Source organism: Hordeum vulgare, chromosome 3H, assembly GCF_904849725.1.
Source record: "Hordeum vulgare subsp. vulgare chromosome 3H, MorexV3_pseudomolecules_assembly, whole genome shotgun sequence".
NCBI classification, from domain to species: domain Eukaryota; kingdom Viridiplantae; phylum Streptophyta; class Magnoliopsida; order Poales; family Poaceae; genus Hordeum; species Hordeum vulgare.
The window spans coordinates 493,568,058-493,639,760 of NC_058520.1; the positions used below are offsets into that span (position 1 = coordinate 493,568,058).

The 71,703-nt window shown below is 44.4% G+C and overlaps 3 protein-coding genes across 5 annotated transcripts; 1 reads left to right on the forward strand and 2 right to left on the reverse strand.

Annotated features, from left to right (window-relative positions):
• Positions 1–4,411: 4,411 nt before the first annotated feature.
• Positions 4,412–5,427, reverse strand: LOC123444448. Its single transcript, XM_045121158.1, has 2 exons — positions 5,009–5,427; positions 4,412–4,902 (listed from the first exon to the last, which is right to left on the reverse strand). The coding sequence occupies exons 1-2, from the start codon at positions 5,276–5,278 to the stop codon at positions 4,540–4,542; spliced, it is 633 nt and encodes a 210-aa protein (XP_044977093.1). The 5' UTR covers positions 5,279–5,427; the 3' UTR covers positions 4,412–4,539.
• Positions 5,280–10,267, forward strand: LOC123444447 (DNA polymerase eta). Of its 3 annotated transcripts, none has more exons than XM_045121156.1 (14): positions 5,280–5,432; positions 5,529–5,649; positions 5,722–5,833; positions 5,931–6,098; positions 6,181–6,345; positions 6,571–6,674; positions 6,817–6,936; positions 7,142–7,265; positions 7,860–7,973; positions 8,034–8,225; positions 8,644–8,743; positions 8,828–8,970; positions 9,617–9,729; positions 9,832–9,924. In XM_045121156.1, the coding sequence occupies exons 1-13, from the start codon at positions 5,357–5,359 to the stop codon at positions 9,704–9,706; spliced, it is 1,629 nt and encodes a 542-aa protein (XP_044977091.1). In that variant the 5' UTR covers positions 5,280–5,356; the 3' UTR covers positions 9,707–9,729; positions 9,832–9,924. The 3 variants fall into 3 exon arrangements, with proteins under 3 accessions (XP_044977091.1, XP_044977090.1, XP_044977089.1); XM_045121155.1 differs by having other exon boundaries at positions 5,293–5,432; positions 7,145–7,265; positions 9,639–9,729; positions 9,832–10,267; XM_045121154.1 differs by having other exon boundaries at positions 5,294–5,432; positions 9,639–9,729; positions 9,832–10,267.
• A 96-nt stretch (positions 10,268–10,363) lies between these two features.
• Positions 10,364–37,000, reverse strand: LOC123441920 (bifunctional riboflavin kinase/FMN phosphatase-like). Its single transcript, XM_045118089.1, has 13 exons — positions 36,927–37,000; positions 36,746–36,839; positions 18,494–18,559; positions 18,082–18,202; positions 17,809–17,995; positions 17,538–17,668; positions 15,282–15,351; positions 14,442–14,507; positions 13,692–13,846; positions 13,516–13,605; positions 11,192–11,331; positions 10,900–10,992; positions 10,364–10,676 (listed from the first exon to the last, which is right to left on the reverse strand). Exons 1-13 carry the CDS (start codon positions 36,998–37,000, stop codon positions 10,536–10,538), a joined length of 1,428 nt encoding a protein of 475 aa, XP_044974024.1. The 3' UTR covers positions 10,364–10,535.
• Between the last annotated feature and the right edge of the window lie 34,703 nt (positions 37,001–71,703).

Genomic DNA, 71,703 nt, shown 5'->3' on the forward strand with positions numbered 1-71,703 from the left:
ACCTCACGCAGACACTACACATTAAATGAAGCTCGATATGCAACGGGTTGCATATCGACGAAACTCCACGTTAATTATTTAATTCACTCCCGACTATTTACTCGGCAATATTAAATTGTAGTTAACATGGCAAGGGTGTAGCGATGATCCTACATGTCCTAGTCGGTTAACACCCGGAGCATAGAACGATCTACGACACAAGAACACGCTACACAAGATGTATATGCCATGAATGTGTCATGCATGCGAGTTACAACATCATGGCAAGAAGAGAAGGAAACAGGTGTCGCCACGGCGAGCGAGAGGGAACCAAGGCGGCAAGACGGAAACGATGCCACGGCACCGTTCCTATCCCGATAACTCGTCAAGATATCGTGCCAACGTACTGGGAACGCGTGCGGGAACGGTAAATAAAGATGGGGTGATCCCGTATCTTGGGTTCCCATGTGTCGCGGCACGACGAAAGAAGGCAACGGGCAACATACGGTGCATACGTATATTCAACTCATACATCATATGAATACGGTTCTCGGCCACATCTCATCGGTATACCTTCGGAGCGTGCACATCGGAGCGGAACGGTTCGGTGAAGGGGAACAACGGTCGTCGTGGACGTCGTGGAAGTAGTTATACACGGTCTCGTCGACGGTAGTCGTTCTCTTGCGTCGGAAGACGATCTTCGGCGTCGGTAGTCGAACACGTTCCGAAGATGATCGGGGGTCGTCGAGGACGTCGTGGTACTCGCGGCGAACTTGTCGGTTCCATGAAGGAGGGGGTTTGGTGCACGCGGCGACGGCAAGCGGCAGCAACACGGCTAGCGAAAGCAGGCAAGCTGGCAGCAACAAATTACTAGCAACTAGCAAACAACACCTAATCAACTAACACTAGCTAAGCAGCTAGCAAGCAGCAAAGCAAGCAACTATCTAGCAGGAGCAACAGCCAAATGCAAGAGCAACCTGCACCTGCAAGCTGGGCTAGCTAGCTGGTAGCAAGGCACGGCGATAGCAGCACCTCAACAGCGGCAGCACCAGGCACGCTAGCAGCAACAATGCTTGGCAACAGCAGCACACGGGAGGACGAGGGGAAAACGACTGCGGGAGGAAGATGGGATCGGGGGATCCCTGGCTCGCTAGGGCAGGAGCCGGTCCAGCTGGGCCTGGCCGGTTGGCTCCCTTAGGCCTGGGAACTCCCTCTCTCTTTTTGCTGTTTTTTTATACTTAAAAAAAACAGAAAACTCAAGCAAAAGAAAAAAAAGGTTTTTAACAAAATAGAAAAAAATGCCTTTTGACTCCTTTGAAAAACACATTCCCAGCTATAATAAATAGTTGGCATTTTAAAAAGAAATAAAATAAAACCTTTGAAGGATTAAAATTAAAACCCGTTATAAAAGAATAAAAATCAAACCCCTTTGAAGAATTAAATAAAACCTCTTTATTTAAAGAATAAAACAAAAACCCTTTAAAAGAGAAAATAAAATGAGAGGGTTTTAAAATAACACACAAGGAGAAATAAAATAATAACCCAAGGGTTGCCCCCACATTTAATAAAATGATTTTCTTTAAAAGAAGACGAATCTTTATTTTAAAAATAGGGGTTAAAACGGAACTCTTTAGCAAAACCACAAAAATGAAATAAGAGGGGAGAGAAGGTTTTAGGTCTGCGGTGCAACAGGGTTTGAGGTGGCTCTCACGCACCCACTCTCATCACTCCAACAAGACAACGCCACTCACAAGGCACTGACAAGCAACAACACGGAGCAACAAGTAACACCGACAAAACACAGTCGACATGATGCCATGCATGACGCGATGATGCAAACTAAATGACGATGCAATCAATAAAAATAACACACGACGGAAACGGAATAGAAGGGGGAATCTTCTGGGCGTCGGCATCGGGCTGTCACAGGTACCGTCATTGACGAAGGAGGTTGAGCCCTTCCGTGTGCCGACGGTGCTGCTGCCTCTAGTTCTGGCTCCTATCTGTCGCTATGCAGTCCTCATTTCACGGTGCCATGGTGAGACAACGTGGGGGCTTCAAGACCATGTTGGCGCAGGGTGGCGGTTGGTTTGGTGGCAAACTCCGAAGCATCCAAGGTGCTGGTTGGGATCGAGGGAAACCCTTGTCGGCATGCCTGACACCGATGCAGTGGCGCTTGTGGGTGCCTCCGGACCTTCCTCGAGGGCATCGAGGGCTACCCTTTCTCTTACCTCGTCGCGTACAGGAGGAAACCCTTGGCAACAACGTCGTCATCGTCGTGGTCCTTCTTGAAAGTGTTGATTGGTACCGGTGCTTTGGAGTCTTGGAGCTTGGTGGGAGATCCCCGGTGGGCGCAGCGGTCGCGAGGCTTCTTCGTTTTTGTCAATGCACCATTGTCGGCATTTGTTTCTTTTGTACTTTCTCTTCCGTTTCTTTTGGGCGTGATTGTGTTGCTTCTGCCCCATAGGGATGGCACCCGCAGGGTATGGGTACGGGTGGAGCCTCCCCATACCCTTACCCGCCCCGTCTGATATTACCCATCACCCTTACCCATACCCGTCAACGGGTACAATTTTCCCCCATACCCGTTACCCGATAGGGTAGACGGGTACCCGCGGGTAAAATTACCCGTATTTGCAAAACATCAATTAAAAAAACTTATAGTTATAAACTGCATTGTATCATATAGTTTACAAAGATAGATTATAACTACAACACATACTTATAAAACAACATCATATAGTCATAAACAACAACACATAGGCATACACTTTCAATTCATAAATTACTGACATCGTGTAGATTGTAGAGATAATTTTGAGTTTACATAGATTTTATATGGGTACATGGGTATATGGGTATGGGTTATATGATCCCATACCCATACCCGCTCTACCCGATGGGTTTCAGCTTTTTCTATTTATATACCCATGGTTAAATTTATGTCCCATACCCTTACCCTATTAGGATTTTACCCACGGGGTACGTGGGTAATGGGTACCCATTGCCATCCCTACTGCCCCAGCACCTATCGTTGAATGTCTCGGTTGGTTGTTTTGTAATACAAAGCAGGGGAATCCTTTTTCGGCATCTATGATTTGAAACCCGTCAATGAAAGGCAATATGCAACTATAGGGATGTAAACTTCTGGTGCCTACACATAGCTTTATAGCTGAAATGGCTACAAGTGTTGATGGCTATAGAGTTCCATAACAAAGCTGAACTAGGGAACAATTGTTTACGTGTAGGTACACACTTACATGGTAACCTCGTCTTTGTTTGCCTACATAACACCCAGCCACGCCATGGGAATGCAATTTTGGATCGATTGGTTACCTCCACGTGCAGCTGGATCTGCATAGCACAATACTCAAAGCACCTAGAGACTAACTCAAGATGAACGATCGAATTGACTATTTCCAGCGAGCCAGGCCCGATTGAGTGCAAGGACGACACACAATTATACGCACGGGAGACACCGCGTTCTTTCCCAAAGCCACGCCATAAATCCCCTCACCCCTATCTCATCGCTCACCCTCTCTCACCGACGGGCCTCGACGAGTCAAAGATCTCAACGACGACCACCGATTTCATCACCCCTTCATCAATGGCGGTAAGCCCTTGCCTGTCCGATTTAGGGAATGTGGGCATCAATTTAGCCATCGATTTAGACTTGGAAGTTTCGATTTGGGTGTCGATTTGTATTTATGGTCAGATTTAGGGTTTCATATGGCTTGATTAGGTTGTCAATTAAGGTTTTCACTTTCACACTGCTCAATTAGGGCGTGGCTTGATTTGGGTGCCCAAGTACGTTAGATTTGAGTGTCTATACAGGGTGTTGATATGGGGTTAGATTTGGGTGTCGTAATAGGGCTTGATTAAGGTTTTTCTAGGGCTCAAGTTTGCCTTGTCAGCATGAAAACTCTTGATCTTGCTGTAGGGGCTTGTTGACACTGATGATGTTCTTGTTGTTGTGGTAGATGCACATGTTTTCCATGTCGGTTTCAATGCTACTATGTTCAACTTCATGATCACTTCATGCTAGTTTGTTACATGTGCTTGTGTGTTGATTTTCATGATTAGTCCATGGTGGTTCGTTACATCCATTGATCTCATTCAGTTTAATTAGCATGGGAATAGCTCCAAAGGCAAGGAGGTTGCTGAGGGCAACACCTTGGAGATGCCTCGGGGGAGGCCAATGAATGTCGGCCATTGATCTGTCAGTCTGTGTGGATATTCTGGGTCGTTATTGTGAGTCTATGACTATGCTAATGTAATGCCTATAATGTAATGCGAATGCTTGTTCAAATTGCTAAGCTCTGCCTATGAGTATGTGTGTTGATAACCTCACCACTCGAACAAGAGGTTACCACACCGCATGCCTTAAACGTGACCAACAAACATCACGTGCATATGGGTACCACATGCTTGCAATCAAACGGTATTCTTGTTGCAGGTTGGAGTTTTGTGAGCAACCAAAATAAATGCAGAATATACTCCCTTCGTCTTAAAATAAATGACTCAAAAGTGATTCAACTTCGTACTAACTTTAGTATAAAATTAGATCTTTTTTAAATCACTTATTTTAAAACGGAGGGAGTAGTTTTGAGCCTGCATTAGCTCGTAGGCTGAAACGGACCACGGATACAAGGAGCCCAAAAATGATGCATGTGAAATGTAGGAGAACCTCCCATATTTGACAAGCTTTTCTGACTTGGAAATGGTGCCAATTCTCTTATCAGTCTTCCACACACGAGGATACGTTGATCTTGGACCCCGAGCTGCATGCCACAAATTCGCAATCACAAGTATGAGGTCAGGAGAGAGTTGAACTTCTGAGGATGTCGAACGACAGTTCGCTCCAGCGTCAAGCCAAATGTCGGTTCCCCATATCTCGTACGTCAAGGAAAACACACTGTTAATCTGCAAGGGGAAACAGTTTGGAAGATACATTTCAGTAAACAAACAGTGTTGATCGACTCGCGGAGTATCCTACCAAAATACAAGAGGCACTGAGCAGCGCCCTTACCTGGTGCGACGGGGCAGGAGATCGCTGGTCGCTCCCGGCCTCGGCGGCAAAGTCCGGCCGCTTCCGCGGCTCCTTCACGCGGCAGCGGCACGGAGGGGAAGAGAAGAGGAGTAGAGTGGACAAGGGGAATGGGACGAGGGAAGGGGAGATGCGTGGAGATGGGGTTGCCAACGGGACGGGCTCGCTTAGAAGTCGCGGGATGCCCGCCACGTGGTCTCTCCAACTGGCGAGACGGACGGCCATGATCGCGCCCGGCCGAAACCGAAACATAAACAAAGAAGCAATAGAGAAAGGGAAGCGAAAGCGAGGGCAGAGTCGGCGGGAGGCGGCGGCGGGGAAAGGGAAGCGATGCCGGTGGCGAGGCCCGAGCCGCAGGAGCCGCGGGTGATCGCCCACCTCGACCTCGATTGCTTCTACGTGCAAGGTCACCACCCTCTTCGTCCTCTACCCCCTCTACCCTGCCCCCTCTCTCGCAGCGTCTCTGAACTGAGAGGGTAACAGTGCATTCGCTCACCTGCAGTCGAGCAGCGGAGGAACCCGGCGCTCAGGGGGCAGCCGACGGCCGTGGTGCAGTACAACGACTGGAAAGGCGGCGGCCTGATTGCGGTGAGCTACGAGGCCCGCAAGTTCGGCGTCAAGAGGTGAGGGCCGATTCACCTGCTCCGTTCGGGGGTTCCTGTCAGATATCTGTCATGCTTTATTGGTTGATTCAGGTCCATGCGTGGGGATGAGGCCAAGAATGTCTGTCCAGGCATAAACCTCGTCCAGGTTCCCGTGTCCCGTGACAAGGCCGATCTCAATGTGTACCGAAATGCCGGCTCCGAGGTAGCATGCCACTGCAACAACACCGATAATTTACCCCATTGTTAAACAACCAGGACTGTTCCATGGCATTTGACGGTTTTGCGTCCAATCCTTTCAGGTCGTAGCGATCCTTTCGACTAAGGGGAAGTGTGAGCGAGCATCCATCGACGAAGTCTATCTCGACCTTACTGATGCAGCCAAGGAAATGCTCTTGGAATCTCCCCCGGAGTCGTCAGAGTCTATCTTTGAGGAGGCCACAAAGTCAAATATCCTGGACCTTCCTTCTGTAAGAAATTCTCCGTAAATTGGTTGGGGCTGCTCTTACATTTGGTGTGAGTGTGACCGTAGACCTTGATATGTATGTTCAGGATGCCGGTGACAGGGAAGAGAATGTGAAGGCATGGCTTTGTCGAGCAGATGCCGACTACCAGGATAAGTTGCTGGCGTGCGGAACTATACTTGTTGCACAGTTACGAGTAAAAGTTCTGGAGGAAACCCAATTCACGTGTTCTGCTGGCATTGCTCACAATAAGGTTTATAACCAGTCATAATAGTGAGTAGATGAAGTATGCTTTTTTGCATGATTCGTTTCTTCTCATTCTGCACATTTAAGAATAATTAGTCCAATTATTTGTACTGTTCTCTGAACTTAGGAACTCAATTCAGCTTCCCCATAGTGCTTCTCTTGTTCCATTACCCTTTTGATACTTTCCTTTTCCTGCTGCAGTGTTCCACTCAAATGTTGTTATATTCTGCAGATGTTAGCTAAACTTGTCAGCGGGATGCACAAACCTGCTCAACAAACAGTTGTTCCATCTTCTTCGGTTCAAGACTTTCTAGCATCACTGCCTGTGAAGAAGATGTAACGAGCCACATGACAACTCCACATTTATTGGTTTCTTTTTTTCTGTTGGACAAAGTTTTTAAAACCTTGTATTACTCTCTAGTCCTTGCATTCTAGAAATGTCTGATACTGAATTACGAAAAGCGTCCATGTTATGCAGGAAACAACTTGGGGGTAAGCTTGGGAGTTCCTTGCAGGACGATCTGGGGGTTGAGACAGTTGGGGATCTTCTAGGTTTTACAGAAGAGAAATTACAAGAGTACTATGGTGTAAATACAGGGTAAAGTTTTGCATATTGCTTGATTTTATTTCAGGTGCCTGTTGTTTAGGATACCACGTAAAAGATTTGGACTTGCTAATTTTTTTTTTTTTACTTTTAGTGTGCAACTTAAATTTCCATGCTAATATGCTTCAAATTATAAGTATAGAAATCATGTATAGTACTTGGTTAAATATCATCTTATAAGCATCTGATTTTTGCACAGAACGTGGTTATGGAAGACTGCAAGAGGTATTAGTGGAGAAGAAGTTGAGGACCGTCTTCTACCAAAGAGTCATGGTTGTGGAAAAACATTTCCTGGCCCAAAAGCATTAAAGAACAATTCTTCTGTAAGCATGCTTTCTTTTGTTCTCTAACAGCCTTTTCTACTTTAGAGCTGCTTATATAAACTAAGAAATATTATCCAACAACTCTCCTGACAACTATATGGACGTGCACAGCTGATAAAAACCTAAAACATTAGTTGCTAATGATACACATCTCATAACTCGAACGATCACCTGATGCTAGGAGAGTGTCTTTTCATTTAGTGACACAGCTTACTAATATTGTGCAGAGGTTGCACACCCCTTGGTTGATGCTAAATATTTTATTAATGGCCTTTGGACCTTTTTTCACACATCAAGAGCTTAGGCAGATTGGTATCAACATGCCTTGTGCCGGTTTGATTAGGGGCATGTTGTACATTTTGAACTATGTTGGGAGTTTCATGATGCTGTACAATACAAATTGGTTTTGTATGATACTTGTATCCCACCAAACTTAAAATAGGTTACTGGATTATTGCATTGTCAACGAGTCAAATCCCACACAAGGATGGCTCAAAATATGTTATTTCTGATTCTGTGTATGAATGTAGGATGTTTTGTTTTAGCTACGTTGAATCTGGCGTATTAATTCACAATCGATTTTATACATTTTAGGTTAAGAGCTGGCTGGATAAACTTTGTGAAGAATTGAGCGAGCGGATTCAGTCTGACTTGAGCTGCAACAAGAGAGTCGCTCAAACATTAACTCTCCAAGCTAGGGCATCTAAGGTACTTCATGTAATTTACTCATTGCCTTTTAGTTTCAGCTTACTAATGGTGAATATGTAGGAAAACGAGGGTAATTCAATGAAGAAATTCCCTTCCAAATCTTGTCCATTACGCTATGGGACTGGCAAAATTCAAGAAGATGCAATGAAGCTATTTGAATCTGGGCTTCATGATTTTTGGGGTTCTCGGAATGCTGGATGGAGTATAACATCTCTTTCTGTTACAGCAAGCAAAATATTTGATATACCAAGTGTATGTTTATGATAACTTTCTCAGTATTCAATAGTTTCGTGTGTTTGAATTTGAAAACAATCCCCTCTAGATTAACTAGGATGACAATATGATCATGTTGTTTCCTTAATAAGATGTACTCCATATTAGGTATTTCATAATATTTGCTCAAACCAAATACGTTCTGACATCACATTAGTTGCTGCCTGCTTCTGGCAACAGCTTTGACAAGATTTTCTGATGTAAAGCTCTGTTATTTGAAAGAAGTTTATCTATATTTTGACATCTAGTGTGGACCCGTTTCGAAAAACATCTAGTGTGGAACACTTTTACCAGTTTATGTAATTTGTAACTATATATGTAGTGTGCAGGCTTGAGTGAATAAGATTATACATCATTTTTTATATTATTTATACCTTCTTATTTATTTTTACTTCAGGGAACAAACTCAATCTTGAAATATATCAAAGGCCGAAGTTCCAATGCATCTTCAGCTATCACTGATTCGTCCTCTACACCTGAGTTAACACCATTTGTTGGTAATGTTACTCAGTTCAATATTGCAGACCGTATGTAATTTCCGTTTGCCCTTACTATACTGAACTGTGAACATGCTTTTCTAGATAACAAGTTATATATGACTCCAGTTTATGAGGAACGGTGTGAACCATCATCTATAAAGGAAGACTGTGACGATAGTAATTCAGCCAAACAATGTAGCTCAATTGAACGAAAAGATGTGCCGAAGAAATTATCGAAAATTCAGGTAAGTTGTTCCTTTCGTCTTCAGGGATCACCAAACTGACTTCTCATTGGTTAATTTGTGTTCTGTTTTCAGGTAATGCGATTACGATTTACCATTGTTTTTCTTTTGAAAGAAAAGTAGAGCATGTAATGCTTTGTATGGTTGCTGGAAAATTGAGCAAACTGAACTCAGTAGTCAGTAAAATATATGATGTTCTGTCCAAATACCAGAAATGGATCTCAGGTTTTTGAGTTTGTTATTCTTCCCGTTTGATTTCAGATCCTCATCTCATTCACCTTTCTTACTAGCAGTATTAGAAGTTTAGAACTTCAAGTGAATTCTTACATCTTATCTTTTCTTTGGCATCTTGCTAGTTAGTCTGGGACCTTCGGCATCTTGCTAGTTACTCCATCTCCACTAGAAGCACAGTAGAGTATCACCCACTTCTCCGTTCCACCATAATTCTTAACCAACCATCACCCTAACGCAGTAATACTCACCTACAACCCTAAGGGGTGATTGGCATGCTGAACTAATTCTCAAGTCGGGTGAGAAACTCATTTTTATAGGGTGCAGGAGGTTTACTTTCAGTGTCCATGTCTGGTTCTGTAATTTATTGTAGTTCAGTGACATACTTACATGTTATCTAATCTGAGTACTCATCCAGATGTTTCATAACAATCATTCAGGGAACTGGCTCTATTTTGAAATTTCTTTCACAAAGTCAACCTGCCCAGCACGAGAAAAGAAACTTTGACGGCTTAATTTGCAGCCATCAAGGTTCGTTAGGCTGTTTTCTATGCCTGCAGACATATCTATATTGCATATTGTAACCAATGTGAAAAAAATGTTATTTTGCTTGCCAAATGTTCATCATTGTAGGCCCCGAGAGTTCTTCAGGAGCAAGCGAGGCTGAACAATATGGTAGGGACAATACTAACACCACCATCGACCAGTCTTCCGGTAACACGTGGATGCTCAATGTTGAAGACATCGATCTGGCCGTAGTAGGGGAGCTGCCGCTGGAGATTCAGAGAGAAATACAGGGTTGGATCCGTCCTCCGAAACAGGCAACCCCAAAGAAGCGGGGTTCCACCATTTCTTCTTACTTTTCACCAGCAGGAAGGTGATCACTCCGAATAGCTGGATCACACCATGCTAGTTCTAACATGATGCCGACTCTTCTCATGCTTGTCCGCATGTAAACTGTAGGAAACTCATCTTCTAACAAACCCTAGCCGATGTATTGATGGTTGTGAAAAGTACTTTTATTCTTGGAGCACCCTGAGGGTCACAAATTTGCGACCCTATGCAATCACACATTTGCGTCTCCAGCACAAACCTCAAGCACAAATGCAAAACTAATGCCTTCCACGTTTTGTTGCATCTTTTACACCTTTTTAACACATTTTACAAACAAACTTATCTTACATCTTTTTATTGCATCAGCTATAGCAACTCCGTGTTTTTAGAAGGCTTGGAGATGTGGCTTCTAACTCGCAGCTGATCGTGTGCATTCTAGATTTATGCAATCACATCCAGTAAACACACTACACCGCCCACTGCGTAAGAAGGAATGGGGCAAATCATTCAGAAGATTCCTTCCCAGTCGCACTGAAGAGCGTTAGCTCCTCTAGTCCGGAGAAAGCTGGGAGGTCCAGTGCATCCCTCGCGATGCTCTGGTCTTCCTCAGTACTGCTCAATGCTTGAGATGCAGTAGTACTTCCCTGCAACAAATGTTTAAGTTAGCGGCTACCATGTGTTGACTTCTGTACAAAATATTATCCCGTGGTGAGCTGTAACTTATGATGCTCTGCATTGCATTTGCATGCCATGTAGGCTCCATATAGACCTTTATACTAGCTCTAGTATAAAATTATACTAAGATTGAGACACTTATTTTGAAACGGAGGGAGTAGTAAATAGACAAATTGTAAATGGCTAAATTACAGTGCTTTGGAGCTCCCGGATGTAACCAACTAACAGTAGCTCAAGTGGCTCTCCCGCTTTGGCATTGCAGCAGGGATCAAGGAAACACATGTGCTGAAAAATAAAAGAACACAATTTTTGTAAGAACAGACAAGAAAGGACACAATTCCAAAGCAGGAAAGCAAAACACGCAGCGAAATATCATGCTAACTTACACACAACTGACCTCCCATACAAAAATAGCCCTTTAAATTTATAGCTTAACAATGCGCATATGTATAAAGGTAATCGAAAATTAAATGAAAATACAAACCATCACTCTTCCAACAGCCGACGGAGAAAGGTCCCACCCAATGCTGACCACCACCTTAGATACTCCATGTTGTTCTAACTTGGCCCAACCAAAAACAATTCCTGATAATTGGCCAGGAACAGAATCATAGGTATGTTCACCTGTTTGCAAGGATCGGCAAGTAACAACAACGAGCACTTGTCAGCATTTCAGAAAGAAGACGACTAATTCGCGACATCTTACACAGGTTAACATGATGGAGAATATTAGCTACCGTGCTTATGATGGTGATATTCTTAATAGATTGTCTAGTAATAGTTACCTTTACGAGACAACATGGGAACACATTATGTACAAGATGGTAACTAGTGTATTATCATGTGGTAACAAAATAATCTGGAATTTTTATGGAGATGTATTAAAGTGAGATAAGCTAGGGGAAAATGGATTGTGAATGGAGATGCGATTTAAGCTACACTTTTTTATTCTCAAAATTAGCTTTAATGCGCTGGTGCCATCATTTACTTGTTTTTTTAAGAGTGAATTCCGTTCTTTACCCCTAAGTTTGACAGTTTTGACACTAATTACCCCATTTAAGAGAATTTCATCCATTATACCCCATTTAAAAAAAGTGTTGCCACATTTTACCCTTTTCTATTATTTGTGAGCATTCTGATCTATGGGTCCGATTGCCAAGTCCACGTATGATGATGTCACGTGGTCGGTTTTTTCTTTTCTTTTGTGAATTAATCTTTGGTTTTTTCCTGGTATGATTTCCTCATGTAAAACCAGTCCGCGCCGCTGCGCTCGACCGGACGTCCGGTCCTGGCGATCTACGCTCGACCTGAGCCGCGTCATGTTCGCCTCCAGCGCACACACAGGTTGCCCAACTTCTAACCGCATGCACCGCTCTCGCTCGTGTTACAGGTCGAATCTGGTGGACCACGATCATCCAATCTCGCCACATATGCTTCAGGATTATACAAGGAACAGAAACAGCTTCAGGATTTAAGCAATTGTAAGAGAGAAAGAGCTTCAAGATTCAAGCTGATAAAAACAATATGCTTCAGGCTTGTACGGATAACAGATAAAAGCAATATGCTTCAGGCTTGTACACAAACAGCTTCAGGATTCAAGCGGATAAAAACAATATGCTTCAGCCTTGTACACAAACAGCTTCAGGATTCAAACGGATAAAAACTGAAAGCCTAACCACCGAAGTGAAAAATAGAGATTTCAAGCAAGTGTAAGAGAGAAGGAGATTGCCATACCAATTCCTCCTTCCGGCTCCGACGATCCCAATGAAAACTTGACCCGTCGCTTGCCGCTCGTCGCCTACGTTCGTCCTCCCCTCTGCGAAGGAAGGAGCGGAGTGGACTCGGCCAGACTTGGGCACGATCCTGCATGCGACTCGAGGCGAGCGATGTATACCGTGATTGGAGGCGACTATGGTGCAACAGACTCAACGAGATATGTGGCGAGATTGGATGATCGTGGTGCAACAGATTCGACCTGTAACACGAGCGAGAGCGGTGCATGCGGTTAGAAGTTGGGTGACCTGTGTGCGAACATGACGCGGCTCAGGTCGAGCGTAGATCGTCAGGACCGGACGTCCGGTCGGGCGCAGCGGCGCCGACTGGTTTTACATGAGGAAATCATACCAGGAAAAAACCAAGACGAATTCACAAATGAAAAGAAAAAACCGACGACGTGGCATCACACGTGGACTTGGCAATCGGGACCCATAGATCAGAATGCTCACAAATAATAAAAAAAGGTAAAATGTGGCAACACTTTTTTTAAATGGGGTATAATGGATGAAATTTTCTTAAATGGGGTAATTAGTGTCAAAACTGTCAAATTTAGGGGTAAAAAACGGAATTCACTCTTTTTTTAATTACTTTTTCTCTGCATGATCTTAGCAATTCCATATTTCACCATGTATACACATAGCTATTCTTACTTATTGCATGCTATAGATTGATTTGAAATATAACCTTTACATGCATCATGATGCATGTACTTTGCTTGCATGTGATCTTGAGAGATTGGAGGGGCAGAGCCCGCAAGAGCAATATTTGTAGTTTGATGATTATCTTATTTTCTTTTAGAAATCACCATCTTTGATAAGATCTACTCCCTTCATTTCTAAATAAAAGTCTTTTTAGAGATTCCACTACGGACTACATTTGAAGCAAAATGAATGAATCTACACTTTAAAGTATGTCTATATACATTTATATATAGTTTCTATTGAAATCTCTAAAAATACTTATATTTAGGAACAGAGGAAGTATAATCTTGGCTGTCATTGTGGTATTAGAAGTGGGAGGAAGGTCCGAGACCTGCTACTATCATATGAATATTGTTTGAGATCACATTTCCTATGTGAGCATTTGAGTACAATGGTTCCATGGGCAATGCACCTTGAATGCCTGCAACATAAGTGCCATCTATCAGACTTAAATTAAAAAAAAGTACGAAATGGAATAATTGTTAATGGAGAAATCGAGAAAATCACGGTCGTCAAATGGAGGAAGACCCCATAGTTCGGGATGGAAGTCCAGCAGTGAACAGAGGACAAGATCGGCAATTGAGTAACGTTGCCTTTCAGTTTGGAGTGATGGAACAGCGACTACCATTGCCCCAGAAGCCTTGGCACCTCGGATTCCAACACTAGTAAAGTTTTGCCAACAAGTAGAAAGTAAACATTTTTTGGAAGCAGAAATTAAACTGAATGTCGAAGATGTCCTTTGTAATGCATGAATGCTTGCCATTCTATTTCTGAATTTGAGAACATTTATTCGAATTTAGCCCCCATTTTCTGCATATGCCGTAGAAGATAGCAAGTACAATGTGTTCCATTCAAATGAAAGCAACTTGAAATTTTGTATGTTTACATCATCACGTCATGTACAATAACAAAATTTTGGTGGAATATTTGGGAAACTGTTTGTTGTCGTGTATGCTAAACTCTGTTCTGTTCCTTAGTGAAGGAACACATGTACCCACAGGGGCTTATAGTTACAGAAATGTCTCTCAGTAATATCTAATACTTCCTCCGTCTTAAAATTATTGTCTTAGGTTTGTTTAGAAATGGATGTATATAAATACTAAAATATGACTAGATACATTCATATCTAGACAAACTTATGACAAATTTTTTGGGACGGAGGGAGTATTTATGTTCTATTCTGTTTTATTATTATTCATTCATTCTATATTTTATTTTGCCTTCTCTTTTCGCGTGTGTACGGAACAACAAACTTACAGAGAATCTTCTATGACCAAACATGATGATGGACTTACACCGAGTCTCTTGGCAGCTTCCAGATATCTAGAAAACAAAGAGATATAAAATATTACATGATCAATAATATTGAATGTGTTTGTACTGTGTTTTTTTAAAGAAAAACAATACTGAGTTGATCACCAGGTTGTCGGCCAAATTGATCCCAAATAAAAATAGCAATAATGTGAAGTATATACATAAAGCAATACTACAAGTCAACTGTTGATGTTAACCTGGAACACAGAAGGTGGAATTTGGCTCTATATATGTCAACCGTGCAATCTTCAGTACTTGTGTATGGTTTCGGTTGTTAATTTAGTGGAAGCTTCAATGCGCTCCTCCAAAATAATGGTGGAATAGAAATATAGAATGAACAAACAAAGGATTACGATGTCATGTCTATTCTAATCTCACACAATTCCATTTACACCAAAAACTGTTTGATTGCACCACAAGAAAACTTCGTCAATCTCAAGATGATGTGCCGGCTTAGTCTCTCGAAGGTGCTAATAGGCCTGCGTACGTGCGTTTATAGGGACAAGTGTACACTCGTGTATGTGAGCGACTTCGATTGTACTCTGTTAAAAAAATGATTCTTTTTAAGTGAATGAAATCTTTTGAGAGACTTAGTGCACATAAATATTTGGAAAATGATTCTATAACATTGAATCGTACTAATAATACATACAAAATGTATCTGAGAGCTTTAATCCTGCAGATATCTATCGAACCAAATAGGGCCTTAGGGTCATAAAGTCCTGTGAGAAAATGATACTCCCACAGTCTTTCTATTGTAAGCTTTGAAAAATCATTTCGTACATGTCAGGGCAAGGTTTTCCACGAGAAACCTGATCAACACCAAGAACCTCGGAAAAACAGTCTTTAAGTTCTGCAAAATAAGGGATTTTTATTAGATGATCATCACATACAAAAACTTAGCACTAAATTATTTCTTGAATATTCTTTTATGTATCCATGAACTATGTCATTCCGGACTACCACTGGTTACTTGAGTCGCAATAGATTCCCATTTGAAGACAATTTATTCTGGAAAAAAAATCATCATCTACAAAAAGCAACGAACAAACTCCATGCGCCTCATGGTTTTTGACAACCGCAAGCAAAGCGTCTCACCCCCTACGGATTAATTGCCCCTACGGACAGAATAAAGCCACTATAGATTGAATATTTGTTGGGATCATACCCCAACCTTGTCGGTGCTTAGGCTTGGGGCCACCACTCTTGAATAGAATGACGATTGTGTTAGACCAACCACCTTGCACGCCAAGTGAAACAAAAGTCCATCGACATCCCCAACCAGATCCGCCAACCCTCCCAGTACACCTCCGCAAACCAACAGAACATCGATGCCAAGAGAAAGTCACTAGAATAATCAATTCAAATTTTCGCCACCATCTCGAGGCGAAGCACCGGACGAAATCGAACTCCTAATAGGCTGCCCAATAGATCCGGTTGCTCAAATCAATGTGACCGGGCCCTCATAGGCCCACCACCAGTCGGGGCGTGGAGGAGGATGCATGGATGGACTTAGACTTATTCCATTTACATAATGTCGCCACCACTGTCGCTAGGACATGAGAACCAAGACAAACACGGAATGAGACTACACATTCAATGAAGAGCCAAAAGTTCCCCTCCACATCCCCACTCCCAGATGGTGATCGGAGGCAAATGAGAACGACGACCTTGTCAGACGAGAGGAGGAAAGCTTCACAAGTATATTTTTTCGAACGAGCGGTTGTTTTGTAGAACTGATGTTTTCAGAATCCATTTTAGCTCTAGAGAGCACATGCTCCTCCATGCCAAAACTGGACATCCAATTTTTTTTTTTGAAAAAATAGATGTGTTCATTGCCACACCTAAATGGTACATAAAAATTTCTAAGGGAAAAACTTATTTTTTTTTCACTGACTAAGCATCGATATCCCATATGACATGAAATTGTCAAGCACACTTGATACACTACTATGAACATCTACAAAAAAAGTTTGAATTTTTAAAATTCATTTTGATTTTACTGTTCATTAGGGAGCATATGCTTCACAGAGCCAAAAATCCGACATTTTTTTTCTTTCTTAGTCCATCATCCAACTATATCCCTCCATATGTGAACATCTGCATATGTACTCTGCTTCCCCTATCACTTTCTCCCTCGTGATATCACACCTCCGAGTTTGCAACAAAGAAAGAGATCAGGTCCCAGCTCTAGCTCCCTAAGGGGTGCAGGAAGTCTAGAGAAGTATGAATAAACATGCTAAATGCAAGATAAAACATTTAATTGGAAATGGAAGGACTTTACAGCTTGGTAATCACCAACACGAACATCTTACGAGAAAAAAAAAAGGATTTTATCTCTTGTTTTGTAAAAGTATATTCTCTCCGTTCCTAAATATAAGTAATTTTAGAGATTTCAATATATACTACATACAAAACAGAATGGATGAATCTATACTATAAAATATATCTATATACATCCTTCTGTAGCCCGTATTAAAACTTTTAAAAATAATTATATTTAGAGATGGATAGAATACACAATAAAATATATATAACATGACTCCCCAAAAGGAAACTCACAGCTACTTCCAAAAAAACTATATTTAATATATATTGAAGATTTTAATTTTCTATTGGTCATGTCAACTTATCTAATGCACGTGGTACTCCATATTGCTATTATCCAAAAGCTCCGGTTGAGATGAGGGTTTTTGTAACATTTTGATTTTATTTTACTTCAATACGGAGTTTGATGTTTTGCCTCGTTGCATGTGCCTTGTGCTTCAACTTTGTAGACCATTCGAACATTTGTAAGATAAATGAGAGCTTTATTGATCTCTAGTCTTTGTGTCAGATCGATGCAAGCTTTCACACCAATCAGGACATTTGGCTTACTTTTGAATTTTCAGGATTGACCATTGGCAGGTAAAACGTACAATGCCGAACCCCCTAATTTTGGGGTGTGCGTGCCACACAATGGTTACACACGATGTATAGGCCGGGAGTCATCATCCTTTTAATTTTTTTAAAAAGAGTATCTACTCCTACATCACAAACCTTCTAGTTTCATAATTTTTTGACCGATGGTTCTCATCTTGGAGTTGGAAGCAAGTGCCAGTGGTATTCCATTCTTGTGAAGATGCTTGAGAAGTCTTCTAACCCCGGGAAGTGGTTTTGCCTTCTGCCAGCTGGACAACAGTAGAATCAAGCCAGGTGGTTTAAAGCCCTGGGTTACTTGTGATGAACATACAAGCAACCCCCCCAAAAAAAACGAGTTGAGGTGAACATGACATTACAGATTTGATCAGTGCGCCAAAACGAAACGAACCTTTTGAGATACAAGGGGAATATGGCCTGAGAGTATTCCTCGAGAGTCAGCGGCAGCCCGTAATCTGTGATGATCCCAGCCGCGTACTCCACGTATCTCTGCCCCAGCCTCCCCTCTTCCTTCTCCGCATCTACTGACTTCCCATATGTCGCCAGGAAATCGTTCAAGACGCCCCTCGTTACACTGTCTGCACCAACACACACATCATCGTTTACAAACTCCATTCTGGAAATTATTGTAGTGGCGCTTTCTTCCAGAAGGAGATGTGTGTACCAGTGTCCAGGAGGGTGTCGTCCAGATCAAAGATCACGGCCGATACGTGATGCTTTATTGCCGTGGACGAAGTACCGGAGAGACGACAAGGCGAGGCACTACTACGGTGACGACGGGCCGGCTGGGGTTTAAAGATGGGAGGAGAAAGCAGAAGAGGGGTTTGGGAGCATACTAGTGATGGCAATCGAGGGTGATGGGGCGGGGTAACGGTTCTCTGCCAGTTTTTTTCAGGTCGAAGGGCTCTCCGGCCATGCCCGTCGCCGGAGGGCAGCCGCTGCCTGTGGCCTTGCCCACAAAGCAGCAGGCGACACTCCATGAAACACGGGGGTATATCAAGAAGCAACAAGTGCAGCAAAACGAAGATCTGAGAGAGATGTAAATGGTGCAGTGGGATCAACTAGTCGCCACTGACCACCGGCGGCGAGAGTTGGATGGCGTACTCGGGTGGCAGTGGTGGTAGTAAGACGGGCTGTGGTTTCTGTACGGAGAGAACGAGCTTGACATTTATAGCGGCTGATACCGGGACGCGGTGTTTCCAAGCCTGAGATCAAATGAGCTTGGATGAGCAGTACCTTTGAAAAAAATTCAATTTTTTTGTGTGCAAACATTGACAAAAGTTTTAGTGCTCACAAAATTTCATAACAAAATAACATTTGTGGAAGTCGTAGCGAAAAAACAAAATTAATGCTTCAAATGTGTTATTTTCAAAACATTTTGGAGCACTCATTTTCTTTTCATGTTTTGATGAAATTTTGAAAGCACTAAGAACTTTTGTCAATGTTTGCATAAAAAAAAATCAGATTTTTTAAATACGTTTTCCATTTATTTTGAATTTTACTGTTCATCCCAAGCTCAAATGAGCTCGGGAGCAGAAGATGACTTTTGCTGATACTGCCACTCTAACACTAATGATAGTTCATGCTACTCCCTCGGTTCTAAATATATGACGTTTTGGCAGTCTTTATGATACTCCATCCGTTCCTAAATATATGACGTTTTGGCAATTCAACATAGGGAGTATTTAAGCGGAAATTGCTTTTGGAGGCCGAGCTCCATGAAGGTCTTCAAATGTAAGCTTTAAATTTTGTTAAAATTCGTATTTCAACATTTTAAAAATTCTGAAAAAAATACATATATAGATGAAGGTATAATACATAAATGTGTAAATTTTCAGAACTAAATAAGTCGAAATGAGGGCTATGCAAAAAAGACAAATATTAGCCTTTTTAGTACATGATACTATTCATGCTTTCAGACCATGAATTTATTTATTTTGTACAGGTCGAGTTTTAAAGTATTTCGGCCTGCAATTTTACAAACACATGGATTACACCGTTGTTTAGTTGTACAATTTTTTTGAGATTTCTTGAAACCAATTTTTTTTCTTCGAAAATTCCGTCTTTCATGGAGGCTGAGTGCCAAAATGCCATTCTTGTATTTAAGTACCTTATCATTCTTGTTTTTTTTTTGCATGGAGCAACCAACTACTACCTTGTATCGAAATAGGTATAGGTAAAGTAACGATCCATACAACCAACATCCAAAATCCGAATCACATCGACGGCTGGGACAACAACACAATCATGTCCAATAAACAGAAGAGAAACAAGAAAAAAGCACCTAGTGGTTGCTGACAAGCGGCCCTACGTAGACGATAATCGACGCGTTGTAGCCAGAAGCACATCCAACATGAGCCCAAGACGATCACAGTCGCACTATGTGGCGAGCGGGTGCTAGTGCTGCAGAAAAGCTAAGAATTTGAAGGAGTCAATGCGTGTCTTGAAAAGACCCGCTAAATAACCATTTTATTATGTCTCGTTCATAGGGTCCATGACATCGCTACAAAGATAAGCTAGCATAGGCGGCGATGTCGCCTAAGACCGGTAGTCCTGGTCTGGAGGAACTCCGCGAGGTCCAGGTCCTCCCACTCGGCCCCCAGTGCATCGCGGACGAACATCCATAGGACCCGAGCAACCGTATATGAGAATAAGATGTGAGTCTGAGTCTCCAGTATCGCGCATAAGGGGCACTACCCGTCGCCTAGGCCTTGTCGCTTACGCACCTCTGTCTCCGAAGGGATGCGACCTTGTAGTAGTTGCCACGCAAAAATCTTAATCTTCAGGGGCAAAGGTGCCTTCCATAGCGGGAGAAGCCAAGGGGTGAAGGGTGCCTAGCAAAGTGCATGGTATGCCATGCTCAACGAGAACTCACCCGACGGTGAGAGCCGCCAGGACACGGTGTATGGATAATCCGACAAAACCGATGGTAGGGCGGCCCACAGTCTAGACGAGTCGTTACTCTCCGCTTGTCCAAATGCATGACGGAACCGGATATTCCACTGCCCAGATCGAGAAGACGCAAAGATAATTAGCAACGGGTTAGCGCATATGGAGAAAAACCCAGGGAAGTCCACGCTAAGTGGCACGGTACCTACCCAGGGTCCAGTCAGAATTGGGTCCCATCCCCATTTCCTATGGAGAAGGATATTCCTAGGAGAATGTCCTCCTTGATCTTTTGAATAGATCACCAAAATCGAGACTCTCACAAGCGAGAGCATGCCAGGAGAGGACCGCCCCTAAGGTATTTTTCTTGCAAGAGCTGCACCCACAAGCCGCCCTCACTTCGTAGGATCTGCCATACCCATCATAGCATGAGTGCAACATTTATCCGGCGGGAGGCCATAACGCCCAGGACTCCTCGGTCCTTAGGCAAGCATATGTCCATCCACTTGACCATGTGATACTTTTGGCGGCCATTGGCATCCTGTTAGAAGAACCTAGCGAGCTCCTTATCGAAAGCACTATGAACACCTTTCAATAGGATATACAACCCCATCATATACATGGATATGCTCACATGGTTAGAACTAATAAGGAGCAATTTTCTTCCTCGGAAGTAAACTGCACAGACAACTCTAGTATAACTTTTCCATGTGTATGTAAGTTGGGTCCTTTTGGTCTACGCTTCTCTTCATCAGCGGTGGTTGTTGTTCTAGTGTGTTGGTACTCTGAGGCCTTAGCACAACGACTTTTCGACTATTTACTACAACAAGATTTGCCCGGCTCCGGTGATTGAGGGGCAATCACGGCGGCACGTCTTCAACTCATTGTAGTGTTTGTAGTCCTTGCTAGATGGTCTACAGATCCAATTGTAATTTTCAAATTCTTTTGTTCTTTGCACTACCTTGATAGTCGATTAATAGATCAAAAGTTTTTCTCATAATAAAATAATTGATATTTTTGCATAATCTTATACATCTATAAATAGTTCGGGCAAAGTTAGCACAAAGTTTCATCTCCTTGTTCACTCTAGGTTTTGTGAAGAAAGGTTTTTGCTACCCAACAATTATTAGGTCAAACTAACATTCAGTCAATCAAAGTTGGAGTTAACATTAATCAACTCTAGCCAACAATAAAATCAAAAAAACTATTACAATATATAACCAAATTCATCGGTTAATAAAAAAACGATCGAAAGCTGGTACATTCTCGATGCATGCGCCAATCCCAAATTGCACACTAGATGAACCGCTCTTCGTCCATAACTACTAAAGTTGACACTTCAACAAGACAACATTTTGCAGAGTGGCCCCTCATGCTTCTGAACCTCTGCAAATCACATGCGTCGGCCTTGGACCATGCATTACCCAAACTATTTGCTCTGCCACTCATGAGTGTATTTTATATCGATTTTTCCATCGAATTCAATCATGAAATTCTTGAGATTTATTTTGGATCATCCTTTTTTTGCGAAAAGGACTCATAGCTGTTACAGAGGTTCACCATCATTACAAAGCACATCAAACATAAAAAAATAACACGAGCTCCTTGGAGAACCAAACAACCACAACCGCCGCCAAAACGAGTTGTCGCACCATTGTCGCAGCTTCCTTACCGGGGCAGACCTGACCTTGTCAAGAATCCAAGGTAAGTCTTCATGTGCATGGCTCTAAAGACTAGCACCCCATAGCTACAACCATCATTGTTGAACCCTTGAATTGATCTTAAGTGTCTAACATCAAAAAAATTCATACACAACAAGAAACTGTTACCTCGCCATCCCAAGGAGATGCTAGTAATCTACAATAGAGCACCTTTGATTCTGTTACTACAGACGAAGCCGAGGAGGATTGGAGCCCGGAAGACCAACTTGAAGATAAGTGCAGTCATTTTTCACAATGCCGCTCCCATGATAGAAAAAAGGGGAGGCACGACCGCGATCTCGTTGGTGAAGCCTAGGGGGGGGACAAAACTTCACCCTAGATGCCACCATGGGAGGGAGAGGAATAGAGTGGTTTATGAGTCACTTTTTTAGAATACCTCATTAACACTTTTGAATTATCCCATTAACAATTATTTTTAGTTTGTTTTATCAGTTTTTTTCAGGTTTTGTAGGATATTTAGATGAATTACATCCCCTAAGAACTCGTCACGATGAACATATCCAATTTATTTTATAGAAATTACAAGCATTAGATGCAAGGTCATTGGAGTATTCTACAAATGAAGGTCCCACCACTTTTGCCAAATAAATATCTAACACTTGGATATTTTTGAGCTCATCGACATTAATCCAACGAGTCCAAGATCACCTCAATCAAATCTGTATGAAGATTTGGTGGAAAAAATACTAAATAGTCTTAGAGTTTGGGAACAAATGACCACTAAGACGATTATTGACCATGGTTCGACGCCCATAACATAGATGGGAGAGGGTTACCTAAATCATCATTAATTTCCCATTTCAACTACAGACTAAGAGTTATTTGTTTCCTTGGTTTCATGGGTAAAAGCAAATGATCTTCACACTAACAAACTCCCTTCTCATTTAGGGGATGGTCACTTGATGAGTTATATTTTTGCACTCATTTAAGCCATGTTTAAACCAAGATATTTCATTAAATGAGACATATTCACTCTGATATTGCTACTAATGACTAATAAATGCAAAGGATTCCACAAATCCTCTCTTTGATATTTTTCCACAGGAAATGGGTTAAAAAGGGAAGAAATCATGTGGGAAAAAGGAAAGGAAGGAGATTGGAGAAGAAACAAGTCACCAGGAGGTGCCAGGAAGCAACCAAAGCCAATGATGGTGTTCCATGCGAGCGCACGAGCGGTCGTTTGTCATGTAAATCGAGGTAGGTCATCCACGTGAACATCATTGATAAAGGGGACCCTCCCAAAATGTTAACAAAAGAGCGTCGAGCATAGCGGGAACCTCATCATCTCCTAGACATCGCCATCTTCATCTCCATAGCTATCTCCACCATCATAGTGCTCTCTCATCTAGTTCATACTTGTAATCATGCATCACACAAGACATCTATTGTAAGACATTTTGCAATCAATCAATCTCAAGATGTGTTCTTTAATGATTTCTTCTAGCGATGTGATATCCATGTGTGAGTAGCCCGATAAGGTATGGGGTGCGGCATGACCGTGCAACCCTAGGTATTTGGTGAATGGATCAATGGGAGTCTTTGACATTTCATCTCGTATGTGTAAAATAAAAGTGTTTCATGAAGTGTCTCTTGTCTTATCCGCGATCTTCATCCTTGCAGGTACCCAGGATCATGGAGGTTGAGCACTGGTGATGCTAGGAGCAAGGGGACCGTGAATTGTTACACTGAATACCGGTGACAGTAAGGTTTGGTAGGGTAACATGGATCATAACCTTGGGGATTCATGAGGTGTAGTTATTCAATACCAGTGCTTTTATCTGATATTATTATCTTAATTATCGGGGCAACCCTGTGAGACAGATAGGGCATTCGGTAGGGCAACTTATTCTTGATGTAGGACTCGAACCGGTCAAGATGTAATTTGGACACATCCCTCATGCCCATACAAAGCAAGCACATCTTGATGGCTGACTTCCCGAGCACAAAATAATATCAGTTTTTATCCCAAGACAAATACATGGTTGTAAGCATTAATACCTCATCCCCGTACCTTCTTTTTATTCATAAACGTTGAATCACGATTTGCTTCCAAAGTTGAATTGAGACTTTGGCAAAAAAAGCTTGATAGAGACCATTGCTTCAAGGAAGTCTTTCTCTCATGGGTTCGATACCCAGGGTCCCCTTTGGGGAAATAGGTGCTGGATACCATTTATTGTTCCAATATCAGATCAATAAAAAGGAGATATCAGTCCCTTTTTCTGGCGTCGTTGTCGGGGAGGAGTTTAGTATTCCTAGTCTTTGTGCTTAGAGTTTTTTGTTCAAGTTAATTTTCAGTTTTTAGTTTTTAGTTTTTAGTTTAAGTATTATTTTGTTGCAAATATTTTCATTTGAAGAACCAAAAAGTTACTATGGCTCGTAATCTTGGGAGTTTTGATACTCCTAGCAACAATTTAATGGGTGAACCAATAACATAACCGGATGTTGCAGCTGCAGAATATAAGATCAAACCGAACTTAGTGTCCATGGTTCAACACGACCAATTTGGAGGCTCTGTTTCAGAAGATGCGGGTATGCATTTACATAATTTTTCTGAATTGTGCAACATGACACACATAAAGGTTTATGACCCATATGCTTTTAAACTTCACTTATTTCCTTTCTACTAAATTGTTGGCTTTTAGCTTTGCCTAAAGGCAATATTACTTCTTGGGTAGCTTGTTGCAGTAATTGTTTATCTAAGTTTTGTCCACCTGCAATGATTTTGCAATTACGTTCTCAGATTACAGGTTTCCAGCAAGAGGAACATGAGCCACTAGTACTTGTGTGGGAAAGAATGGAAGAGGCTATAAGAAACTGCCCCAATTATGGAATGGAGGAGTGGACAATCCTTCATATGTTCTATAATGGCTTGAATGGCATGGCAAAAACTATGCTTGGTACATCTGTAGGAGGAACAATCATGGGAAAGCCCCTAGAAGATGTCAATAAGATATTAGATGATATGCAAGAAAACCATGCCCAATGGCATGTTAAGAGCACCACCACCAAGAAGGTGAATGTAAAGAAGAAAATAGCTCAGGGTTGAAAACCGAGCTAGAAGAATTTCTCTTTGATGAAAGGTAAAGAAGACGTAAATTTGAACGCCATCACTAATGAATATATTAGTGATGTGAATTTTATTGATCGTAATAGCTATAATCCCAATTAGAAAATTAATGGCTATGCTCCTAAACTCCCTTATCCAAATAATGGAGGAGCATCCAATAATTTTAATGGAGCTAATGTTAGCAATAGAAATACCATTGAAGAAATTCTTATAAGTTTTATTGTTAGCCAGACTGAGTAAAGTGAAAACTTCAAGAATATCTTGGAGAATCATGATAACTTACTTGGTCAATTGACCAATAAGGTTGTTGGACTAACAAATGATGTGCAAATACTTAAAGTGAGGTCCAAGAATATGGAGGCACAAGTAGCAAAGATAGAAGAGAGCCAAATCTTGATTTTGGCCAAGTTTGTAGGTAAACTAGAGCCTAACCCGGTTGGAGAAGTTAAAATGGTAAGAAGTAATGAAGAGAAAGGTGAAGTACTTGACATAAGCCATGTGCCGGATTTCAATTATACCATTGCAGATTTTGTCAAGACGATATCCATGAAGTATCCACTACCAGACGTAACTAATGATGAGGCATACAATGTCTTTGTTGAACAAGTCGCAACCAATGTATGTGAACTTGATGATGAAAGAAAGAAGTTGTTTAGTAAGTTAGGAGCTAAGCAAGATGATGCTTTTGAACCAACTACAGAGTTTAGTGCTTTATGTAATCTTGGGGCAAGTGTTTCCACTATTCCCAATTTTTTTATGATAATCTCAATCTTGGTCCATATGCTAGTACGAAGATTATATTAAATATGGCAAACTCTACTGTTACTCAGGAAGTAGGCCTTAAGCATGGAGTTATAGTTCAAATTAATGATTGCCCTGCCATGATTGATCTTGTCATAGTAGATATGTCTGAAGATCCAATTGCTCCTATAATACTTGTAGACCTTTTCTAAGGACTATAAAAGTTGTAATAACTGTGTTTGAGGGGAATGTTCGTTATGATTTACCAGCTAAAGATTCTTTCATAAGACATTTCCTTAGGAAAAAGAAATTGAAAGCCTACATAGGAGGTGGCATCATTTTGAATGCCAGAAGCTATGGTCTGGGTGTTCTAGCACCACCTTGATGACCACCATGGTCAAGCTATCCTACCGAAAACAAGCACTTCATGGGAGGCAACCCAGACGAATAAATAGAGAAGTAGTTTTTATTTTTGTTGTTAATAGAAGAGTGATTGAAGTTTTGTATGAGGAAGTGAGTTTGGAAGAGTCATTCTAATGAAGGCCTATCCTTGTGCAATATAATATATTGATGTTTGAATGCCTCAAATTATGTCTATGTATTTCTATGGAACTAACACTGCAGGAAAACAAAGAAAAATGTAAGTTTCGGAAGAAATAATCCACAATATGGCCATTCCTACGACCACAATGGTCGCACATGCGGTTGTTTGATGTGAGGAGGTTCCATCGCAAAACAACCAGAGAGAACAGAGAGAAAGACGATGTTTCAAACAGGCACACATGCCCGATCAAGCAGTCGTTTTGATTCATAAGACCGCAGAAGGAGGTATTTCACTCCCATATCTATCTTTTCTTCTTATTATTCCTCCAAACCTCTCCAAACTCTAGCAAAGCTTCACACGATCTCTCTACTCATTCGTTTTCAGTTTGAATCCTTCCATGTGAATCGATATATGACATGTTTCTCCTCCGATTGTTGGGGAACGTCACATGGGAAATAAATTTTTTCCTACACTCACCAAGATAAACCTACGGAGATCAACATTTACGAGAGGGGGAGTGCATCTAAATATCCTTGTAGATCGCTAAGGAGAAGAGTTAAGAAATGCAGTTGATGTAGTCGAATATCTTTGCGATCCAATCACGATCTGTCCCGCGATCCAATCACGAACGTCCATATCAAGTGCCAAATGGACGACACCTGCGCGTTCAACACACGCACAGTTCGATGATGATGTCACCACCTGGATCCAGCGAGCAGTAGTGGAGTTGAGGCTGAGTTCTCCGGCAACACGATAGCGTGGCGACAACGGTGGTGGAGCAATCTCGGCAAGGCTTCGCCAAGCACTGCTCCGATCGTGACGGTAGAGAAATTATACTAGGGAGAGAGGAGGGTAGTGTCGCGGTTGTTTCTCGTGCGGATGCCCTCCCTCTCCTCTAGTACAGGAGGGAGGGATGAGGGGCCAGCGCCCTAGGGTTTCCCTTAAGGGTGGGGCGGCGGCCAAGGGTGCCTTGGCCCCCAAGGAGAGTGGGGCGGCGACCACCCGTGGGCTAACTCAGCCCCTTGGTCGCATGGGCCTCAGGTGGGAGGGGTGGCCAGCACACGAGGGGCTGGTGCGCCACCTCTCACCATGAAAGAACTAATTAGGGAAGAGAATAATTACATGCAAATACACTATCCTTGACATCTTTTATGATTGTGAGCCCCCATAAATTATACTATGCCAAAAATGTTGACATTGGACAAGGAAGACAACATAATAATTTATGTTTGTTCACATTCACATAGAAGTTATATTGTTATAGATCCTCTAACATGTGGTGCTTGCCCAATATCTTTGCTAGCCAAAACTCTGGACTAAGTAGAGATACTACTTGTGCATACAAAACCTTAAACCCAAATCCATGTTTTAAGAGTCCACCATACCTACCTATGGAATATGTAAGATCCTTAAAGTAAGTTGTCATCGGTGCACAAAGCAATAAAAATTGCTTCTAAACATGTTTGATCATTTAGTGTAAGGGAAATTAAGCGTTGTACAAAACTTGTGGTGGCGATAATAAAAGCGACGAACCACATAATAAAGGTTTCCATCACAAGGGGCAATATAACGTGACGTTCCTTTGCACTAATAGATTTGGCATACAACTAAAAAGCAAAGGAAAACCTCTACTTCCCTTCGCGAAGGGCATATCTTTTACTTTTATGCAAGATTCAAAGTATTCTTCTCTACTCCTTTTTATTTTTTCCTTTACTAGAATCATGTGGTGGGCAAAAATCTAAGCATTTATATCTAGTTGAATGTGGATGGTCATGAGTTACTATTGTTGACATCACCCTTGAGGTGAATACGTTGGGAGGTGACATTTTAAGCCCCTATCTTTCTATGTGTCCGGTTGAAACCTTTTGTTCATATGTATGCGATGAGTGTTGGCAATCATAGAATACTAAATGATGGTTGAGTATGTAGACTTGCTTAAAATCTCTGATATGTGACCCTTCCTAAAAATATGAGAAATTATATTGCAAAGTCGATTGAAAACATAGTTTGTTAGTTTTCAACAGAGTTTATGCTTCATACTTCGACGATGTGATGAATCGTTACTTGTTTATGAGAAGTTCTTATGATGAAAATTATATGATGAGAATACTGTGATGAAGTATTTTATAATTTTTATTTTCTATTATAATAATGAGCATGATGCTACTATGTCCATATTTTGTTTTTAACGACACCTCTCTCTCAAAGCATGTGGTCATGATTTTCGTTATCTCCTTTCGCTTGAGGACACGCGAGGTCTAAGCTTGGGGGAGTTGGTACGTCCATTTTGCATCATGTTTTGTTACTATTATTTTTAGTGTTTTTTTGGCATTATACCACTTCGTGGAGTAATTCTAATGCCTTTTCTCTCATAACATGCAAGGTTTATATCAAGTGGGAGAATGCCGGTAGATGGAATTCTGGACCTGAAAAAGCTACATCAGAGATACCTATTCTGCACATCTCCAAATGGGCTGAAACTTCATGGATATTTATTTTCGAATAAATAAAAAATACTGGAGGAAAGAAGTACCAGAGGGGTGCTACCAGGTGCCCACTAGGCACCAGGGTGCGCCAGCCCCCTAACACGACCTGGTGGGTAGTGGGCTCCCTGGCCCACCTCTGGCGACCATCTTCTAGTATAAATTCTCTTCTGACTTGAAAAATAAATAAAGATAGGACTTTTGGGATGAAGCACCGCTGTCTGGCGGAACCTGGGTAGGAGCACTTTTTCCCTCCGGCAGAGCGTTTCCGCTGGAGGAACTTCTCTCCCGGAGAGAGAAATCGAAGCCATCGTCATCACCAACAACACTCTCATCTTTGGGAGGCCAATCTTCATCAACATCTTCGACAACACAATTTCATCTCAAAACCCTAGTTCATCTCTTGTGCTCAATCTTATACCGGAACCTCAGATTCGTACCTGGGGTGTGACTAGTAGTGTTGATTACATCTTGTAGTTGATGCTTTATGATTTATTTGGTGGTAGATCATATGTTCAAATCCAATATTCTACTCCCCCCGTTCCTAAATATAAGACCTTTTAGAGATTACACTATGAACTACATACGGATGTACATAGACATATTTTAGAGTATAAATTCACTCATTTTGCTCCGTATGTAGTCTCCTAGTAAAATCTCTAAAAGGTCTTATATTTTGGAACGGAGGGAGTATTTAATACCTCTCTGATCATGAGCATGTTTATTAATTTTGAGTAGTTACTTTTGTTCTTGAGGCCACGAGAGAAATCATGTTGGAAGTATTCATGTGAAGTTGATATTCATTCGATATTTTGATGATGTAAATGTTGTGATTCCCTTAGTGGTGTTATGTGAACGTCGACTACATAACACTTCACCATCTTTGGGCCTAAGGGTATGCATTGTGGAGTAATAATTAGATGGTGGGTTGCTATAGTACAAAAACTTAAACCCCAGTTTATGCGTTATTCCGTAAGGGGCTGATTTGGATCCCTATGGTTAATGCTATGGTTAGAATTTATTCTTAATACTTTTATTGTTGTTACAGATGCTTGTGGGAGGGTTAATCATAAGTGTGACGCTTGTTCAAGTGAGAACAACACCCAAGCAACAATCCGCCCACATATCAAATTATCAAAGTATCGAACGAAAATTAACCTGACATGACAAAAGTGACTAGATGAAATTCCAGTGTGCCCTCAAGAACGCTTTACCTATTATAAGAAACCGTTAAGGCCTGCCCTTTGCCACAAAAGGATTGGGCTACCTTGCTGCACCTATTATTACTATTGCTACTTGTCACTTGTTACAATTATCTTGCTATCAAACAACTTGTTACCGCTATTCTATTGCTTGTAGAAATTACCTTGCTGAAAATAGCTTGTCATTTCCTTCCGCTCCTCGTTGGGTTCGACACTCTTACTTGTCGAAAGGACTACGATTGATCCCCTATACTTGTGGGTCATCAACTATTAAGAGTAGTTAGGAGGCTCCCAGGGAGGGGGCCTTGCCTTTTCAATCTATGTTTATGTTTGTGTTGGCCTTCTTAAGGGAGACTTGTTTGTTTATGTCTGTACTCAGATATTGTTGCTTCCACTAGCTCATATATACTTGAGCCTTTGCATTCGAGCCCTCGAGGCCCCTAGCTTCTAATATAGGGATATTTAATTTAGTGCCCATGGTTCCTTAGTTGTGCTCAGTTTTCCCCATGCTCCAAACTTGTGCTTGATACGTCTCAAACGTATCTATAGTTTTTGATGGTTTCATGGTGTTATCTTGTCATCTTTGGATGTTTTATGTACATTTTATATCTTTTTCGGGACTAACTTATTAATTTAGTGCCAAGTGCCAGTTCCAGTTTTTTCTGTGTTTTTGGTTCTTTTCAGATCTGATTTTGGAACGGAGTCCAAACGGAATAAAATCCCTGAAATAAATTTTTCCCGAATGGAAGAAGATCAGGGGGCTTGAGGGCCAAGCCAGGAGGGCTACAGGGGGCCCACAAGCCCCCTATCCGCCACCAGGGGGGCGCCGGTGGGCAGGCTTGTGGCCTCCCTGGCGCCCCCCGACCTAGATCCTTCGCCTATATATTCCCTAAAATACAGAAAAAATCAACGGATCCACGAAAATACTTTTCCGTCGCCGCAAGCTTCCGTTTCCACGAGATCTCATCTGGAGACCCTTCCCGGTGCCCTGCCGGAGGGGACTTTGGAGTTGGAGGGCTTCTACATCAACATCATCGCCCCTCCAATGACTCGTGAGTAGTTCACTTCAGACCTACGGGTTCGTAGTTAGTAGCTAGATGGCTTCTTCTCTCTCTTGGATCTTCAATACAAAGTTATCCATGATCTTCATGGAGATCTATCCAATGTAATCCCCTTTGGCGGTGTGTTTGTCGAGATCCGATGAATTGTGGATTTGTGATCAGATTATCTATGATATATATTTGAGTCTTTGCTGATTTCTTATATGCATGATTTGATATCCTTGTAAGTCTCTCCGAGTCTTGGGTTTTGTTTGGCCAACTAGATCTATGATTCTTGCAATGGGAGAAGTGCTTGGTTTTGGGTTTTTACCGTGTGGTGACCTTTCCCAGTGACAGTAGGGGCAGCAAGGCACACATCATGTAGTTGCCATCAAGGGTAACAAGGTGGGCTTTGTCGTAGATATGAGATTGTCCATCTACATCATGTCATCTTGGTTAAGCCGTTACTCTGTTCTTTTGGACTTCATACACTAGATGCATGCTGGATAGCGGTCGACGGGTGGAGTAATAGTAGTAGATGCAGAAAGTATCGGTCTACTTGTTTTGGATGTGATGCCTATAGATATAATCATTGCCATAGATGACGTCACGACTTTGCGCGGTTATATCAATTTCTCGACAGTAATTTGTTCACCCACCGTCTACTTGCTTTCATGAGAGAAGCCACTAGTAAACACTACGACCCCCGGGTCTATTCACACCTATCGTTTCCTTTACTTTGCTTTGTTACTTTGTTGCTTTCAGTTCTCACTTGGCAAACAATCTATAAGGGATTGACAACCCCTTCATAGCGTTGGGAGCAAGCTTTTTGTGTTTGTGCAGGCACTTGAGATACGCCTTCACTGGATCGATACCTTGGTTCTCAAACTAAGGGAAATACTTACCACCGCTGCGCTACATCACCCTTTCCGCTTCGAGGGAACACCAACGCAAGGCTCCAAGGCCACGGGGGAAATCCTTTGCATATTTTCCTAGGAAGTCCCTTAAGGCGTAGCCGTAGCAGAAGGATTCCTGGTGCCGTTGCTGAGGAGTATCAAGACAAGATCTCCCGTCAACACTCCTATTTCTGGCGCCATTGGAAGGTCTTTTGTTGCAGTAGCAGTGCTCACTTTTCCCCACTTCCTTAGTTGAAACTCTCACAGATGATCATAGGAGACTTTTGTCGTCTTGACCGTTAACTCTGACGAGTGGGGCCACGTTAGTCTCTGGAGAAGGACGTTGGACTCTGTTGGCCGTCCCTATGTGGCTTTGCTGGTTGGGCCGTGTTTGTGTTTGTAGGACTAGCCCGATAATAAATAAAACAGGCCTGCTATGGAGGACGTTGCGCCGGACAACCTTTTATGCATGCCCGGCTTTGGCATTGATGCAGCCTGCTATGCATGCATCGACCTTATCGCATGCGTGCACGCCATCACGCACACATCGCTTCACACACGGTATGCACACATCCCTGGATCCCTGCCGCACGGTTGCCGCTCGATCCAGTCGCTCCACAGGCGTCGATTCAGTTGCTCCATCGATGGATCCTGTCGTTTCACGCGTCATAGGCAGACGTGCACGCTCAATTCAGTTGCACGCAGAGCACACACGCAGTCGTTTGACGCGTCGAGTCATGCACGCTCACAGAGGCGCACCCTCGATTCAGTTTCTGCGTCGTTTCCCACGGTGGCATCGATTTACGGTCGCATTGATTCACGCATGCATTCGAGTCACGACGCCGTTTCATTGAACCTCTCCTCTTCCCCCCCCGACTATTTAAACTGCCCTAGGTTGCCTCTTCCTTCTACACATCCATCTGCGCCTCCCCCTTCTCTTCTTCCCCAAAAGACAAAGCAAATACGCAGCGACGTGAAGACGATGCAGTTCAACGGGCCGACGTTCGTCCTGCCCGCCCACCGTGCCGGAGATGCGGTACCCCGCCTTCGTCGTCGTCGAGCGCTCGCTCCATGTGTGGTCGTTCTCACGCTAGAGGGGTGCTCGTGAGCTTGTCGGGTCGTTCCTTCGTGCGGGATTTAGCCACCTCCCGGAGGGCTCGCCGCGCATGTCCCGCCTCGAGGAACATCGTCCCAACAGCCAATCTCCAGCGATAGGGCTCGTCGCCCACTTCACCAACAATTTTGATGCCTACTACCTACTCGTCAAGGTGTTTTGGTGTGGGTGCGAGTTCATCGCATTCACCACCTACAACATCTTCACCGACTTTGAGAGCATCTTCCCCTCTCCCAACCGCATGCACAGCCTCCCATACTAGCTCGGCGAGAACGGCCGGGAGGAGGAGGAGTGAAGACGACAGCAAAGACGATGGTGAAGCCAGCAGTGAAGACGACGGTGAAGACATGGCGGTGTTGCCCTACCCTATCTATGTTTAGTGTGAGTTTGGTGTGAGTGTTGCACATGAGGCGAGTTCTATCTAGGTTTACGATTATCTATCTGTGTCGTGTTATTATATGTAAGAACTTGTATCCCTTCACCTTTATTTATCTAAGTTATGTGTGTTATTTGTTGGAAACAGCAGCCTGACTTTTCTTCCTCTTATATCTCGTTATTCACTGTTATATGCATGCTAATCTAAAGGAACCAGCCCGATGCAAACGGGTGCATCTCAGGCCCATGCAAATTCATGCACGACTCGTACAAGTCACGACTCGTGCTTATCTAATGAATAAATCAAACTAACATGACATGACGATGCAAACGGGTGCATCTCACGCCCATGCAAATGCATGCATGGCTCGTACAAGTCAGGCTCGTGCTTATCTAATGAATAAAGCAAACTACCAAAAAAACTAATGTGACATGAAAACTAGATTAGACTTGTAACATTATATTAATGCATTGTTATAATTGTACTTTGTTTGTCCAGTTTAGACACAGCTAATTGATGTGGGGGAAGACTAACCAAACTAACTAAAAATGATGTGTTTCGGGATGCCTTCTAAAAACAAGAACATATTGTACACGACTTATACTAGCTTGTGAACTTGGGCAATCAAATTGCTGAAAAAATCAATCAGAAACAAAAAAGAACAAAGCAATCATTCAAAAACAAAAACAGAGCCATCACTTGTTTCCGGGCCTCATTCCTTTATCCTATGTGGGCCAATTGCAGTTTGATTCTCTTTGGGCCCGCAAACTAGTTTTTTTCTAGCTGTCAGTGTAACTGACGAACTCGAGGAGAAAATTTGGCAAGTGCGAGAGAGAAGAGATGAACTTGATGTATTTGTGGTGCACAAGTACTGCTTAGTATCATCTGACAAGGTAGGGTATGATCCAACAGTGTAGGTTAGCTAACAAAATAACTGAAAAAATGATAACACTAAACTGGTAGTTGTCTTCTGGCAAAACTGAAAGTGTTGAAAGCTAACAGTAAACTACATACATTCAGAGATCAAGAGTTGTAGGGTTTGCACTCGCATTTGAGATACACACAGTCAAATCCATCACATTATGGTTCAGTGACATGGATGAAGCTAAACAGTAGCAACAACACAGTACAAACATCTCTAATGAGAGATGACCATCAAGTAAAAAAATCCTAGAGCAAGTATTCCTAAAGCTATTAGATTAGATTGCTTCTTCAAATCAATCAGCTGCATCAAGTTCTTGTTCGTCTTCTTCAATTCCCCCTTCAGTTCTGCATCCCCCGTCGTCGGAGGAGCACTGTCATGGGGCAAATTCTCCACAACCGACGGTTGATTGAGCTCGTGGGTTGCATCCCCCCTCGAATCCAGCAAGCCCAACCCTTGAAGCCTATGGATGTATGCATCCATCCACTCAAAATAGTTGCATTTATTCAAGATCTGAAAACGAAATCATGAACACTAAATCCCAAATCTGACAGAAATAAAATTAAAGATAAAGGATGCGAGAAGAACTCAGGTCTAACCTGCCCCTCTGGCCTGCTCTCGCATTTGATGAACTCGCGCCCATAGTTCCCATTCTTGTGCTCCTTCGAAGTCAACCACTTGAGTGGCGTAGTGCATGGGCAGTCAGGGCATCAAGTCATCGGCACTAGACCATACACTGGCCACATGGGATTGGAGGCTGACGAGAAGCTTGACATATCACCGAAGAGAAGACACAAAGGAAGGGAGGTTGCTCTGTCGAGGAAGAAGCAGAGGAAGGGAGGTTTCTTTGTCAAAGAAGAACCAGATGGGGAAAGCAATTGGGCGAGCACGGGGCTGCTCTGTAGCCAATCAGGATGCAGAACCATCGTCATGCGGATCGCCCGTGGAATTCCATCTAGAAGGCCATATCGGACGGGTGGAGTTTGGCGCTAGGGTTATCCAACGGTTGGGACCAGTGAACGGGGTTTTGAGGGTTTGACCAGATCGAACGGGTGGAGTTTGGCGCTAGGGTTATCCAACGGTTGGGAACATTCTGCGGGGTTATGAGCCAATCAATGGGGTTATTAGGGGTTTGACCAGATTTCAAATGACTATAACTAAATAAAAAAATCGCAAAAATAAAATTCGAGCGTAGTTCGTCCGTTTATGTGACAAAGTTATAAAAAATATATAAACTTGGTATGGGGACATTTTTTTGAAAAAACATTTTTTGAAGTGAGTCGTTAAAATCAAGTTCAAATGAGTATAAGTAATTAAAAAAAAAATCAAAATATTACAATTCTTGCGCACATTGTCGTCATATGTGACATGGTTGTGAGAACAAAAATATAAACTTGGTGTAGGTCATTTTTCATGAAAAAAAGCTTCACACAAATGAGCTATCACGTATGAAGTTGTTCAGAGTTCATAGGAGAGTGAGAGAGGGTTTAGGTTTCGATAAAATTCGAAAAAATCACCAAATCTTCATTTTGGAGTGAATAAGAAGAATCTGAACTTACTTTTTCATTTTCATATCTAAAACGTGTTATTTGACGGTTTTGAATTAAAAGCATATTTTTTCAAAAAAAAATGTAGTAGTATGAATATTAATTCAATAAATAGTGAGACTTTGTTTTTACCCTATATATACGAAACAAGTGTTAATAAAAAATATGCATCATTTAGAGAAGGTAAAAAAACTTGATTACAAATAGGCCTATTTACCCTAGGTTTCGAGCTCGTTTCTAGCACATTTCTCGATTTCTCATTCGGATTGATCTCCTACAAATATTGGATTTCAAATGTTCGACCAAATACATAACACAGAGCAATGGACCTCATATGTTTGTTCAACTTCAACTTTGGCTCAAATTAATTTTTTTGGCTCAAATTAAAATATTGATTGAAATTCAAATTTTGAAGAAAATTTTAATTTTGACTCAAATAAGAACCAAAGTACAAGCAACATTATTACAATCAATCCCTTATTACAACAGATAAGTTTTCACAGTAGCTCAAATTGACAACACAAACATCTTAATACAAATCTACCAAGTTTTAAGCGATTGACTCGCCCTCAAAGTTCAAATTCAAATCTTCGACTTGCTCCTTGTGTTCGTAGTTGGCTTTACAGCCTTGCTCCTGGTTTCCCTAGTTGAGATGCTCTTTTCATTCAGACACTTGATTCTTTTGATCTTTACTTGGGGTTTTGGCTTCACCACCTTGCTACTGGTTTCCTTTTGATCCTTTTTATTTGTGGGTTCAATAATCTTTAAAGGATCAACTAGAACAATTACCCCCTCCTCTTCGTATCTTATAGCTTCAAAACCATCAAAGGCCATGGCTTCAAATTCTTCGGTTTCTTCATCTCTAGGCCTTTTCTCCCTAGAGCTGGTAAATAAAATTATAAGCCATAGATAAAAAAGAGAACAAATGCAAACAAAAGGGTAGCTACATTCTACAAATGCAAACACATACCAAGGTGCTAGTACTTCTTCATTTGCTTTAATCTCCAGTGTAGCTGCATTATCCTCTGCATCTTCAATCTCCATTGCTGCTGCATTCTCCTCTGCATCTTCAATCTCCATTACTACTGCATTCTCCTCTTCATTGGCTGGTGTACATCTTTCCTCCTCTCCAAATGATGCCTCCACTGGATTGGAACAAAGCCTAGCAATATGCCCCAGAACTCCACATTTTTTGCAAGCACGCCTTTTTGGTAGACGACCCTCCTCACCTGTTCTGAACCTGTTTTTCTTTGGTCTTCCTGGTGGTCTAGTCATTACGGGAGAGTGGAGTTTAAACCCTGGAGTTTGGTCTACTATGTTCCATTGATCTTTTCCCAAGAGTGCACGCACATTGTCAACATAAGCAGCCATAAATTTGGCAACACAGAAATACTCACAGAAATATTGATGAACTTCACCATCTGCACCCCTGATAACAGTCATCAGATGTAGGGCATGCATGGCTTCCGAGGGATCTACCATTGCCTACAACTACATTCTCTAGCAGTTAGGTTCACAAGATACCTCCATACCCTATTTTTACTATCAATATAGGTTACCTCACCCTCATATGTACTAGATCGAATGCATTTCATCTTCTGTCCACTTTCCTTCAAATGCATTGCCTTAATCAGTGATGGGAGCATTTGATGACCAACATATTGTGTTTCTGCAATTCTTTTGCGAAGAGCCATCTTTATCATGATCATCTGCCTCATCTTGTCAAATGCTTGCCACAACAAAAGCCCTTCCACTGACCTGAACTTTGAATTGAAGCATTCTGCAAGGTTATTGCTCACATAATCTACTTTGCAGATTTCGTTGAATTTGCTTCTTGACCACACCTTGCCATGATGTGCATCCATGTACTGCTTCACAAGAGGATTTTCAGCATACAACACTCTCAAATGGTGTTCATGCTTCCTTTTGCTGCATGTGTATGATGCTGGCCATGAGTTCTCATCATAAACTATACCTTTGAACTTCTTTTTGAAATACTACGCTAGGTGTCACATACATTCCCTATGCTCCACTCCAGGGAATACAATTTCTACTGCACTCTCTAAACCCTTGCAAGCATCTGTGTGTATAGCTAAACCTGGGTGTGTGCCTATAATGTTGCGCAACTGTTGCAGAAACCAGACCCAACTTTCCTCGGACTCCGCCTCGACCACACCAAATGCAACCGGGAATAGCCAGTTGTGTCCATCAACTGTAGAAGCTGCTACTAGCTGTCCTCTCCATCTTTCAGTCAAATGTGTAGCATCTACGGCCAAATAGGGTCTGCAACCATCTAGAAACCCGTGCCAACAAGCCTTGAAACAAACAAAAGCCCTTCTGAAGCACTCCTTCTCAAATGACTCCCCTTTTATTTTGAATGGAACTGTATGCTTGTTAATCTCTACAACACTCCCTAGACTAGCCATATCCACTTCAGCTTTGAAAGTGTAAAGCAGCTGAAAACTGTCATTCCATTGACCATTAGTTTTGTCAAGAGCCCTTTCCCTAGCATTGAAAATTCTCATGTAAGGAACTTCTATCTTGTACTTTTGAAAAAGCTTCCCATGGAGTGCTGTTGGACCAAGTCCAGGTTCTTCCATCAGCCAATCCAATATCGCGTCCTCCACCCACCTAGTTTTTGCTAGCTTGGTTTTGGCCTTCCCCCGTTGTCGTGGTTTTGTCACGGCAGATGTCCTAGTGAAAGGACTTAGTGAAGGAGCCATCACACCTTGGTGGCGACTCAAAGGGGGTGAGCGGAAGCGAGACTCAGATTTACCCAGGTTTGGCCCCTCCCGTGGAGGTAAAAGCCTGCGTCCTACTTTGTGTATATTGATGGTGGATACGATCACAAGGAGGGCGTAACTCGCCTGACCTAGCTCTTGATGATTTCTAACTTGATCTATCTACCCTAGAGGCTTGCCTTTATATACAGGTCGAGCTCTAGGGATTACAAAGTCCTGGCCACATTACAAATCATGGCCTTCCATATCTCTAAGTCGCCGTGTTTACCAAGCCAGGAAACCTTCTTGGCGACTTATCTTCTTCATCAATTACGAACCGCCATCTGGCTCATGGGCCCTGGCGGCTTTCTGACGACAATCTCTCTACACGCCTCAAGCCTGCGCCAGGGCTTGCACCGACCATATATGTATGAGTCGCCGAATTCCCGACCCGGCCCAATAGGGCGAGTCATACCGCAGGTAATATACCCAACATTAGGCCCCAGTTTGACTTGAATTTATTCACGCCAACAAACCTTTATGCTTATCCTTGGTGACTCGTATTACCTCCGTCTCTCCTTTTTTTTAAATGAGGGACAAGCCGCTAGCTTTCTCAATTTGCTTGAGTCGCCAAGTCATTTGTTGGTGACATCATCTTCTCCACTATTCCCGGGATTCTGGTGACGTCACTTTCCAACGGATCTTTTTCGTCTTTATCCTGTCATCCTGAAAATCTAGGCATCATCATTTTCGGTTTTCAATTTGTCGCCTCGATTCCCACGCCTGCCGTTTCGTTCTCGCCCTAGGCCTTTAAATATCCACGGGGAAAATGGGAAGGCATCGCCACCTACCCCCATTCTATCTTTTCGGCTGCATCGTCTTCCTTAGGCTCGCGTCTCGACCACCTCGCCATCACCGAAGCTCCGTCGCAGGTCACCGTGGTCCAGCCGTTTCCCAGGCCAATAAGGGGTGCGGTCGCCATCGCGGAACCTCCACAACCTTCTTCCGGCGTCTTCTTCCTCCTTCAGGTAAGTCCTCCCCCTTCATTAGGGATAGATCTGGAACCCCTCCATATTTTTATTTTAGGGCACCACCGGGACCCCATGAATGCCGTCCCCCCTTAGATTTTAATCCATCTGGCTACATCGTTGTAGATCCTTCCACATGGCGATAACCGCGGTAGTTCCATTGTTTTCCCCCAGCAAGTAGTATTCCTCCTCCATTGCTCATAGATTTACACACTGTTTTTCGTAGTGTTCTTGTGTTCTTAGCACCTGATTCTTTGCCAGCATTATTTTCTCAGTCAGAACTACCCGTAGATCCGTAAGTTATCTCTTGGTGTTGGAAACATGTTTGTCCCAAATAAATATTCTTAAGGAAGCCTTTTAGAGCCTCAACCCGCCTCCTTTTGTTACAACGAGTTACAACATCCTTGCAAATACGTTCCTGATCATTTAGCCGGCGAGTTACCATTCCGTAGATCCTGACAACCCACCCATCTCTTTATTTTTGTAGTTATGGGTACCATCTCGAAATGTAACTGGCTGCCAACGGAGGTCAACGATGCTTATCTTGATAAATTTGTTAAAATGGGTAATCTTGATCCCAAGGAGATCATTGGGTGGCGGACCGCCTTTGGGGAGACAATCCCCCAACCCGCCGAAGGGGAAGTAGTCGTCTTTGCTGATCACCTAGAGCGAGGCTTCAAGCCGCACGGCTCGAAATTTTTTAGAGACGCCTTGCACTTCTTCAACCTTCATCCCCAAGACCTGGGGCCAAATTCCACCAGCAACCTTTGTCAGTTCCAGGTATTTTGTGGGGCTTATCTGCAAATAGAGCCCACTGTATTGTTGTTCCGGAAGTTTTTCTATCTGAACCGCCAGACAGAGTTTGCCAACGGGCCTAGCCTAGAGCTTGGTGGAGTCAATATTCAACGGCGTCGTGAATGCGGATTTCCGGCCGTTACATTGCCCAGTCATCCCAAAGGCTGGGCGAAGACTTGGTTCTACTACCAAGACACCTCTCCATCCGATGAGAACCCTCTACGAGGCTTCGGGGAAGATTGCCTACCTATGGATTTCAAGCTGCCGAAAAAGATAAGTAAAGAAGAGGAAGCCACATTTGTCCCTATGTTTGCAAAGTTGAAGGCCCTTACCACCAATGGTCTTACCGGGATTGATCTGATCCGCTGTTGGGTAGAATGGAGAATTCTGCTCTTAAGCCGTCGAGATGGTTTGATGTGTGAATATAATGGCGACTTGAACCATCCCCTATGCTTTTACAATGTGAGGATGATACGTCTCCGTCGTATCTACTTTTCCAAACTCTTTTGCCCTTGTTTTGGACTCTAATTTGCATGATTTGAATGGAACTAACCCGGACTAACGTTGTTTTCAGCAGAATTGCCATGGTGTTGTTTTTGCGCAGAAATAAAAGTTCTCAGATTGACCCGGCAACCTCGGAGTGACAATAGCCGGAACCACTCCCGGAGATGACCATAGTATGAGGAGTTCATGTATTCACTAAGTGCTAATGCATTGTTCCGGTTCTCTATTTAAAGGAGAACCTTAATATCCCATAGTTTCCATTAGGACCCCGTTGCCACGGGAGGGATGGACAATAGATGTCATGCAAGTTCTTTTCCCTAAGCACGTATGACTACATACGGAATACATGCCTACATTACATTGACAAACTGGAGCTAGTTACATATCTCTCTGTGTTATAACTCTTGCATGATGAATATCATCCGGCATAATTATCCATCACCGATCCAATGCCTACGAGTCTTTTCCTACTGGTCCTTGCTACTGTTACTATGTTGCTACTGCTGTCACTGATGCTACTGTTACTCTATCGCTACTATTGCCACTGCTGCTACTATTACGGTTGCTACTGTTGCTACCGATACTCTGCCACCGATACTTTGCTACCGATACTTTGCTGTAGATACTAAGTCTTTCAGGTGTGGTTGAATTGACAACTCAACTGCTAATACTTGAGAATATTCTTTGGCTTCCCCTTGTGTCGAATCAACAAATTTGGGTTCAATACTCTACCCTCGAAAACTGTTGCGATCCCCTATACTTGTGGGTTATCAAGACTATTTTCTGGCGTCGTTGCCGGGGAGGCATAGCACTATTCTCTGAGTCACTTGGGATTTACGTCTGCTGATCACTATGAGGAATCTGAGAGATCCGAAAACTAAAGTCTTGCCCTCAACTACGAGGACAGGTAAGGAACTACAATCTAGCTCTGCACTTGATTCACCTTCAGTTATGAGTAAGTTTGCAACACCACCTCCTGCTAGAAATTTTGATATGTCGCCTGTGCTTGATGATGTTACTTATGTTGTCCATGATGCTTGTGATGATGCTTTGCTTGATACTGCTTTGCCACTAGGTGCATTCCTTGATGCACAAATTGCTGGAGTTGCTGCTAGATGTGATGATACTTCTGAAACTGCTGAGATTATTGAAGTAGAACTTGCTATTTCACCTGTTAGAACTAGCTCTCGTAGATATGAATTGCCTGATATGGCTGACGGTTATGTTACGGAGGGAGAGATAGCTGAGGACTTTCTTGCTTGTAAGGATAGCTATGATGTTGAGAAGTTACTGCGTAAGTGGAAAGAAAATTCTTTGAACGCTAGGATGAAATACAACCCGAAGTTTGCTACTTCGCCTATCTTTGTGACCGATAAGGATTATGAATTCTCTGTCGACCCTGAGTTAATCACTCTGGTTGAATCTGATCCTTTTCACGGTTATGAGTCTGAAACGGTTGTAGCACATCTTACCAAACTGCACGATATAGCGACCCTATTCACGAGTGAGGAAAAGATCCGCCACTACTATATCCTTAAGCTGTTTCCTTTCTTGCTAAAGGATGATGCTAAGACTTGGTTCACTTCTCTTGCTCCTGGTTGTGTGCGTAGCCCCCAGGATATGATCTACTACTTCTCTGAAAAATATTTCCCTGCCCATAAGAAGCAAGATGCCTTGTAGGAAACATACGACTTTGCGCAAGTTGAGGAAGAGAGTCTCCCACAAGGTTGGGGGAGGCTCGTCCAGCTACTGAATGCTTTGCCTGATCACCCTCTTGAGAAGAACGAAATACTTGATATCTTCTATAATGGACTAACTGATGCTTCTAAGGACCACCTAGATAGTTGTGCCGGTTGTGTTTTTAGGGAACGAACTGTGAAACAAGCTGAGATCCTATTGAATAATATCTTGTGCAATGAGAATGCTTGGACTATTCCTGAACCACCTCCGAGGCCAACCCCTAAGAAAAGAAGTATCCTATTCCTCAGTACTGAAGATATGCAAGAAGCTAAGAAATCTATGAAAGAGAAAGGCATTAAATCTGAAGATGTTAAAAATCTACCAGATATCAAAGAGATCCATGGTCTTGATAACCCGACACAGGTAGTAGAGGTAAATTCTCTTCGTAGATTCAATGAGAGTGATATTACTTTTGATAAACCTGCTAGCTTATGCCTGGATGAATTTGATAACTTTGTTGCCAAACAACAAAGTTTCAGTGATTATGTTAGCAGACAATTGGAACATAATGCTCGCATGCTTAGTCATTTAAGTGCTTGTGTGGATAGAAACGTCAATGATCTTAAACTCTTGAGTAAACATGCCTCTATGGTTACTACTCAAGTAGAACAAGTACTTAAGGCTCAAAATGACTTGCTCAATGAGTTGAATGACAATTCTGTCAGAGTCGTCACTAGAGGCGGTAGAATGACCCAAGAACCTTTGTATCGTGAGGGTCATCCTAAGAGAATTGAACAAGATTCTCAAGGAGTTAGCACTGATGCACCTAGTCATCCTAGGAAGAAGAAGAAAGATGATAGGAACCTGCACGCTAGCAACCATGTTGCTGTTACACCCAAGAATCCAAACGATGTCTCTGTTTCTGATGCCGAAACACAATCTGGTGATGAACATGAGCCTAATGATAATAACGATAGTGATGTTCACGTTGATGCTCAACCTAGCAATGATAAGGATGTGGATATTGAACCTGTTGATCTTGATAACCCACAACCTAAGAATAAGAGATATGATAAGAACAACTTCATTGCTAGGAAGCATGGTAAAGAAAGGGAAGCATAGGTTCAGAAACCCATGTCCTTTCCTCCCAAACCATCCAAGAAAAAGGATGATGAGGATTTTGAGCGATCTGTTGAAATGATTAGACCTGTCTTTCTGCAAATGCGCTTGACAGATATGCTCAAAATGTCTATGTATGCTAAGTACATGAAGGACATTGTTACTAATAAGAGGAGGATACCTGAGGTTGAGATTTGCACCATGCTCGCTAATTATACCTTCAAGGGTGGAACTCCTAAGAAACTAGGTGATCCCGGAGTGCCCACTATACCGTGCTCCATTAAAGGAAACTATGTTAGAACTGCTTTATGTGACCTTGGAGCCGGTGTTAGTGTTATGCCTCTCTCTCTTTATCGTAGACTTGAACTGGATAAGTTGACACCCACTGAAATCTCTCTGCAAATGGCCGACAAATCAACTGCTTTCCCTATCGACATTTGCAAGGATGTGCCTGTTTTGGTTGCTAACGTCACTATCTTAACAGACTTTGTTATTCTGGATATTCCCGAGGATGATGCCATGGCGGTCATCCTTGGAATACCCTTTTTAAACACTGCAGGGGTTGTTATTGATTGCAACAAAGGCAATGTCACTTTCCATGTCAACGGTAATGAGCATACGGTGCACTTTCCAAAGAAACAATATCGAGTACATTACATCAATGCTATTGAAAGAACTTCATCAATTCTTATTGGAAGCTTCGAATGCCCTATACCTACTGTTAAGATGAAGTATGATTTGCTTGTTGGGGATATGCACATCCCCATTGAGGTAACCTAGTGACTTTCGAAAATTCTCCGTTCCTTTTTATGCGATTCGAAAAAGTTTGTCAAGGAGACTTGATCAACCTCATTGACGGATTTCTTTCGATGACCATGGGATGAATGAATCGAGGAGTCACAACCCTCTGTTCCAAGCTTTCACCTTCGGTTGCTTAGAAGAAAAATGATAGATTTAGCTTTAGTTTTTCCTGTTTTCTGCTTTTGCGTCCCGTAGAAAAATGTCCCGAAAATAAAAGTTCTCCGAATGCCGTGAAAATCAAGTATGATTTTTTCTGGAATTTTTGAAAAATTCTGAGACGGAGAGCTAGTCAGGGGGATGCACCAGTGGGCCACAAGCCTTGGAGGCGCGGGCACCCCCCTGGCCGCGCCTACCAGGTTTGTGGGGCCCACGTGTCCCCCCTCCACTTATTCCAGCTCCCATCTCCTTCTCATACCTCCAGAAAAAACGTTTCGCAGCTCAAACCCGTGTTCTTGCTCTTCTTGCTGCGATTTTCGATCTCCTTGTGCAAAGCCCCATTCACCAAACTGTTTTGGGGAAATTGCTCCTTGGTATGTGACTCCTCCATTGGTCCAATTAGTTTTTGCTCTAGTGCCTTATTCGTTGCGTATTTTTGCTGCCTTGGTGACCATGTTCTTGAGCTTTGCATGCTAATTTTAGCTGGTCCCAAGTAGTTTTGATGCGTGATATGGCCTCTAGGCACTTGTCAGAGTAGTTGCTATGAGTTTCGTTGAGCCTTGTTCACTTTCCCTTAGAGTCACTAAAAATTTCAGAAATTTTCAGAGATAGAAAAGGGAAAAGATGAGGAGGTTCTTAAGAGGCTCTTCAAGCCGTGACCCCAAGGATGATGAAAATGAGAAGAAGAAACCCAAGTATCCGGTCCCCCGAGTTGCAGAAGTTCGAGTGTGCGAGTGGCCAAGCGATGTGTTCTTACGCGCCGCCGGACTTTATGAGGACTTTTACTACTTGGTGGAGAACGCAGGCCTTACCGCCTTCTTTGAAGATAAGTGTCCGCAATACCTCCTCCTCACTAATATTTTCGTGCAAAGCTTTAATTTCTATCCAAGGAAGAGTCCTCCTATGGTTGAGTTCAAGTTATATGATATTCCCCAGCGCATATCACTTCAGGATTTTTGCAATGTTTGCAAATTACCTTATGTTGGGGATATTCATGAACCTCGTCCACGGGACTTGGAGGCTTTCATAGATACTATTGCTGTAGGAGAGGAGAGAGGAGTGCCTTGCACTAGAGCTGCTAGCATACATTTTCCCGTGCTTCGGTACTTCTCATTATTCGTGGGAAAATGTTTGATTGGCCGTGGGAAAGCTGGGGCCCTTAGCTCCCCAGATCTTGCGGTTTTGCACGAAGCCCTTTATAATGATAAAACTTATAGCTTGGGCGCTATAGTAGCTCAGCGGTTGAACACGAACCGTTCTAAAGGCGTTGTTTATGGAGGTATCTATGCTACCCGTCTTTCTAGGCATTTTGAGATACCTATTAGACTGGACGAGGAAGAATAGATTGTTCTTCCTGAGAGATATCTAGATTATGATAGCATGGTTCGCCATGACTTTCTTGATAAAGATATAAATAGGAGGATGATTTATAACCTGGTATTTAGTCAGGGTACTCGTGAGACTATTACCTTGCCTGCTCCTTCTTTGTTCAATCTTCATCTAGGCATGTACATTATTATGCCCTCGGACATCTATGCATATTGGGGCATAGCACCACCACAGGCGCCCGTGCCCGTGTTACGAGTCGAGTACGAGACGCCAGTTTATCAGTGAGAGCCAGAGGAGCTGACCCAGCAGTGGCACCCTCAGTCCACTCCGGAGTACCTCGGAGACGGTTATTTCCCTCCTTGGGAGTAGACCAACTTAGGCCAAAAGCCTAAGCTTGGGGGAGTACGTGTTTCTCACCGACTTTACATTCTTGCTTATGCTTTCACTTTGTTAGTCGGTGTTCACACTTTGCCACTGTATCATCCATGCTAGTTTATTTATTTTTCTCGTTTTCTTCTCGTGTGTTTGTCTAGTTTGAGAAAACCCAAAAGATTTCTCGTTCTTCTTTTGCTTGTTGGGAGCTTTCCTGTGTAAATAGTTTTCTTTCTCTTTGGGTCAAGGTAGAAGACCATGGTTACAATGTTTAGTGGCTCTCGCATGCATATCTGTTTATCTGTCAAAGAGCCATACTTCTTTGTCTTCTCCTTTGTGTTTGCTTGAAGATTCCAGCTTAGTCCAATGCACGAGCACTCTTATTATTGTTCACATCATTCGGCCGTGCAAGTGAAAGGCAATAATGACGATATATGATGAAGTGACTGAGCCTGGAAAAGCTGGTATGAACTCGATCTATTTTGTTTTTGTAAATATGACTAGCTCATCGTTCCCGATTCAGCTTTGTTGTGAGAGAAGCATGTTTGCAATGACAACTGAGAGATAATAGTTTCTGATGCCATGCTTAATTAGCTAGGAACTTATAATCGTTTGTCTTGGATGCCAACATGAATTTTGAGATGATTATGATGTAGTATGATAGGATGGTATCCTCCTTTGAATGATTCAATTGACTTGACTTGGCGCATGTTTACGCATGTAGTTGAAACAAAATCAACATAGCCTCTATGATATTCATGTTCATTGTAATTTATGTCCTACTCATGCTTGCACTCAATGTTGGTTAATCTCAATGCATTTTGATGACTGTTGTCGCTCTCTAGTTGGTCGCTTTCCAGTCTTTTGCTAGCCTTCACTTGTACTAAGCGGGAATACTGCTTGTGAATCCACTTGCATAAACCGAAAGTTGTTCCATATGAGTCCACCATACCTACCTATATGCGGTATCTACCTGCTGTTCCAAGTAAATTTGCATGTTCCACTCTCTAAACCTTCAAGAAATAATCTGTTTTGCATGCCCGAACCGCTCATGTGGTGACAAGGGGCGATCAGTATCTTCCATGCTAGGCGTGTTATCCTCAGTATGTGTTTATTCACTATCACTCATGAGAAAGGGGTCGGTAATTGGAATGCCCAGTTCCATGCTCAAATCGAAAAGATAATTGCAAACAAAACTCCGCCTGGATTGTTGTTGGTATGGACGGCACCCGAGTATTCGGCTAGTCGTGGAGTGTGATTGATCGGTGGTGGGGGAGTCAAAACTTTACTTTTCTGTTTGGGAACCGCCTATAGTATGTGTAGCATGGAAGATGGTGAAAACTCTTGGTCATCGCGTTGACAATGAAAGCATGCCACCCAAAATTATTTATCTCTGTTTTCAAAGCTTGAGCTCTGGCACCTCTGCAAATCAATGCTTCCCTCTGGGAAGGGCCTATCTATTTATGTTTCTGCTGAGTCATCCTATTCTTATAAAAGCACCAATTAGAGAGCACCTTTGTCATTTTTATGCTTTGCTTTTAATTGTGATTGAGTATGACTGTGATTGGATCTTCTTTGCCATGAATTACAATGTTCAGTCAGCCCTTGGTCTTTGAAGGTGCTCTGCACTTATGTTTTGCGGTCTCAGAAAGAGCTAGCGAGATACCATCTGTTCATACTGCTTCATGTTTGTTTTGATTGAAGTGTTGACGTTTGAAACTCATTATTATTACTTGCTAGTTGATTATGCCATTGATATGAGTTTTCCATGAGACCTAGATGTCATTGCTTATGTGGTTAGCTTATGATCTTGCTGAAAATCTGAATATGAGTTAGACATAATTGCAACAACAAGATCAAGCAGAGTTAGTAAAAGTTTTTCTTTTGTCTCTTTCAGTTTGTCAACTGAATTGCTTGAGGACAAGCAAGCTTTTAAGCTTGGGGGAGTTGATACGTCTCTGTCGTATCTACTTTTCCAAACTCTTTTGCCCTTGTTTTGGACTCTAATTTGCATGACTTGAATGGAACTAACCCGGACTAATGCTGTTTTCAGCAGAATTGCCATATTGTTGTTTTTGCGCAGAAATAAAAGTTCTCGGAATGACCTGGAAATTTACGGGGATTTTTTTGTGGAATATATAAAAAATACTGGCGCAAGAATCAACCGGAGAAGTGGAGCGTGGAGCCCACAAGCCCACCAGGCGCGACCCCCCTGGTCGCGCCTGGCAGGCTTGTGGGGCCCTCGGAGCTCCACCGCCTCCAATTCCAGCTCTATTTAGTCCCTTCCGTCCGAAAAAATAAAGGAGACGAGTTCATCGCGTTTTACTATACGGAGGCGCCGCCACCACCTGTTCTTCCTCTGGAGGACAGATCTGGAGTCCGTTCTGGGCTCCGGAGAGGGGAGGTCATCGCCATCGTAATCACCAACCTTCCTTCATCGCCAATTCCATGATGCTCTTCACCGTTCGTGAGTAATCTCATCGTAGGCTTGCTGGACGGTGATGGGTTGGATGAGATCTATCATGTAATCGAGTTAGTTTTGACGGGGATTGATCCCTAGTATCCACTATGTTCTGAGATTGATGTTGCTACTACTTTGCCATGCTTAATGCTTGTCACTAGGGCCCGAGTGCCATGATTTCAGATCTGAACCTATTATTTCTCGTCAATATATGTGTGTTCTTGATCCTATCTTGCAAGTTGTAGTCACCTACTATGTGTAATGACCTGGCAACCCCGGAGTGACAATAGCCGGAACCATTCCCGAAGATGACCATAGTATGAGGCGTTCATGTATTCACTAAGTACTAATGCGTTGCTCCGGTTCTCTATTAAAAGGAGAACCTTAATATTCCGTAGTTTCCATTAGGACCCCGCTGCCACGGGAGGGATGTTGATGGGGTTATAGTCCCAGGGTAGGGTCATAGGTCTGCCCTATAGGTCCTACCCAAGGACTACCCTTCATAGAAGACAAGGCCCTTAGACAGTTCCGACTGAACTGAGGGCGCCCCCATCATCCAGTCGGGGGCGATCCACTCGGAGCATATCTAACGTACCGACTGGAATCCACTCTGTACATCGTAACCTCCCAGGAGGGCAACGGTCATACGTTTTCATACACCATTATTAGCATTTAAAGCTTACGTTACTTGTAACGTAAGCATTTACTCGCCACTATTCCACCCTTGTCCACCGGGCCATTATGAAGGGCAACGCACTCTATATAAGCCGCCCTTCCCCACCGGTGCAAGGGTTGGCACTTGCTGTAATCCTATAATCCACTCGACACAAGATCCCAAGAGCACTGAGACGTAGGGCTTTTACCTCCACCGTAGAGGGGCTTGAACTCATACATCCTCGCCGTAGCTAAGGCTCTGCCCATATACTTTCGTACCCCATACTTCTACTGTCAGACTTATACCCACGACAGTTGGCGCCCACCTTGGGGCAGGCGTCTAAGCGACTTTCGGTGAGTTTGCGATTTCATCTTTTTCGTCACGTCGTCCGGCGGAGATCTGTGCATGGGTCATGAGATCCTCTTCGGTGCCCTCTCCTTCATCGTCGACGATTCAGCATGGCTTCGGGATGCGCCCCTTGACGTCGAGGCGCTTCCCAGTCGCAGGGCTACGCACTTCCGTGCCAGTTCCTGCGGTGTTCTTCTTCTCCAGCCATCGACCCCGGTGTCGATCTTCGCCCCCGTCACGCGCCGCAACAAGCGATCCCGTCGTCCGCGGCTCCAGCGTTGGGTGCGACACGCCCAGGCGCGATAAAGCGCGTCCTCTCAAGTGGCGGTGCTTGAACCGGTTGTGGTCCCGCCGTCATCCCAGTGCTTGGAGTCAGTTCCGACTGAGCTACCTTCCGAGTATTCGGGTCGCGGGCCTGCAGCCGATGTTCTCATGGCCGATTCTCACGAAAGTCCCCTCGGGACTGGGTGGAACGAGCGTGAGTTCAGAGAATAATCCGGCGCTCGTCGTCAGCACCATCGTTCTTCCAGTTGACGCACTCGCCAGAGCAACGTCGAGGTGTTCCGCACACCCATCCTCAACTTGGCTGCAGCCGCCAGAATAGCCGATTCTCTCCAGCCGACTGATTCAGAGGCTGGTAGGGGAATCGAGCAGATCCGTGCCTTGTTGCATACGGCGCAGCAACATAATTCAGCGGTCTCCCAGTCGCACAACAGGATCCACAACAGTTCTGTTCAAGCGAACATGCATCGGTCGGTTTTCAGTCCCGACTCTCACCAGCGACGCAGAGGGGGCAACCGTTCGAGGGACCCGAGTCGGAATCCGCTTCCCATTCGGTCTCATCCCGAAGATCGTCTCCGTTCGCGTACTCCTCCGGGGAGTGTGCCTTACGGCCCCCGGCATTACGATGATCGTCGTTCGGGCGGTGGCGCGCATGATCCAAGGCCTGATGCAAGAGGGTACATCGCCCAGAAGAAGGTCGACAGAAGTCGAGCCCACCATGATGGTCACGGTAGAGACCGTCCGAGTGGAAGCAGGACCGTTGTTTCTGGCCCCGAGTGCTTCAGTCGGGCCATCCGCTCAGTTGACATCCCTCCCAACTTCCAATTGGCGACGGGAATCAGCAAATTCATGGGAAAGTCCAAACCAGAAACTTGGTTGGACGACTACGGAGTGGCGGTCCAGATCGGTGGCGGAGATGACCATGTCATCATGAAACATCTCCCACTGATGCTCGACGGTTCGGCGCGAGCTTGGCTAAACCAGTTAGCTCTGTCAAGCATCTACAGTTGGGCAGATTTGGCCCGAGTCCTCATCAGGACCTTCGAGGGTACGTGCAAACGCCCTGCTGGTCTCATAGAGCTTCAGCATTGTGTCCAGAAGCAAAAGGAGCCCTTGCGCGATTTCATCCAGCGCTGGACAACCCTCTACCACACGGTGGAGAATGTTACAGACCACCAAGCAGTCTGTGCCTTCAAGGCAGGCGTGCGGTTTAGAGATCTGTACCTGAAGTTCGGTCGGACAGGCGACATCTCCATGAGAAAGATGATGGAGATAGCCACGCGCTATGCAAATGGCGAAGAGGAGGACCGCATACGTAGCGGCAAGCATAAGTCAGTCGCCGATGGAGATGGGAACAACAGTCGGAAGCAGAAGCAGAAAGCTCAATCCACTCCGCAGGCAGAGGCAGCAGCCGTTACAAATGCCAAGTTCAAAGGCAAGGGGAAAGCACAGTACACCCCCAAGAAGAGGCAGTCAGGAAACTCCATCCTAGATCAACCGTGTCCAATCCACACGAAGACGGATGGAGAAGGCAATGTCATATTGCTGAAGCATACCACTCGGTAGTGTCGCCTCCTGATCCAAGGATTCGACGAAGGACAGCCGAGTGAGAAGGACACCGAGCAGGATGATGAGGACAAGGAGGATCCGTTCCCCCAAGTCCATGCAACGTTGATGATTTTTTCTGACGTGGAAAGCAAAAGTCGACTGAAGCTGGTCAACAGGGAGGTAAACATGGCAACCCCATCCACTCCCACGTTCCTCAAGTGGTCACAGACTGCGATCACCTTTGATCAGTCAGACCACCCAGCACACGTACCCACCCTAGGGAGGCAAGCTCTGGTCGTCAACCCGGTGGTGGAAGGAGTTAGGCTGCGCAAAGTCCTCATGGACGGCGGCAGCGGCTTGAATATCATGTACGCCGACACTCTCAAGGGAATGGGCATTCCGATGTCCAAACTCAGCGAGAGCAGTATGCAGTTCCATGGAGTCGTCCCAGGAAGAAAGGCCAAATCACCCGGCCAGATTGCGTTGGATGTCGTCTTCGGCTCTGACAAGAACTTCCGCAAGGAGAAGCTGACATTCGAGATGGTAGACTTCCAGAGTGCATACCATGCGATTCTGGGCCGTCCGGCATATGCGCGTTTCATGGCCCGTCCATGTTACGTCTATTTGAAGCTAAAGATGCCCGGTCCCAAAGGTGTGATTACTGTCACAGGCAATCGGCAGCGGGCCGAGGAGTGTCTGCAGCAGTGGTCGAGAATTGCCGATCATCAGATGGCTATACTCGAGCTGGATGAGTACAAGAAGACCGCTGACCCTGCTGACGTGATGCATTCAAAGAAGCCAGCTTCCGAGTCTGCATTCCAGTCGGAGGGAGACACGAAGAAAGTCAGCATCCACCCGACGGACGACGCCGCCGCCCTGACAAACATCTCCACCACCCCTGATCCAAAATAGGAAGCCGAGCTCATCCAATTCCTCCGTGAGAACTGGGACATTTTTGCATGGAAGCCTGCTGACATGCCAGGTGTACCCCGGGAGTTGGCTGAGCACCGAATGCATGTGGATCCTGCCGCTCGGCCCGTCCGAGAACGCCTGCGTCGGTCCACCGCGCACAAGAGGAAAGCAATCGGAGAGGAGGTGGCTAAACTTTTGGCAGCCAACTTCATTCGCGAGGTGCACCACTCCGAGTGGCTCGCTAATGTTGTCATGGTGCCCAAGAAGGACAAGTCTCTCCGTATATGCATCGATTTCAAGCATCTCAATAAGGTCTGTCCGAAAGATCACTTCCCGCTCCCCCGCATTCATCAAATCGTTGATTCGACTGCGGGTTGCGAGCGCTTATCCTTCCTTGATGCCTATTCGGGCTATCATCTGATCCGTCTGTATGGTCTAGATGAATTAAAAACAGCCTTCATCACCCCATTCGGGTGCTTCTGTTACATCACTATGCCATTCGGTTTGAAGAATGCAGGAGCAACTTTTATGCGCATGATGCAAAAATGCCTCCTAGACCAGATCGGTCGAAATGTGGAGGCATATATGGACGATATCGTAGTCAAGTCACGCAAAGGTTCCGACCTGCCGACTGACTTGGCAGAAACATTCGCCAACCTACGTAGGTACGATATCAAGCTCAACCCAACCAAGTGTTCATTCGGTGTTCCCAGCGGGAAGTTACTCGGTTTCTTCGTTTCCGAACGAGGGATCGATGTCAACCCCGAAAAGATCGGGACCATTGTTCGAATGGAGCGGCCGGTAAGAGTACATGAAGTTCAAAAGATCACAGGTTTCCTAGCGGCTTTGAGCAGGTTTATCGCTCGACTCGGCGAGAAGTCGTTACCTCTGTACCGACTCATGAAGAAGTCCAATACCTTCGAGTGGACAGACGAAGCCCAAATCGCATTCGACGACCTCAAAGCCCTGCTTTCCACCCAGCCGGTTCTTACTGCCCCGCTCAGTAAAGAACCCCTTCTTCTGTACATCGCGGCTACAAATCGAGTCGTCAGCACCGTTCTGACAGTCGAACGCGAAGAAGAAGGCAAAACGTACAAGGTTCAGCGGCCAGTATATTATGTTTCCGAAGTCCTGACTCCTTCCAAGAAGAGGTATCCCCATTATAAGAAGCTTATTTATGGGATCTACATGACTGCAAAGAAGGTGGCTCGTTATTTCCAAGACCACTCGGTATCTGTCATATATGATGCTCCGTTGTCGGAAATTCTCCACAACCGGGATGCATCAGGCCGAGTGGCAAAGTGGGCAATGGAGATGCTATACTGCGACATCAAGTTCGAAGCCAAGAAAGCTATAAAGTCTCAAGCTCTTGCTGACTTCATAGCAGAATGGGTAGAACAACAGCAACCGACTCACATCTACTTGGCTCATTGGACCATGTTCTTCGATGGGTCCAAAATGTTGAATGGCTCCGGCGCCGGCGTAGTGCTCATATCCCCGAAAGGTGATAAACTCAAGCATGTGTTGCAGATCCATTTTGATTCTTCCAACAACGGAGCAGAGTACGAAGCTCTCCTTTATGGGTTGCGCATGGCCATCACACTCGGCGTCCGTCGCCTGATGGTCTATGGCGACTCAGATCTAGTGGTTAATCAAGTAATGAAGGAGTGGGATGTAAGGAACCCCACCATGACTGCATACTGCAACGCAATAAGAAAGCTCGAAAAGAAGTTCGAAGGTCTGGAACTTCACCATGTTCCTCGACTGAAAAACCAAGCAGCAGATGAATTGGCAAAACTTGGATCCACACGGAGACCTGTCTCGAGTGATGTCTGCCTCGAGCACTTACACCTCCCCTCGGTAAAAGAAGATCCTTTTACAGAGGAACCTGTGCAACCAAAGAGCTCAACAGATCAGACTGAAGTCGAAGTTCCCGCTGTGGTTGACCTGGTCATGGAGATTCTAGTTGTCATTCCCGAATGGACTGTGCCATTCATTGCGTACATCCTGAGGCAAGAGTTACCGGAAGACGAGGTCCAAGCTAGGCAGATCGTTCGCAGGTCGAAGTCCTTCACCGTCGTTGATGACTAGCTATACAGAGAAAGTGTTTCAGGCGTCCTTCAGCGGTGTATCTCTCCTGAGGAGGGTCGGTTAATTTTGGAAGAAATTCAGTCAGGAACCTGCGGCCATCATGCCTCCTCAAGGGCAATCGTCGCCAAAGCATTCAGAGATGGTTTCTTCTGGTTGCAGGTGAATGAAATGGCAAAACATATAGTCGACCATTGCGAAGGTTGTCAGTTCTATTCAAACAAGTCCCACAGCCAACGTCCGCGCTGAGGACAATTCCCCTTTCTTGGCCATTCGCCGTGTGGGGATTAGATACAGTCGGACCATTGAGAACATGCCAAGGAGGATTCACCCATCTGCTGGTAGCAGTCGACAAGTTTACCAAGTGGATTGAAGCCAAGCCAATCAAGAAGCTTGATGCCCTTACGGCCATCAAATTTATGAGAGAAATCATCGCCAGATACGGGGTTCCACACAACATAATCACCGACAATGGCACAAACTTTGACTCGGACAGGTTCAAAGGTTTTTGCGTAGGCCAAGGTATCCGTGCTGGCGTAGTGCTCATATCTCCAAAAGGTGATAAACTCAAGTATGTGTTATAGATCCATTTGATTCTTCCAACAATGAAGCAGAGTACAAAGCTCTCCTTTACGGGTTGCGCATGGCCATCACACTCGGCGTCCGTCGCCTGATGGTCTATGGCGACTCAGATCTAGTGGTTAATCAAGTAATGAAGGAGTGGTATGTAAGGAACCCCACCATGACTGCATACTGCAACGCAATAAGGAAGCTCGAGAAGAAGTTCGAAGGTCTGGAACTTCACCATGTTCCCCGACTGAACCAAGCAGCAGATGAATTGTCAAAACTTGGATCCACTCGGAGACCGGTCCCGAGTGATGTCTGCCTCGAGCACCTACACCTCCCCTCGGTAAAAGAAGATCCTTTTACAGAGGAACTAGTACAACCGAAGAGCTCAACAGATTCGACTGAAGTCGAGGTCCCCGTTGTGGTTGATTTGATCATGGAGATTCTAGCTGTCATTCCCGAATGGACTGTGCCGTTCATTGCGTACATCATGAGGCATGAGTTACCAGAAGACGAAGTCCAAGCTAGGCAGATCGTTCGCAGGTCGAAGTCCTTCACCGTCATTGATGACCAGTTATACAGGGAAAGTGTTTCAAGCATCCTTCAGCGGTGTATCTCTCCTAAGGAGGGACAGTTAATCTTGGAAGAAATTCACTCAGGAACCTGCGGTCATCATGCCTCCTCAAGGGCAATCGTCGCCAAAGCATTCAAAGCTGGTTTCTTCTGGTTGCAGGCGAATGAAATGGCAAAATATATGGTCGACCGTTGCGAAGGTTGTCAGTTCTACTCAAATAAGTCCCACAAGCCAACGTCTGCGCTGAAGACAATTCCTCTTGCTTGGCCATTCTCCGTGTGGGGATTAGATACAGTCGGACCATTCAGAACAGGGAAAGGAGGATTCACCCATCTGCTGGTAGCAGTCGACAAGTTTACCAAGTGGATTGAAGCCAAGCCTATCAAGAAGCTTGATGCCCTTACGGCCATCAAATTTATCAGAGACATCATCGCCAGATACGGGGTTCCACATAGCATAATCACCGACAATGGCACAAACTTTGACTCGGACAGGTTCAAAGGTTTTTGCGCAGGCCAAGGTATCCGAGTGGATTTTGCATCCTTCGCGCACCCCCAAACAAATGGACAAGCGGAGCGAGCGAATGGACTCATTCTTCAAGGGTTGAAGCCTCGACTCCTGCGAGAAGTTGTACATGCCGCCGGCGCATGGGTCACCGAGCTGCCTTCGGTGCTGTGGGGCCTCCGCACAACTCCGAATAGATCGACAGGGCGATCCCCGTTTTTTCCTCGTTTATGGAGCACAGGCAGTCCTTCCGAGTGACTTGCTTCACAACTCTCCACGAGTCGAACTCTTCTCCGAAGCCAAAGCAGAGCAAGGCAGGCAAGACGGAGTGGACCTTTTAGAAGAGGAGCGCGAGATGGCACTGATCCGTTCAACAGTTTATCAACAAGATCTGCGGCGATTTCATGCGCGACACGTCAGGAGCCGCACATTCCAAGCAGGCGACCTAGTGCTCCGAGTGGATCAATAGAGACCACACAACTTGGCTCCCACCTGGGAAGGACCGTTCATCATTTCTAAGGTGCTGAACAACGGAGCATATCGACTCTACAACCTCAACAGGGAAACAGACAAGCCGCGAGCATGGAATGGAGATCTACTGAAGCGCTTCTACACATAACCGCCGACGGAGACAATGTAAGGAACAAGTATCATCGAAGTAATACAAAGCAGATTGATTTCTTGCCGATTCGAAATTCTTCCGCGTTTGCAGACTCCGGTCTAGAAAACTCGCTACGAGTGTCCACGAAAAATCACACTCGGAGACTTAGCTGCGACCCAGAGTCGCCTAAGTACAAACTCGCTCCGAGTGTGCACGAAAAATCACACTCGGAGACTTAGCTGCGACCCAGAGTTGCCTAAGTACAAACTCGCGCCGAGTGTGCACTAAAACGCACACTTGGAGACTTAGCTGCGACCCAGAATCGCCTAAGTAAACAACTCACTCCGAGTGTGCACGAAAAGTCACACTCGGGGACTTAGCTGCGACTCAGAGTCGCCTAAGTAAAAATCTTCCTCCGAGTGTATACTCGAGATACACTCGGAGGCTTAGCAGACCCTCATTGAGGATCATGTGGATGTGAAGACAACTGACGACTACATGAGTAACAATTCGCTCCGAGTGTGCACGAAAAGTCACACTCGGGGACTTAGCTGTGACCTAGAGTCGCCTAAGTAAACAACTCGCTCCGAGTGTGCACCAAAAGTCACACTCGGGGACTTAGCCGCGACCCAGAGTCGCCTAAGTAAAAACTCACTCCGAGTGTGCACCAAAATTCACACTCGGAGACTTAGCTGCGAACCAGAAGTCGCCTAAGTAAAAAGCTTCCTCCGAGTGGGCACTCGAGATACACTCGGAGGCTTAGAAGACCCTCATTGAAGCTCATGTGGATGTGAAGACAAGTGACAACTACATGCACCGCATGTTTGCCATTGGCTTCACCAAGAGACACCCAAACAAAAACCACGAGCCAAAATCGTGTCAAAAAAAACTCAGCGAAAGAAGAGCAAAAGATCCGGTTCAAATTCAAATCGGTTCTGCGATCAGTCGGCTCGGTGTGAATCAACTTTATCCACACCGAGCCACGAATGTACCGGCCAACAGCAGTGGACAAAGTTTAATACAGACTCCAGTCGGCATACCGAGGTAAATGTGCATTCAGCATAAAGTTTATCAAGCGTCACCGGGACTGGCAGGCTCCACAAAGGTGTCGAGGTCGATTCCATCTGCAATCCGAGTGGCTGTGTCGAGGAAGGTCTCCATGAAATCTTCAAATCGAAGCTTCTTGGTGTTGGCGACCTGCAACGTCTTCAGCTTGTCTTCACGAGCTTCCTTGCAGTGCACTCGGACCAGAGACAGCGCCACGTCCGCACCACACCGAGCAGCAGACTTCTTCCATGCGTGCACTCTGCTTGGAATGTCCTCCAGTTGAGTCATCAACCCCTCTATCTCGTTCCGGGAGTCATCTTCAGGCCACATCTCCTTGTCGATTCGGCCGACAACTCTTCTCAGGTGACCAATGAAAGGGCCCACCCTGTTAAGGCGAGAATGCGCTCGGAGCATGTCCCGGTTAGCTTCATCACCGAGTGGAACATTCGGAACAAGCGACCGTTCAATTTCGGCTGTTTCAGCCTCAACATCCCGACAGAAATCTGCAAAGAAAAGACATGCAAAAAATAAGCGCGGAGTGAACTCCAAAGTCAAAAAGCACTCGGCAAGAACTTACCACCAAGCAGTGCGGCCATCTTCTTCGCCCAGTCGCCGACGTAGTTCTCCTACGCTCTGCACCGAGTGTTCATCACCTTCAGCTGACCCATCCATTCGGATCTCTCCCTCTTCATTTTTTCTACCTCGGCTAGCAGTGCCTTGTTAGCCTCCCGAGATTCCTCCAAAGATTTCTCTCGGTCAGCAAGAGCCTTCTTCACACCAGCCAGGTCATTCACAGCCACCTCCAAGTCCACAGCAAGTTGAGTCTTCTCAGCCTTCAGAGCATTGTACGCCGATCCCATTTCACAAGCCTTCTGTCAAAGATACACAAAGGGAGGATCAGCCACATTCAACAAGGAAAAAGTCTCGACAGATATGACAAAACAATCAAAGCTCAAAATTCTTCAGACCCCTGCCGATGCAAGCAATCGACAACGGTCTCGGGGACTACACCCAGTGGGTTCACTGAGAGTGACCCCACTGGTATGAAGCTCGAACAAGTCGACACTATTGAGCTCCATAGTAAACCAACAACACTATGAGATTACTATTACTCGACCCGAGTAACACTACTCTCGGGGACTACACCCAGTGGGTGCACTCGGCGTGCCCCCACTGGTACCATTCGAGCAGATCAGCTCTGATCTGTACAGATTATGGAAAATACATATAAATACAACTGCCGGCGCAAGCACTCGGCAGAAGTCTCGGGGACTACACCCACTGGGTTCACTCGGAGTGAACACACTGCAAAATCATCCTACTGTATCCGACTATCTCGCTGAAACCCCCAGTAGTTGCCAAGAGGAATGCAAACACTTACTAGCGCACTTACACGGATATCATCCCGAAGCTCCAAGCTCTTCTTGTACAGGGATGCGATGGAGTCATAAGCTCCCTTGGCGTCGCCCACCATCAGCTCTACTTGTACCATGGCGTCCATGGTAGCTCCTACCTGATCCTCCGGGAGGCGTCGGGCATCATATTGAACAGCCGACGCACCTGACGTGGCAGAAGGCTCCCTGGGCATCCCGAGCTCTGGTCGAGTCGGTTCCGCCATGAGGGCCACCATCTCAGTCGGCGACACGTTCATGGCGGGATTGGCGGCAGGTTGGATAACCCCAGGGACAGGCGCCAAAGCTGGCTCCGACCTCCTTTGGTCGTCGTCGTCCAGATGGATCACCTCCGAAGGAAGCCCGACTGAACAAAATAAAATTACAGAAAAAGGTCAAGATCAAAGACAGCACTCGCGAAACATTAATACAGCTCTCGGAGTCGTGACAACGTACCTTGCTGGGATGTGGCGGCGTTATCCGTGTCCATGGGATCATCGTCCTGGCATGGCAGAGAGGTGGCGGAGGTAGCAGCTCTGTTGAGTGAAATACACTCGACGGATAAACATGAGTTACCAAAAAGAGGAGTTCAATCGGATACTGAAGGAAGATGAAAGAGTAATGATACTTACGCTGAGGCGACCGGAACAGCGATCCTCATCCGGGGCAAGGCTTTCCGAGGTTTAGGCCCACTAGGTTTAGCCACCTTGGACGGCTGGTTCACGGGCTCGGCAGAAGCACCCCTGGTTCTCTTCACACTCCGAGCGCTCGAAGCCACGGGAGGAGCTGGTGGAGCACTCGGGGCCGCGGGAGGAGCCGACGGAGCAGCGGGGTCATGACGGCACTTGGTTCGGTGCTCTGGTGGTGAGGGTGACGAGCTCTGCTCTCCACTCTCCTCCTCCTCCTCTTCCGTCTCCTCCTCCGTCTCCCCACTGTCAGAGACGTACTCGGCGCTATCCGCGCTGCCCTCCATGCTGCCCTCCTCTTCCTCGACTGGATTCCCGTTCGAGACTGCAGAATGCTAGTTTGTCCACTCCTGCACAAAACACAGTCGGCAACGTCAGTCAGCGAGACAAGAAAAGCAATAAAGCTAAGAAGGTTAAAAGCACTCGACAACATGTACTCACCTCATTCGGAGGAGGATTTTCAGCGCGAAAGGGCTTCACCCGCCCGGCTCCCACGGGGTTATCACACGTGCCTGTGATGCTGCGGACCCATGCACTCACAGTCTCCCCGCTCACATCCTCTGGATGAGACCGAGTGGTATCCGAAGGCCCCGTGTAATGCCACATAGTGTGGTCTCGGGCCTGCAGTGGCTGGATGCGCCGACCTAGAAAAGTCTCCAGCAGGTCCATGCCGGTGACTCCCCTCCGGATGACGGCTATCAGCACGTCGACCAAAGGCTGGATCTGGGTTCTTTCTCCCTTAGAGAGCGCAAGCTTCCTGGGAGGGCCCGGACGGTCTAAACTGAAAGGTGGCAACCCACTCGAAGCATTCGGACAAGCAATGTCCTGGCAATAGAACCAGGACGATTGCCAGTTCCTAACTGACTCGGATAGCTGGAGGGAGGGATAGCTACTCTTTGTTTTCTTCTGGAAGCCTAAACCCCCGCAGAGCTGGAGGATGTGTGTCTTGTCATCCGACTGGCTAAGCTTCTTAACAGTTTGGGATCTAGCGGAGAAGACATATTTAAAGAGCCCCCAGCGGGGAGGACATCCTATGAAGCACTCGCAGAGGGTGACGAACGCGGAAAGATGAGCCATTGCATTCGGAGGAAAGTGATGGAGCTGCGCCCCGAAGTAATTCATGATACCTCGGAAGAAAGGATGGGGGGGGGGCAAGGAGAAACCTCTGGCCACGTGGCTGAGCAGCAGAACGCGCTCCCCCTCCTTCGGCGCTGGCTCCGTCTCGCCTTCCGGCAGCCTCCAGGACTTGTTGGGGACCATACCGTGCTCCACCAGTTCCAACACGTCGTTCTCCGTCACCGAGGAGGGGAGGAAGTCCCCCTAGATCCAGCCCGCCGACAACGCCCGCTTCCGCCGCTGAGTGGAGGCCGCCCCCTTCTTCTTCTTCTTCTTCTTCTTCTTCTTCTTCTTCTTCTGCGCCTCGAGCTTGCTGGTCTGCCCCTTCATCATGGCGAGGACGACGGATCCGTAGAGGAGGAGAGGTAGGAGGTGGCTTGAGGTGTGCTGAGAGCTGCAGGAGGAGCGAGATTAATGGGAGGAGGATGAGCAACGCAACAGGAAATCCCGCCGGGAGGCTTTAATAGGCCTCCGACTGGGTCACTTACAGGTGGGCCCAAGATCTTATCCCCCCAACCAGCCGCTGCAAGATTATTGGAGAAGATAATGGCGTGGTAATCGAGGAGGCAAAACCTACTCGATGGCGATGTCGTCATCCCCGCTGAGCACGCGGCAACCGAAATTTGAGGATCCCGGAAAATCCGGCGCTGTCAGTTTGACCAGTCACGTCGAAAGATTCCGCGGAAGCACTCAGTCCGTGACGGTTCATTTCACTGGTATATTCACTTGGATCACTGGCTGAAAGGATAAAATGGATCGAGGCAAACAACGCTAAAGTCACCTCAATACGAGTCGGTTCCAAACTCCAGACATCACTTCATCGTTCCAACCCCAATCCATTCGGGGACTAATGATGGGGTTATAGTCCCAGGGTAGGGTCATAGGTCTGCCCTATAGGTCCTACCCAAGGACTACCCTTCATAGAAGACAAGGCCCTTAGACAGTTCCGACTGAACTGAGGGCGCCCCCATCATCCAGTCGGAAGCGATCCACTCGGAGCATATCTAACGTACCGACTGGAATCCACTCTGTACATCATAACCTCCCAGGAGGGCAACGGTCATATGTTTTCATACACCATCATTAGCATTTAAATCTTACGTTACTTCTAACGTAAGCATTTACTCGCCACTAATCCACCCTTGTCCACCGGGCCATTATGAAGGGCAGCGCACTCTATATAAGCCGCCCTTCCCCATCGGTGCAAGGGTTGGCACTTGCTGTAATCCTATAATCCACTCGACACAAAGCTTCCAAGAGCACTGAGACATAGGGCTTTTACCTCCACCGTAGAGGGGCCTGAACTCATACATCCTCGCCGTAGCTAAGGCTCTGCCCATATACTTTCGTACCCCATACTTCTACTGTCAGACTTATACCCACGACAGATGTGATACATCCATTTTGCATCATGCTTTCATGTTGATATTTATTGCTTCTTGGGCTGTTATATTACTTGTGGTACCATATTTATGCCTTTTCTCTCTTATTTTGCAAGGTTTATTTGAAGAGGGAGAATTCAGGCAGCTGGAATTCTGGACTAGAAAAGGAGCAAATCCTAGTCCACTATTCTGCACATCTCCAAATGCCCAAAAAATTTACGTGGATTTTTTCTGGAATATATTAAAAATACTGGGCGAAAGAACTACCGGAGGGGGCCACCAGGGCCCCACAAGCTTGCCCACCGCCACCACCCCCCTGGTGGCGCAAGGCAGGCTTGTGGGCTTCCTGAAGGCCCAGTAGCCCCCCTCTTTTGCTATGTGAAGCGTCCTGGTCTGGAAATAATCAACGTGGAGCTTATTCGTGGTTTCGCCGCCGCCACGAGGCGGAACTTGAGCAGATCCAATCTAGGGCTCCGGCAGGACGATCCTGCCAGGGAAACTTCCCTCCCGGAGGGGGAAATCATCGCCATCGTCATCACCAACACTCCTCTCGTCGGAGGGGAGGCATCTTCATCAACATCTTCAGCAGCACCATCTCCTCTCCAATCCCTAGTTCATCTCTTGTAATCAATCTTCGTCTCGCGACTCCGATTGGTACTTGTAAGGTTGCTAGTAGTGTTGCTTACTCTTTGTAGTTGATGCTAGTTGGATTACTTGGTGGAAGAGTTTATGTTCAGATCCTTGATGCTATTCATTACACCTCTGGTCATGATTATGATTATGTCTTGTGAGTAGTTACTTTTGTTCCTGAGGACATGGGATAAGTCATGTTAATAATAGTCATGTGAATTTGATATTCGTTCGGTATTTTGATATGATGTATGTTGTTTTTCCTCTAGTGGTGTTATGTGAACGTCGACTACATAAACTTCACCATATTTGGTCCTAGAGGAAGGCATTGGGAAGTAGTAAGTAGATGATGGGTTGCTCGAGTGACAGAAGCTTAAACCCCAGCCTATGCGTTGCTTCGTGAGGGGCTGATTTGGATCCACTAGTTTAATGCTATGGTTAGACTTTGTCTTAATTCTTCTTTTGTAGTTGTGGATGCTTGCGAGAGAGGTTAATCATAAGTGGGATGCTTGTCCAAGTAAGGGCAGCACCCAAGCGCCGGTCCACCCACATATCAAACTATCAAAGTAACGAACGCGAATCATATGAACATGATGAAACTAGCATGACGGAAATTCCCGTGTGTCCTCGGGAGCGTTTTTCCTCCTATAAGACTTTGTACAGGCTTGTCCCTTGCTACAAAAGGGATTGGGCCACTTGCTGCACCGTTGCTACTACTTGTTACTTGTTACTCTTTGCTTGCTATGTTTCACCTGGCTACACAATCACCTGTTACCGCTACTTTCAGTGCTTGCAGTTATTACCTTGCTGAAATCCGTTTATCAGAGCCTTCTGCACCTCGTTGGGTTCGACACTCTTCTTATCGAAAGGACTACGATTGATCCCCTATACTTGTGGAATTGATCCCCTTGAGCTCTCGAGAGAAATCATCACTCAAAACTTTTATGCTCGGCTTTCTCATGAAGATCGTACCATGCTTGACACTTCTTGTGATGGTGTTTTTATGAAGAAGGATATTGATCACAAGTGGAATTTATTGGAGAGAATCAAACGCAACTCTGAAGATTGGGAGCTGGAGGAAGGTAAGGACTCAGGTATGAATTTCCAGTTTGATTGCGTTTAATCTTTTGTTGAGACAAACACTTCTAGAGATTTTAGCGCTAAGTATGGACTTGACTCTGAGATAGTAGCTTCTCTATGTAAATCTTTTGCTGCTCATGTTGATCTTCCCAAAGAGAAGTGGTTTAAATATCATCATCCTGTAGAAAGCAACATAGCCAAAACCAATCTAGTTGAGGAGAAAATCATAGCATTTAGTGATCCTGTTGTTCCTTGTGCTTACACTGAGAAACCACCATACCCTGATAGGATGAAGGATTATTCTAAAGCTCCAACTGTGATACGTAAGGGTTACATTAGACCACTTCCACCCCTGAGGAGATTAGTGTTGAACCTAGTGTTGCTATTATCAAAGATCTCTTAGCCGAAGACATAGATGAGCATGTTATCAAATTCTGTGAGGACTCCGCTAGAATTACTAAACCTCACGCGAAAGACAAGCACGGACCTGTAGTTGGCCTGCCCGTTGTTTCTGTTAAGATAGGAGATCACTGTTACCATGGTTTATGTGATATGGGAGCTAGTGTTAGTGCAATACCCCGTTCTCTCTATGATGAAATCAAAGATGAGATTGCACCTGCTGAGTTAGAACCCATTGATGTCACTATTACGTTAGCTAATAAAGACACTATCTGCCCTCTGGGAATTGTGAGAGACGTAGAAGTCCTGTGTGGTAAGACGAAGTATCCTACTGATTCCCTCGTCCTTGGTACTGCACAATATAGCTTTTGTCCCATCATATTTGGTAGACCCTTTCTCAACACTGTCAATGCTCACATTGATTGCATTAAGCAGACTGTCACAGTAAGTTTCGAGGGTGTGTCTCATGAATTTAACTTCTCCAAGTTTGGAAGACAACCCCATGAAAGAGAGTCGTCTGGTAGAGATGAAATCATTTCTCTTGCCTCTATTGCCGTACCTCCTACGGACCCTTTAGAGCAATATCTGCTTGAGCATGAAAATGATATGCATATGAAGGAGAGAGATGAGAGAGATAGAATTGTCTTTGAACAACATCCTATTCTCAAGAATAATCTGCCTGTTGAACTGCTTGGGGATCCTCCCCCACCAAAGGGTGATCCTATGTTCGAGCTTAAGCAGTTTCCTGATACTCTCAAGTATGCCTATCTTGATGAGAAGGAGATATATCCTATCATTATTAGTGCTCTCCTATCAGAGCGCGCAGAGAAGAAGTTACTAAAACCTCTGAGAAAGCACCGCGCTGCTATTGGATATACTCTTGATGATCTTAAGGGTATTAGTCCTACTCTATCTCAGCACAATATTAAAACCGATCCTGACTTTAAACCAGTTGCGGATCATCAAAGGAGATTAAATCCTAAGATGAAAGAGGTCGTTAGAAAAGAAATATTAAAGCTTCTGGAAGCAGGAATCATTTATCATGTTGCTCATAGTGATTGGGTAAGTCCAGTACATTGCGTACCTAAGAAGGGAGGTATCACCATCGTTCCTAATGATAAGGATGAACTAATCCCACAAAGGATCATTACTGGTTATAGGATGGTGATAGACCTCCGGAAACCGAACAAGGCAACCAGGAAAGATCATTATCCTTTGCCGTTCATCGACCAAATGCTAGAAAGGCTATCAAAGCACACACACTTCTGCTTTCTAGACGGTTATTCAGGTTTCACGCAGATACCTGTTGCAAAATCTGATCAAGAGAAAACCACTTTCACCTGCCCTTTCGGTACCTTTGCCTATAGACGTATGCCTTTTGGCTTATGTAATGCACCTGCCACCTTCCAAAGATGTATGATGGCAATATTCTCTGACTTTTGTGAAAAGGTTGTCGAGGTTTTCATGGATGACTTCTCCGTTTACGGGTCTTCCTTTGATGATTGCCTCAGCAACCTTGATCGAGTCTTACAGAGATGCGAAGAAACCAACCTCGTCTTGAATTGGGAGAAGTGCCACTTTATGTTTAATGAAGGTATCTTCTTAGGACACAAAATCTCTGAAAGAGGCATTGAAGTTGATAAGGCTAAGGTTGATGCAATTGAGAAAATACCGTGCCCCACAGATATCAGAGGTATACGAAGTTTCCTAGGTCATGCTGGTTTCTATAGAAGGTTCATTAAAGACTTCTCTAAGATTTCTAGGCCTCTTACCAACCTCTTGCAGAAGGATGTTCCTTTTGTTTTTGATGAGGATTGTGAGGAAGCTTTCGAAATACTTAAGAAGGCTTTGATAACCGCACCTATTGTTCAACCACCTGACTGGAACTTTCCCTTTGAAATCACGTGTGACGCTAGCGATTATGCTGTTGGTGCTATTCTAGGACAAATAGTTGACAAGAAGTTGAATGTCATTCACTACGCTAGTAAAACTCTAGACAGTGCCCAAAGAAACTATGCCACCACGGAGAAGGAATTTTTAGCATTCGTGTTTGCATGTGAAAAGTTCAGATCTTACATAGATGACTGCAAAGTCACTATTCACTCTGATCATGCTGCTATTAAGTACCTCATGGAGAAGAAGGACGCTAAGCCTAGGCTGATCAGATGGGTTCTCCTGCTACAGGAATTTGATTTGCACGTCGTTGACCAAAAAGGTGTTGATAACCCTGTAGCAGATAACTTGTCTAGGCTAGAGAATGTCCTTGATGACCCACTACCTATTGATGACAGCTTTCCTGATGAGCAATTAAATGTCATCCGCACTTCACTTAGTGCACCGTGGTATGCCGATTATGCAAACTATATCGTAGCCAAATACATACCACCGAGTTTCACCTATCAACAAAAGAAGAAATTCTTCTTTGATTTGAGACACTACTTTTGGGATGATCCTCACCTTTATAAGGAAGGAGTAGATGGTGTTATTAGACGTTGTGTGCTTGAACATGAACAGGGACATATCCTGCAGAAGTGTCATTCCGAAGCCTACAGAGGACACCATGCTGGAGATAGAACTGCCCATAAGGTATTGCAATCAGGTTTCTATTGGCCCACTCTCTTCAAGGATGCCCGTAAGTTTGTCTTGTCTTGTGACGAATGCCAAAGGATAGGGAACATCAGTAAGCGTCAAGAGATGCCTATGAACTATTCACTTGTCATTGAACCATTTGATGTCTGGGGCTTTGATTATATGGGACCCTTCCCGAGTTCCAATGGGTACACTCACATCTTAGTTGCTGTGGATTATGTTACTAAGTGGGTAGAAGCTATCCCCACTAAAAATGCTGATCACCACACCTCTATTAAGATGCTTAAAGGAGTCATATTCCCAAGATTTGGAGTCCCTAGATACTTGATGACCAATGGCGGTTCACACTTCATTCATGGTGTTTTCCGCAAGATGCTAGCTAAGTATGATGTCAACCATAGAGTTGCATCTCCTTATCATCCTTAGTCCAGTGATCAAGTTGAGTTGAGTAATAGGGAAATCAAGTTGATCCTACAAAAGACGGTCAATATATCTCGAAAGAACTGGTCTAGCAAACTTGACGATGCACTATGGGCTTATAGGACTGCTTATAAGAATCCCATGGGCATGTCACCGTATAAAATGGTTTACGGTAAAGCCTGTCATTTACCTCTTGAGCTGGAACACAAAGCTTATTGGGCAATAAAAGAGCTCAACTTTGATTTCAAACTTGCCGGTGAGAAGCGGTTGTTTGATATCAGCTCGTTAGATGAATGGAGAGCCCCGACTTATGAGAATGCCAGGTTGTTCAAGGAAAAGGTTAAGAGATGGCACGACAAATGAATACAGAAACGAGAGTTCAACGTAGGTGATTATGTCTTGCTATACAATTCTCGTTTGAGATTCTTTGCAGGCAAGCTTCTCTCTAAATGGGAAGGTCCCTATGTTGTCGAGGAAGTATATTGTTCTGGTGCCATCAAAATCAATAACACGGAAGGAAATTTTCCTAGAGTGGTAAATGGGCAAAGAAATAAGCATTACATCTCTGGTACTCCCATAAATGTTGAGACCAATATCATCAATGTCATAACTCCAGAGGAGTACATAAGGGATGTTTATCAGCCTGTTTCAGACCTTGAAAACGAAGGTGTATCTGTTTCGGCAAGAAATTGGACTCCGATACTATTGCAATAGGAAATTTCCTCAGTTTTGGAATTTTTGGAAAATTAGAAAAATAAAAAGCAGTCTGGAGAGCGAACGAGGCAGCCACAAGGGCCCACTCTGCCACCACCCCCTGGTGGCGATGGGCAAGCTTGTGGGCACCTCGTGTGCCTCCCGGACTCCGTTTTCTTGTGGAGGACTCCTTCTGGCCCAGAAAAAAAATCAATATATAGTCGCCCGAGGGTTTTGATCTCCGTATCGCGTAGTTTTCCTCTGTTTTCGTTTCGAGCTTGTTGTCTGCCGCAGATTTAGAGCAAAGATGTCTCAGGAATCTGTTGGGGAGAATGATCTTCACCAAGTTCATGAGGAAGTAGATGCCGATCTGAAAAGAGTAGAAGTCACGGAAGCCAGGGACCAAGCTAAGGAGAAAACCCAAGCTAGGGAGGAAGTTCAACCTATGTTCAACATTGAAGACGTTGAAGGAGTAGATTTTCTCCAACCCTTCCTCCATGTGCTGTCTCCATCCTTGATTGAACTCTTGAGGTTTTGCGAAACAACTCGTGCTCGCAATATTTCTCTTTCTCGTGAAGTTGTTTTGCTGGAAAACCATGCCACAGATCTCAAAGGTATAAATCAAAGGTTGATAGCTCTCTTGGAAGCAAAGGCGACAACAACACCTCCATCACCACCAAAGGAAGACAACTAAGCATTGGTATGGGCAATCCCCTTGGCTTGTGCCAAACTTGGGGGAGTTGCCCTGGTATCATATCACCTTTATATATTTTGCTTTTACCTTTGTTTTAGTTCTTTCCTTTTCAGTTTTTATTTCTTCTTTTAGAGGAATAAGTCTTTAGTTTTTAGTTTGAGTCTTTTGCTTTTGTCTCTCCCCCGATGTATTCGAGCGTACGAGCTATAAAATAAAGAGTGTCTTAGTCAAGGGCTTTTCTTTGTGCCATGATCAAAAGTATGAAAATAACGATAGCATGAAAGATCATGAGACGATCTTATGGAAAGTGATAACTTCACTTATGACACGTATGATGATTGAAACTTGTTGAGAATAAATTAACATAGACCTCAGTCATTGTTGCAATTAATAAGAAGTAATAAGGAAAGAGAGGTTCACATATAAATATATCATCTTAGACACTTTTTACAATTGTGAGCACTCACGAAACTAGTACATGCCTAGGAGTAGATGTTGGACAAGGAAGACAACATAATGAATTGTGTTTGCTTGGTTCCAAACAATGTTATATGATTAGAGATCCCTTAGCATGTGACGATTGCTTCCACCTCATATTAGCCAAAACTCCCGCACCAAGTAGAGATACTACTTGTGCATCCATAAGCCTCCAACCCAGTTTTGCCATGAGAGTCCACCATACCTACCTATGGATTGAATAAGATCCTTCAAGTAAGTTGTCATTGGTGCAAGCAATAAAAATTGCTCTCTAATATGTATGATCTATTAGTGTGTGGAAAATAAGGTTTGTATGAACCTGTGATGAGGAAGACATAAAAGCGACAGACTGCATAATAAAGTTCTTTGTCATAGGGGCAATATAAAGTGACGTTCCTCCGCACTAAGAGGACAAGCATTCAAACCTCAAAAGCGCATGACAACCTCTGCTTCCCTCTGTGAAGGGCCTATCTTGTACCTTTACTTTTTACCCTTGTAAGAGTCATGGTGATCATCACCAATTCCCTTTTTGCCTTGTCTTGGCTACCGCCATATGCTTTGGAAAGATCTATATTCATATATCAACTTGGAGTTGAGTACTCATGCTTTATTGTTGTTGACTTTATCCTTGAGGTAAACCGTTGGGAGGCAAAACTATAAGCCCCTATCTTCCTCCATGTCCAGCTGAAACTTTGACACCATGAGTACCACATGAGTTGTAACAATTGTGGAAAACAAAAGAGATGATTGAGTATGTGGGTTTGCCTTACAAGCTCTTATTTGACTCTTTGTGATGTTGTGATAAATTGCAATTGCTTCAATGACTATGGACTATTGTTGGTTACTTCTCGGTAAGGTTTTTGCTTCATGCTTTGCTTTGTGAAGGAATTGCTACTTCCCCATAAGAATCGTTACGATATATTGCTGTTCTATGTGTGATCATGATGCCGTCATGTCCGTATTATGTTTTACCGACACCTTCTTCCCTGAGCATGTGGACATGTTTATGGGACTTGGTTTTCGCTTGAGGACAAGCGAGGTCTAAGCTTGGGGGAGTTGATACGTCCATTTTGCATCATGCTTTCATGTTGATATTTATTGCTTCTTGGGCTGTTATATTACTTGTGGTACCATATTTATGCCTTTTCTCTCTTATTTTGCAAGGTTTATTTGAAGAGGGAGAATTCAGGCAGCTGGAATTCTGGACTTGAAAAGGAGCAAATCCTAGTCCACTATTCTGCACATCTCCAAATGCCCTGAAAATTTACGTGGATTTTTTCTGGAATATATTAAAAATACTGGGCGAAAGAACTACCGGAGGGGGGCCACCAGGGCCCCACAAGCTTGCCAACCGCCACCACCCCCCTGGTGGCACAGGGCAGGCTTGTGGGCTGCCTGAAGGGCCACTAGCCCCCCTCTTTTGCTATATGAAGCGTCCTGGTCTGGAAATAATCAATCGAGAGCTTTTTCGTGGTTGTTCCGCCGCCACGAGGCGGAACTTGAGAAGATCCAATCTAGGGCTCCGGCAGGACGATCCTGCCGGGGAAACTTCCCTCCCGGAGGGGGAAATCATCGCCATCGTCATCACCAACACTCCTCTCTCGGAGGGGAGGCATCTTCATCAACATCTTCATCAGCACCATCTCCTCTCCAATCCCTAGTTCATCTCTTGTAATCAATCTTCGTCTCGCGACTCCGATTGGTACTTGTAAGGTTGCTAGTAGTGTTGATTACTCTTTGTAGTTGATGCTAGTTGGATTACTTGGTGGAAGAGTTTATGTCCAGATCCTTGATGCTATTCATTACACCTCTGGTCATGATTATGATTATGTCTTGTGACTAGTTACTTTGGTTCCTGAGGACATGGGATAAGTCATGTTAATAATAGTCATGTGAATTTGATATTCGTTCGGTATTTTGATATGCTGTATGTTGTTTTTCCTCTAGTGGTGTTATGTGAACGTCGACTACATAACACTTCACCATATTTGGGCCTAGAGGAAGGCATTGGGAAGTAGTAAGTAGATGATGGGTTGCTGGAGTGACAGAAGCTTAAACCCCAGTCTATGCGTTGCTTCGTGAGGGGTTGATTTGGATCC

Bases quoted from the DNA above. Each gene is read 5' to 3' on its own strand.
- LOC123444448 (XM_045121158.1), bottom strand. From the start codon at position 5,278: ATGTTTCGGTTTCGGCCGGGCGCGATCATGGCCGTCCGTCTCGCCAGT. The intron at 4,903-5,008 runs GTAAGGGCGCTG...TTCCCCTTGCAG, and splicing joins CTCCTGCCCCGTCGCACCAG to ATTAACAGTGTGTTTTCCTT.
- LOC123444447 (XM_045121154.1), top strand. From the start codon at position 5,357: ATGCCGGTGGCGAGGCCCGAGCCGCAGGAGCCGCGGGTGATCGCCCAC. The intron at 6,937-7,141 runs GTAAAGTTTTGC...ATTTTTGCACAG, and splicing joins TACTATGGTGTAAATACAGG to AACGTGGTTATGGAAGACTG. The intron at 8,744-8,827 runs GTAATGTTACTC...ATGCTTTTCTAG, and splicing joins TGAGTTAACACCATTTGTTG to ATAACAAGTTATATATGACT.
- LOC123441920 (XM_045118089.1), bottom strand. From the start codon at position 37,000: ATGGAGATTGAAGATGCAGAGGATAATGCAGCTACACTGGAGATTAAA. The intron at 17,669-17,808 runs GTTCGTTTCGTT...ACTGTTGTCCAG, and splicing joins TTCCCCTTGTATCTCAAAAG to CTGGCAGAAGGCAAAACCAC. The intron at 14,508-15,281 runs GTACGAAATGAT...TTTGTTTTCTAG, and splicing joins GGAAAACCTTGCCCTGACAT to ATATCTGGAAGCTGCCAAGA.